This window comes from Piliocolobus tephrosceles, chromosome 5, assembly GCF_002776525.5.
Source record: "Piliocolobus tephrosceles isolate RC106 chromosome 5, ASM277652v3, whole genome shotgun sequence".
Lineage (NCBI taxonomy): Eukaryota > Metazoa > Chordata > Mammalia > Primates > Cercopithecidae > Piliocolobus > Piliocolobus tephrosceles.
This window is the reverse complement of record NC_045438.1, coordinates 149,870,530-149,942,618: the sequence shown is the minus strand read 5'-3', so window position 1 is coordinate 149,942,618 and position 72,089 is coordinate 149,870,530.

Sequence of the window (72,089 nt, the reverse complement as noted above, 5' to 3'; positions counted from 1 at the left end):
AACAAAACAACGCCTGAACAAAATGAAAATATAAATAGAGAATATAAAAAGAAACCAACAAGAAATTCTGGAGTTGAAAAAAACAATAACTGAAATAAAAAATTCACTAGAGGGATTCAAAGGCAGATTTGAGCAGGCAGAAGAAAGAATCAGCAAAATTGAAGAGAGGACAAATGAAATGATCTCAGAAAAGGAAAGATGAAAGAAGCACGAGCAGAGCACAGGAACTGTGAGACACCTGTAAGTGGACCAGCATACACATGAAAGTCTCAGAAGGAGGAGAGAGAGAAAAAGGGGAAGAGAAAAGAGCTGAAGAAATAATGGACAAAACTTCCCAAATTTTATGAAAGCTATGGACATAAACATCCAAGAAGCTCAACAAGCTGCAAATAGGGTGAATTCAGAGAGACCCACATTGAGACACATCTTTTAAAAAATCTTTTATTTTGGCCAGGCGCAGTGGCTCACGCCGGTAATCCCAGTACTTTGGGAGGCTGAGGTGGGTGGATCATGAGGTCAGGAGATCGAGACCATCCTGGCTAATACGGTGAAATCCAGTCTCTACTAAAAATAAAAAATATTAGCCAGGAGTGGTGGTGGACACCTGTAATCCCAGCTACTTGGGGGGCTGAGGCACAGGAATTGCTTGAACCCGGGAGGTGGAGGTTGCAGTGAGCTGAGATCGTGCCACTGCACCACTGCACTTCAGCCTGGGTGACAGAGTGAGATGCTATCTCAAAAAAAATCTTTTAAGTTTGGTGGTACATGTAAAGCTTTGTTACATAGTTAAACACGTCTCATGGGGGTTTGTACAGATTATTTCATCGCTCAGGAATCAAGACCAGTACTCAATAGTTATCTCCTCTGTTCCTTTCACTCCTCCCATACTCAAGTAGACCCCAGTGTCTGTTGTTTCCTTCTTTGCATTTGTAAGTTCTTATCACTTTGCTCCTACTTATAAGTGAGAACATGCTGTGTTTGGTTTTCTGTTCCTGTGTTAGCTTGCTAAGGATAACATCCTCCAGCTTTATCCAAGTTCCCACAAAGTACATGATCTCGTTCTTTTGTTTATGACTCCATAGTATTCCATGGTGTATATGCACCACACTTTCTTTATCCATTCTGTCATTGATGGGCATTTAGGTTGACTCTATGTCTTTGCTATTGTGAATAGTGCTGCAGTGAACATTCACGTGCATGTGTCTTTATGGTAGGATGATTTATATATATTCCTCTGGGTACATACCCAGTGAATGGTAGTTCTGCTTTTAGCTCTTTGAGGCATTGCCATACTGCTTTCCACAATGGTTGAATTAATTTACACTTCCATCAACAGTGTGTAAGTGTTCCCTTTTTTCTGCAACCTCACCAACATCTGTTACTTTTTGACCTTTTAATAATAGCCATTCTGACTGGTGTGAGATGGTATCTCGTTGTGGTTTTGATGTGCATTTCTCTAATTATCAGTGATATTAAGCCTTCTAAAGTATGCTTTTTGGCTCCATATATGTCTTCTTTTGAGAAGTGTCTATTCATGTTCTTTGTCCACTTTTTAATGTTTTTTTTTTTTCTTGTAAATTTGTTTAAGTTCCTTTTAGGTGCTAGATATTAGACCTTTGTCAGATGCATAGGAATAGGCAAAGATTTCATGACAAAGACACCAAAAGCAATTGCAACAAAAGCAAAAATTGACAAGTGGGATCTAATTAAACTTAAGAGCTTCTGCACAGCGGGAAAAAAAAAAAAGTTCTATCAACAGAGTAAACAGACAACCTACAGAATGGGAGAAAATATTTGCAAACTATGCATCTGAGACAAATTTTATCTAAACTTTTGAAAGCCAAAGACAAAAAAAAAGGAGTCTTGAAAGCAGCAAGGGAAGTGACTCACCACAAGCAAGGGAACAATAACAAGATTATCAGCACATTCCCCATCAGAAACTTTAAAGGCCAAAATGCAGTGGGCTGATGTATTCAAAGTGCAAAAAGAAAAAATAAGACGAATTTATCCAGCAATATTGTCCTACAAAAATGAAAGAGAAAGTAAGGCATTTCCAGATAAACAAAAGTTGAGGGAGTTCATTACCGCTAGAACTGCCCTGCAAGAAATGCTAAAGGGAGTCCTGTAGGTTGAGATGAAAGGACATTAGACAGTAACTTGAAGCCATATGAAGAAATAAAAGTCTCAGTAAAGGTAAAGAGGGGCAATTATAAAACCTAGTGTTTTTGTAACAATGGTTTGTAACTCTGCTTTTTGTTTCCTCCATGATGTAAGAGACTGATACATTTTTTAAAAGCAATTATTAGTCTAAAAGCTAGTAGTGTTATAATTTTGGTTTGTAATTCAACATTTTGTTTCTCTATAATTTAAGAAGTTAATGCATTAAAATTATTAGTTTATGTTTTTGACACACAATGTATAAATATATAATTATGTGACATGAAAAATTGAAAGGAGAGTGGACAGAGATGTAAAAGAGCCCCGTTTTTATGTTATTGAAGTTAAGTTGGTATGAATCCCAATTAGAATATATAACTTCAGGGTATTAAATGCAATCCCTATGGTGACTACCAAGAAAATAGAACATATGCAAAAGGAAATGTAAAAGGAAACTATACAAAATTTCACTATAAAAAATCAACTAAACACAAAAGATAATAATGCAGGAAATGAAAGTAAAAAAACCTATAAGGTATGTAGAAAACAAACAGCAAAATGACACAGGGAAGTGCCCCCTTATCCATCCACCTTAAGAAGGAAGGAAATTTTGACCTATGCTACAACAGGAATGAACCTTCAGGACACTGTGCTAAGTGAAATTTTCCAGTCACATAAAGATAAATACTGTATGATTTTATTAATATGAGGAATTTAGAGTAGTCAAAATCACAGAAACTGAAAGTAGAATGGTGGGGGCCTGAGAGTAAAATGCTGCTGCAGGGGACAAATGGGGAGTTAATGCTTAAAGGGGTTTAGAGTTTCAGTTTTGCAAGATAAAAAGAGATCTGAAGATGGATGGTGGTGATGGTTGTACGACAATATGAACATACTTAATACCACTGAACTGTACTCTTAAAATGGTTAAGACAGTAAATTTGATATATGTATTTTACCACAATACAAAAAATTGGAAAAAAAGCTAATGTATTAACGTATTGTTTAGGGTTTAACGTTTTCCAAGTGCTTCTCTATCTCTGCCCCATGTGAGGGCAGGAACCCTGCCTAATGTATCTTAGAGATGTGTCCACAGTGCCTGCACAGGGCCAGGTGTTGTGACGGACAATTAAAAATAATTGTTAAATACTGCTGAATGAGTATGTTTTCTTATTTAAGTATTACAACTGCCTTATGGGACCATATAGAACATAACTAGTTCTATGTTCTATAAAGTCACCGGGAATATTGAATTAGTGAATAGTGAATACCAAACCTTTACTCTTAGGGTAAATACAGGGTAGGTTTCTTTGAGCCTCTGGTCACAACATTTTCATCAATTAATAAATAACCTTGTGCATTTCTGTTTAAAGATGCCTTATTTAACATATATTGTTGATTCATGGACATCGAACTCACAGCCAACAGCGCTATAACTCATGCCTGAATGAAGCTTATCTAACACAGGCCTTTTCTCTGTAGGGCACATCACCGCCTTCTTGTGCTTAGAGACAGTAGACAACACTTCAGTGCTATGGTTGGGGGTCATTTTAAATAGCAAAATCACCAAGAAAAAGCACAAAAATGTGAAAAAGGTGGCACTAAATAGACCACAACAAATATACCTCTTTTCAGTATCAGGGCTAAAAGCAGAAAGCACAGTGTCACCTTGTTCTCCCTCAGCTGAGCACATTCATGTCAGAAGACTTCGATTTTTTGCCTCTCTGCATATCTGTGAATGACCATGAAAGCATGGTGAGTACTGATTTTTTTTTGAGGGGGAGTTTATAAATAAATATTAGGGAGCAAGGGAACATGCAGATACAGAATTTGAGAGTGATGAAGATTTGCTGCATTAATAGGTCCTTTTTGCGTTCTTAGAAAAGCCAGAAAGAAAAGTTCATAAAGATTTGTCAAGTTCATAAAGATTTGTCTGAGGTCATACGAGTAGAACTGAAACCTAAGCCTTCTGATTCTGGGTCAACATCCTTGCCAATATCCAATGTTGCCTTCTTAAGAAGTGGAGGGGGGCCTATGATCAAACTCATGAGCACACAGATAGCACCTATTTTTGAGCAGTAGGTAGTATCTGTGCTTAAAGTTATCAAGTTCTATAATTTGAAATTGCATTGACATTCCTACAAATTATCTATCTTGTAACTTATGTTACTCATTTATAATAAAAACATTTATAAATAGTCACTGAATCCTACCATGACTGTAAAAGGAAAAGTAATTGGGGCTTATTCTTCTCAGATGTGCATTGCACCAGTGCAGTGGGAACATCATGACTCACTGCCTTGTTTGTGGTGGACTGCCAGCCAGTGCTTGTTATATACAAGGTTCCAGTTCTAGGAGGAGGCTGAAGAAGGAAGATAAGGAGGAGATGGGCAACTGCCTTCAAAAGTATCTTGGGGTTATTCTGTGTTGTTTTGGTGCTTTCATCTTCTATAGAGGCCAGCTAAGTCAGGGTGCTCAGCTCTAAGTACAAAACCCAAATTGGTTAGATTAAGTCTTTAATTTCTTTTTCCATTTTTTCCAGCTTTATTGAGGTATGATTAATAAATAAGAGTTTTATATATTTATGGTGTACAACATGATGTTTTGATATATGCATATATTGTGAAATGATTATCGTGATCAAGCTCATTAACATATCCATCAGCTCACATAGCCTTTTTGGTGTGTATGTGGTGAGAACATTTAAGATCTACTTTCTTAGAAAATTACAAGTGTACCATACAGTCTTATTAATGATAGTCATTGTGGATGATTTTAGTTTGGGATCCATAACACCAAGATGGCAAAACACAGCTGTGTATTCTAATGTTGAGAATGAGGAGGTAATAACTATTCCTTTTGGAATATTAATTTTATTGTCCTCCACATATTTTCCAAAGACACTTCCCAAATTGTATTCTGTAGGACATTAGTATTCTGTGAGATCTTAAAAGATACACTGTAAAAAAAAGTGTTTAAGGTGAAGAGAGTTTGGTAAACATTGGGTTAAATGAAGTTAAGCAGTTTTCTTTAATGCAGGTTCCTTGGAACCACTAATAAGCTTGTATGTGTGTTCACTCTGTCAGAGCATGTAACTGTGGGACACCCAGAAATGTCTCTTGTTCTGCAGATCATGGTTTGGAAAATGCTGTTGTGCAGTATTGTGTACAAAATTCCAGGGAAAGTGAGAGAAGAGAGAGTTAAAATTTTCATTCTGCTGAGATGGAAAAGTCAAGTGAGATTGAGTTATGTTCTCTACCTTACACTATTGGAGAATCCTAGCAGGTGAAACTACACCTCCGGCAGCAGTTCTCTTTGTGGAGAGACAATGTCTGTCTGCCCCATGCAGTGTATAGTGGGCAAATCTAGTGAATTTCTTTCCTGAACCTAGGGGGTACTGTGGAGGCTGCAGGAAAGATTTCCTCTACAACCAAGAGTCAAGCAAGGGCTCTTAGGAGTGTGGGGCTCGTAGTGGTTTGAATAGTGGTCTCCTTTAACCCCAAATTATATGTCTAACTAGAACCTGTGAATGCAGCCTTATTTGGAAACAGGGTCTTTGCAGATGTGTTTAAGTAAAGGATCTGAGATGAGACCATCTTGAACTTCTTGAAACCAAGAAGAGGAAAACAGTGTTCTACATGCAAATTTTCTAACGTAAGAAAGAGGTTATCTAGATAGACACTAAATCCAAGGATAGACATCTTTATAAAAGAACAGGCAGAGGGGGATTTGAGACAGAGAGAAGAGGGTGTGAAGATAGAGGCAGAGATTGAAATTAGGTGGCTACAAACCAAGGAGCTCCTGGAGCCACCAGAGGGTGGAAAAAGCAAGGAATGGATTCTCCTCTAGAGCCTTTAGAGGGAGCACGGTCTTGGTACTGTGGGAGGATTGAAGGAAAGGTGAACATGGACTGTCTGGAGAGCAAGGCCACCATAGTGGGAAGGATGCTCTACTGCATGGTAAAGGGTTAGAATGGGCCACTTCTGGGAGAGTACTCCGGCAAGGAAATAAAATAAATTTCCCTTGCCTTGTAGAAATCAGTTGGGAGTCTTTGGAATGGGTGCAGAGTGAAGGCAGCATGAAGCAAGTGTGATCTCTGACTGCTGCTGACTCCCACATCTTTCAGGACAGTGGAGCACTCCTGGGACACTGCAGTATGAGTTTCAGGAAAATGCACCCTAGTGAAAAGACATTCCACATATTCAGCCATTGCAAATGAAGCAGAAAAAAGTTGCTAACCACACACACACACACACACACAAAACAAAAAAGTGTTACTGTTTCTACCTTCTAGGAGAATGGCATAATCAAGGTAATGATTCTATTGCTTTGAAATAGCCCTGATGGGACTTTTGATTGAGAAAAACAAAACTTTCCTAGGCATACTGAGGACAAGTCAGGATGAGACAGAGCTAATGTTTTACTGCTCTGCATAATAAAGCAAAATAGATAAAGGGGGCTAAGGTCTGTGAATGGAAAGGGAAGGGGGGTGTAAGGAGGATGGAGTAAGAGTGACAGGTCCTAAGAACATGGAGGGAGGCTGTGTGTGATTGATGGAGAAATACGGTCCTGGGAGATTTCTTGTAGTCAAGAATGGTCAATACATGTCTACCTTTAATTGGTATTGGAAGGAAGTTGTTTCCTGCTCTGTGCTGTAAGTACTGTCTATTACCCTCAAGATGTCAGCAAAATTCTATACACAGCAATTTTGTGTTAGAGATGCTTTAGGAGTTGCAGAAAAACCATGCTATCAAGTGGTGGGGAAGTGGGAGGCAAGAGGATGTCTGTCACAGAAACTGGGGATAGAGGGGCTGACAATGGCAGAGATGCAGGGTAGAGTGGACTGATTCAGGGGAGGCAGAGGCAGACCTGAGGGAGGTGCTAGGCCTCCTGCCATGTGTGGCCTGGGAGCTTTATCTAGATATTAAAAAGAGGTTTCGGCCAGGCACAGTGGCTCACGCCTGTAATCCCAGCACTTTGGAAGGCCCAGGAGGGCAGGTCATGAGGTCAGGAGTTCGAGACCAGCCTGACCAACATGGTGAAACCTCGTCTCTACTAAAAGTACAAAAATTAGCCGGGTGTGTAGTCCCAGCTACTCAGGAGGCTGAGGCAGGAGAATCACATGAACCCGGGAGGCAGAGATTGCAGTAAACTGAGATTGTGTCACTGCACTGTAGCCTGGGTGACAGCGAGACTCCATCTGAAAACAAAAATCCCAGAGGGTTCATCACAGAAAAATGGGGGTCATTCAGATTGAGGGTATCTGGGCTTCTGAGTAAAGTCAGACGTGCTCAGGATTGGGGCGTGGGTGGTTAGGATTTGGGTGTGCTTAATTGAGGCAGATTTGTGAGCTTATTATACAAACTAGAGTTCATTGCTGTATTATTTGAACTTACTATAACTTTTTGGTAAAGCACTTGCCCTATATTTAGAATATTCTCATGAGGCTGTGTGTGTCTATGTTTGGAGGGTGGATATTAAGGATGGGGAAAGTGGAAGGAAACTATGCCAATTAGAAAATGCCATGAAACCAATGCCTTGTGGAAAACTATGCAAGAAAACTGCTCCTGGTGGTGCAGAAATATGATCTCACTTGAACAAGGAACACAGATAAATGGAAAGGCAGAGTAACAAAGGTATTGGTTCAGTGGGAACCACTGACCATGAATGCATAAGGAAAAGAAAGTTTTAGGCTGGGCGTGGTGGCTCACGCCTGTAATCCCAGCACTCTGGGAGGCTGAGGTGGGCAGATCACGAGGTCGGGAGATCGAGACCATCCTGGCTAACACGGTGAAACCTGTCTCTACTAAAAATACAAAAAACTAGCCGGGTGTGGTGGCGGGCACCTGTAGTCCCAGCTACTCTGGAGGCTGAGGCAGGAGAATGGCGTGAACCTGGGAGGCGGAGCTTGCAGTGAGCCGAGATGGCACCACTGCACTCCAGCCTGGGTGACAGAGCGAGACTCCATCTCAAAAAAAAAAAAAAAAAAGTTTTAACCTGGGAATATCCCATTCAATATTGTATCTGAGGTCATTTTGAGAAGAAGAAAGTGATTCGTTTGAATCTACTTGGTAAAAACTAATCAAAGTGATAATTGATGTTATTATGTGTGTTCAGTCTGCCATATTGCCATACTTATTATTCTTAGATATAAAGGTTTTAAATATCCAATAATAGGTAAGGGTGAAATATCATCCAAGACCGAGATTCCATTTCACCCAAGGCTGTCAAATTTGTGGGAGCATAAGTTAACGCGAAATGAAATATTGTTGTTTTAGTGATTATAATGATATGCTGAACAAGGGCTACTTTGGGGAAAAGAAAGAGCCTGCTTGTATATAGAGTACTTTATTATGTCTTCCCACATGATTAGGTTGATGTCTGGGTTTCCGATTCTTTCTGAGGCCTGAGATACGATTAGATCACTCATTCCCAACTGGTCATTTCTCTCTGTGGATGGGAGAATCAGTGCTAATTGATACTTTTTATATTTAATTACACTTAATTACTTCTGTCTGGCTGCCCTGAAACCAAGAAGAGGAAAACAGTGTTCTACATGCAAATCTTCTAACGTAAACATTTCTTAACCTTATTTGCTTCAAGATTGGTCCAAATATAGAATCTTTAAGATAAAAGCTGTTTAAAGTGGTTACTTATCTGTATTTTGGTCCCGTCTCTGGAGCCCGTCTTTCTGGAAACCACTTGTGAGATTTCTGTGATAGGGAATTTGCTCATTTTCTACCTCCCTGGCACCCACTCTTCTGTGTTAGGTCTTAATATATTCATTTTCCAGTCTTTTTGTTAGCTTGCCTAAACTACCTCCATAACCTTTAAGTCCATCTTTCTACCTCTGAACCATCAGACACAGATCTTTGGTCACAGTGCTCTTCCCAATGGCTTTGAGAATATCACCACCCCTCTTTCAAAAGGAAAATGCTTTCTGTTTTTTTTTTTTTTTTTTTTTTTCCTTTTTCTGAATAAAATGGTCCCTACCTGGTCCCAGTGTACTGTTCCTAGTTTCCTGCTATTCCCCTGTGCCAGTCAAGCTGTTTAATTTGCCCTCTCCTGATGTCCTGCATTTTCCCATCTGGAACTCACTCTTACTCCTCTGTCTCTCTGAATCCTGACACGTCTCAAGGGGCAGATCCCATCTCTCCTGCTCTGGATGCCTCCCCTGACCACCGCAAGTCTGATGAACTTTTTGCCTTCTTTAATATCCTAGGAGTTTATTGTCAAGTGCATTGATTTGGAAATACAGAGAGTCAACTAGGGAGTTCAACAGAAGGAGGCCTTGGAGGCTGGGGTAGCGGGGAGAGGGGGGGAGGCGGGGAAAAAAAAAGAATTCCGGTAAAAACTCTGCTACTTACAGGTATAAAGAGTTCAGGTAAGTTTACTAATCTTCATTGATTCTCCTTTTTTTAATTGCTAAAATGGAGACAGACTACTCTGTCTACTCTTCTTTGTTGTCATGAGGATTAATAAATGTCATGTATATGTAAAAGTCCTTGTAATCTGGAAAGGGCTATACAAGTGTAAATTATGTCTGCTGTTAGAGATCTCTGTTATTGAACTGACTCACTGTCAAAACCTTCCTTTATTATTTAATGCCTCCCATATCTATGTTTAATCAGTATAATCTACTTCACCAGCCAGGATACAAATACAGTAACACTACATGGTATTTTTCTGATTAATTACTTAACTTACTCTCTACCTGCTCCCCTACCATGTCTACCATGATTCACAGGAAGTCTGTTACCTGCCTGTCAGAATTTGCCAATACCCACCTTCTCCAGTTGTTTAAGAACTAAGGGTTTACTCAGCCCCCAAAGGCAAGTCTTGTTTTTGAAAGAAAGGCAGAGAGAGAGAGGACTAGAAGTTCCAGTGAGTCCATTGTTGAACACTGGTTTCTCCCGGTTTGGTGGATACTTCTGCATTCAGAAATAATCCTCTTGGCTGAGTGCAGTGGCTCATGCCTGTAATCTCAGCACTTTGAAATGCTTAGGCAAGAGGATCACTTGAGGAGTTTGAGACCAGCCTGACCAATTAGTACTGATTCTCCCATCCACAGAGAGAAATGACCAGTTGGGAATGAGTGATCTAATCGTATCTCAGGCCTCAGAAGGAATCGGAAACCCAGACCTCAACCTAATCATGTGGGAAGACATAATAAAGTACTGTATATACAAGCAGGCTCGTATACATGGTGAAACACCATCTCTACTAAAAATACAAAACTTAGCTGGGTGTGGAGGCATGTGCCTGTAATCCCAACTTCTTGGGAGACTGAGGCAGGAGAATCACTTGAACCGGGAGGCAGAAGTTGTAGTGAGCCCAGGTTGTGCCATTGTACTCCAGCCTGGGTGATGGAGCAACACTGTCTCAAACAAACAACAGAAAAGAAATAATCCTTTTGCAGGCCCTGATGCCAATATATGTGGAAGCTGTGAGGCCCCCATTGTGGCAGCATGGCATTCTGCCAGTGTCTCTGGCAGCCATGGAGGTGACAGCTCAGATCTCCCTCCAGGAGAACATGCTGCAGGCAGCAGAGCTGACTGAGGGCCTCCACTATCTCACCTTTAGATGGGGTGGAGGTGGGAGTAGGAGGCAGTAACCAGAATCAGGACATTTCTGCCTAATATAGGTGCTTCTAGCAGGCAACTTCGACTCAGACATTTCCCATGAACCTGGCAGAGACTTCCTCAGATCTTCTCTGTGCTCTGGGGCTCTTCCCGCCTTACCCACCTTGCTTCCCCCTCTCCTTTCACAGTGTCTGTCCTGCAGCATGGTCTGAAGACTCCCCACATCATCATCTTTTTTTTGAGATGGAGTCTTGCTCTATCTCCCAGGCCTGAGTGCAGTGGCACGATCTTGGCTCACTGCAACCTCCGCCTCCTGGGTTCAAGCAATTCTCCTGCCTCAGCCTCCTGAATAGCTGGGATTACAGGTATGTGCCACCATGCCCAGCTGATTTTTGTATTATAGAAACGGGGTTTCACCATGTTGGTCAGGCTGGTCTCGAACTCCTGGTCTTGTGATCTGCCTACCTTGACCTCCCAAAGTGCTGGGATTACAGGCGTGAACCACCATGCCCGGCCTCACATCTTCTTTTTTCCCCCCTCCCCTTTTTCTTCTATAGGAGCATTTCTCCTGACAAATCTCTTCCATCTCTAATCCTGCCTTGGTATCTATTTTTAGGAAGGTCTGAAATGACACAGAAGGGGTCTCCAGCCTCACTCCATACTCACCGGAAAGGGGCTTCGTGCCCCTTCTTTCCGGGATAGCTCCTCTCAGGGACTCCCCTTTCCTGTCAGTGGACCTTGGGAATGTCTCCTCTGGCCATTCTTCACAGATGTTCCATTGTGAATCTCAGGGAGCTCGGGCTGAGTTTCCCAAAGAATCCTCAGAAGACTTCACATTTCTTTCTGCAGATTTTCTCACCCCATCCACAGAGCTGAGCAACACGGGGAGACACATCTTTTGTGTCTACCTCCGCTACATAGGCCTTGTTATATGCTCTCTCCAGAGCAAGGGGGTGCCCATTACCTCGGCATTTTAAAATTCAAGGCAGAAGCAGTTTAAATTATTTTTTTCTAAAAACGAACAAACAGAAAACAGAAAGCTGCCCCAGGTGACTTGCTATTTCCACCCTTCGATTATTTCACAGAGGCTCACGTGGTTTTAGGCATCCCTCAGACAACATCCTTTTCATATATTTTGTCTTCACCGTATTGCAAGCTTCTTGAGAACTGCTTTTTGGGTTTCAGATTGTTCATTTGTAAAACCGAGGGCTAGATTACATTTAAAGATCCCTTTCAGTTGTGTGATTTCCAAGGAAGATATAATACTAGAGATGGGCTAGTGAATGATTTTCTTCCTTTAGATACTGTGTTTATTCTGTTTGATAATCTACCTGACACATAGCATTTTCTAATTTACTCACAGGCATTGCATGGTTTGATCCACATACCCGCCTTGTGAAATGGCAGAGTAAATATCCGCTGCCTTTTACATGTTAGAAACTTGAGACTTGTTGAAGTTAAAGGACAATTCCTAGATCCTGGAGGAGGCTCTGGGTTTTGGTGCCTGTTGTCTGACTAATCCTCTAATTGAAATGCCTTATGATTTTATTTTCATGTCCTGCCCTATAACTATAAACACAGCACCCTTCATGCAGCACCTTTATATTTCGCTTATTCTCAACCCTCTGTACTTGGAGGCAAGGGGAAAGTAAAGGTATTACAGATCCAAATACCCAAAAGAGCCAGGCAGGAAAAGATAGTGAAGCAGGATCAGGCTCCTGCAATAAGAGGGCAGGGGACTATGGCCAACTGAAGAGCACAGGTTCTGTCTAAAAGGGACAGTCCCTGTTAGCCCTACCACATTGTTGACACTAAGGAATGCTGGACCAAGGTTGCCAAATTTTTAGTGCTTCAAGGGAAGCTGGAAATATATATATCTTAATGTGAAATTTGCATTTTAAGATATCAAAAAATTTTAATTTTGTTTTGTTTTTTAATTTTTAATTTTAAAGACAGGGTTGTGCCGTGTTGCCTAGGCTGGAGTGCAATGGCATGATTATAGCTCATTGTAGCCTGGATCTCCTGGGCTCAAGCGACCCTCCTGCCCCAACCTTCTGAGCAGCTACCACAGGCATGCATCACCACATCTGACTAAGTTTTCTACCTTTTGCAAAGATGAGGTCTTGCTATGTTGCCCAGGATGGTATCAAACTCCTGGCCTCAGGTGATCCTCCCACCTCAGCCTCCTAAAGTATTGGGATTACAGACGTGAGCCACTGTACCTGGACAAAATAATTTTAAAAATATTTTAAACCCTGTGAGTCTCAAACGCACACACATATATAGATGGTGTTTGGTTCCATAGACATCCAACTTAGATACGACTGCTTTGTAAGTACGAACTATGTTTAATTGACTTGAGGGGGCTGAGGCAGGAGGATTGCTTGAGCCTAGGAATTCAAGACCAGCCTGGGCAACATAGGTAGATCTTGTCTCTACAAAATATAAATTAGCCAGGCATGGTGGTGTGTGCCATGATCCCAGCTACCCGGGAAACTAAGCTGGGAGGATTGCTTGAGCCTAGATGGTTGGGTTGCAGTGAGTCAAGATTGCACCACTACACTCCAGCCTGGGTGACAGAGAGAGACCCTGTCTCAAAATCAATAATAATAATAAAAAAAAACAACAAACTAACTTGGCAAGTTTCCCTCCAAAAAATCCTATGAAATGATTTGATGAGTTTTGCTACTTTTGTTAAAAGTTTGATATAAATAGCAACAAATAAGAATAGCTACCGATTGTTGGGTGCCTGCTATGTTCCAAGGAGTACGCTTGATGCTTGAAACACATCATTCAGAATTCTTCTAGTGACCTTCTGAGGTGTCTATTATTCTTATTTTACAGACAGGGAAGCTGAGGCCCAGAGCTGACCTAATTTGTTAAGGGCACAGAGTCAGTAAACCCAGATTTCTGGCTTTTTATTTAGTGTGTTCTTGCTTTTTTATTTATTACATCGTATTTCCAATATCCTCAGAGAAGAAAGAGTGAAATGAAACGTGTGGTAATTCCCCCATTTTGAAACAAATCAAAGTGGTTTCTGTATGGACAACTTAAAAGACAGAGTCTTCTTTTTTGAAATGGAAGAGACGTTCTTATCTTTGGGAAAGGCAGAGGAAGGGGAAAGAAAAGGAGATATCTTACAATGTGATGAGCTCTTCTTTCTTTCCAAAACTCTAAGCTAGGAATAGACAAGGCCCCCAATCAGCTAGTGTCTGGCTGTTGTGTGCAGACTCTCCATTTGCTTTGACCTTAATGTTCTGTGAGATGTCCACTGGCTTACTCCTACTATCTTTTCCTTCTCTTTCCAGAAAGCAAACCTCAGAAGGAAAAAAAAAAAAAAAAAAAAAAAAATCTTTGTTTAGGGTCTGAAGTCAAGTCCAAATAGAACAGGATCCTAATAACTTCCCCCACCCGCTAGGGTTTAAAACCACATTCCCTCTGCCCAGATGGCTGCCACAGAAAGATGCAGCATTCACCCACTGCTTCCTCCTTTTGTTGACTGCCCCCTGATTACAGCTAATGACTCCCAGCTGTAGTGCCTCCAAAGACTTGGGAAAGATGAATCTTTAAAAAATAATCTAATAACTAGACTCCTCCAGGGATGGGCGGGGTTGATGCCAATCCCGTTGGAGCACTGCCTCCTTCAGAATCTGGCTGGGTAGTGTGGTGTGTGCCTTGGAAAGAGAGGAGAGTTTCTGTGTGCATTCTGAAGACCTCTCAACGTTCCCTGTAAGAATCTCGTTGACTCTATTTTCTCACCTTAGTTGAAAAAGAGATCTTCGAATACTTAAAGAAAAATTTAATGTGTGTAACATAGACTTTGGCTCCTATACAGAGAATCCGAGGAAATGTCTTTTAGAGCCATGACTATCCAAATTGAGTGAACTTTAGGATCAGTATCAAGGAGAATTTTTCAACATGGTTTTATCATACAAATAAGTAGATGTCTATGAAGTTTTAAAACTTGGCATTCTGGAGTTTCCATTTGTCTTTGAAATGCCAGGTTCTCTGAAAAGTTGACTTCGAATACAGGGATCCATCAGAAAGAAACAAATGAAAACTCAAATGACATCAGTTATGAAAACTATCTGGAATAGCTTGGTAGAGATTGATAGGTATTTTCTTCTTTCTTCTACTTCCCTGATTCCTATTTTTCTTCCTCCTCCTCCTCCTCCTCTTTGTTCTTTTCTTCCTCTTTTTTCCTCTTTCTCTTTCCTCCTTTTCTTTCTTCTTTTTTCAGCAACAAAAATAACAACCTGAAATGCTGGGTGAGAAAGACGGGAAGTGAAATTTTACCAACCTGAAATTTGATAGTTTTTCTCAAACCATTTTTCTAGAAGTGTTTGATGAAGTTGTCCCCTAAGACTGCAGACATAATTTATTCCATATGCCCATATTGAACGTCTCCTGTGAACTAAGCCAGGTGCTGCAGGTGCTGAGGTTAGGTATATAAATAACTCATTGGTTTCTTCATGTTCTTTCAGAGTAATGATTGAATAAATCACATTCTTGAGCAACTTATGACTGTTGTCTAGTTCTGTAATGATTTCTTTGTGGAACACCTTATCTTCCTGGAAGGTCATGTAGTTTACTAAAAAGAGAGTGAGCTTTGGAGTCAGAGCTAATCTTGAATTGTGACACTGCCCCTTACTGAAACTTTCTTTCCTTTTCTTTCTTTCTTTTTTTTTTTTTGAGATGGAGTTTTTGTTCTTGTCACCCAGGTTGGAGTACCGTGGCACAATATTGGCTCACTGCAACCTCCACCTCCCAGGTTCAAGTGATTCTCCTGCTTCAGCCTCCCAAGTAGCTGGGGTTACAGGCATGCACCACCACACCCAGCTAATTTTTGTACTTTTAGTAAAGACGGGGTTTCATTATGTTGTCCAGGCTGGTCTTGAATTTCTCAGGTTATCGACCCTTCTCCGCCTCCCAAAGTGCTGGGATTACAGACGTGAGCCACCGCTCCTGGCCCCTTACTGAAACTTTCTGAGCTTTACTTTCATCATCTGTAAAATGGAACTTGCAGGATTGCTGTGAGGAACAGCATTCTCTTGCTGTCCCGGCAGGCTGTTGAAGTGCATCCTATAGCCCTCCTTTTAAAAACCTCCATGTGTTGCTTAATGATGGGTGTGTGTCCTGAGAAATGCATCTTTAGATTATTTTATCAGTGTGCGAACATCATAGAGCATACTTATGCAGACCTGGATCATATAGCCAGTTACTATACAGCTAGGCTACATGATACAGCCTTTTGCCCCAGGCTGCAAACCTGTATGGCAGATTACTGTACTGAATACTGTAGGCAATGGGAACACAATGATATTTGTGCATCAAACATATCTAAACACAGAAAAGGTAGAGTAAAAATACAGTATTATAATCTTATGGACCACTTTTATATACGTGGTTCGTTATTGACAAACATCATTACGTGGTCCATGACTACTTTTATTATGGTCTTCATTATTATACTCCCTATTCATTCTGGATTTTCTACCACAGCCCCAATTTTAGTTAAAATGTTTTATAGTGGCAATTTGTTACAAATACTATCTAAAATTAATTATTAATAAATAGGTATGTAAAGAGGAAAAGTAAAATTCACCTGACGTGTACCCTGGTTTTTGATTCAGAAAATATGATGATAGTATTTAGCACAGTTTGTTTTATATTATATTACAATATAATATGGTATGGTTATTTAATATATTTGTATGCTTATACAACAGAATACTACAATTCTAACTCAGACCATGTTCCCTAGTCTATTAGGAAATGCAGGAATATTTCATTGCGCTTAAAGATCCCTGTGATTCTCAATGGCTGACATAGTATTTTAGTCAAACAAGATGCTCAATAAATATATGTTAAATTGAATTGGATTTGTGAATTGATTTATCAGCCTATTTCCAGGCAGCAATGGACTCTTTTTTGGGACTCTTTAACCTGAGAATTAATTGCCCCCTGGAAGCTTAGCTTCATTTTATCTAAAACATACACATACTTGAGTTAAGACTTTGTGACAATGAGCTTCATTCACCTCTTTTTCAAGGGATTTCAGTGACAAACACAGTGTAAACAACCTGTCCTAATTTATCCAGAACTTTTCCAGTTTTAGCATGAAAAGTCTTGCTTCTCAGGAACCCCCTCAGTTCCAGACAAATTGCAATATTTGGTCATCTCACTGTAAAGTGAACTTGCTTTTCTTGAAGATATGCTGAGATTGTCAGGGAAAGTGAAATACCATGTTAGGATTAATTATCCTGCAACTACAGGGGACAAGGGTTGTTATTTCTCATTTGTAACTAACATAGTTTTTTTTAAAGAAACACCAAGGTGAAGCAGAGTCTTGAGATTTATTATATACATATATAAAAACTTTCTACATATATGCACATCTCTCTATATAAAACACACTTTTACTGATTTTATATATATGTATAAAATATATCAACATATAAGAATGTTTCTTTTCTATATTGGGAGTCTGAGGCAGGCCGATCACGAGGTCAGGAGATTGAGACCATCCTGGCTAACAAGGTGAAACCCCATCTCTACTAAAAATACAAAAAATTGGCCGGTGTGATGGCAGGTGCCTGTAGTCCCAGCTACTTGGGAGGCTGAGGTAGCAGAATCGCTTGAACCAGGAAGCGGAGCTTGCAGTGAGCTGAGATCGCGCCACTGTACTCCAGCCTGGGCGACAAGAGCGAGACTCTGTCTCAAAAAGAAAAAAAAAGGACTGTTTCTATAAATAAGAATATATTAATAGAGACATCTGTACTTATATATTATTAATTTATATAAGTATATATTTATATATGTATAATTACATATATGAAATCATTCAAAGGAAGTTTTTATAGTGCTGTCAACTGCCCTAAGGGAAAAAAGATAGGGGAATGTGGAATTTCATGATAAAGTGCTTTCAGTTTTAACCTTAATTTAATTTAATTTTTTACTTATTTTTTAAATTTTTATTTCATCTTAATCTTCACAGTAATCATGAGAGATAGATACCATTAAATTATTTTAAAGACAGGAATTATGGTTTTAAAAGCTGTGGCTTGGAAGGCATAAGTCCTTCCCGAGGATCAATACCTTGGGAAGATCTTCCATTATTTTCATTTTATATAAATGATTAGAAGCCTACAAATTTGAAAAATTGGTCTTCCAGAATTTCTATTTCAGCTTTGAAATGTCAGATATTTTGAAAGGCTGGTTTCCAACACTTGACAGATTCAATGTTCTGCTCTGTTCTAGAATGCACTTGAGCATGCACAGTGTAGGCTAATGCACAGGGTCAGCTGAAAAGGCCTGCTGCTTCTTTACAGTTACTACCAAGGCTCAACCCTTAGAATGCTGAGAAAATATTCAGCCTGATTCAAGGGAGGGCTCTCCTGGGAACGAGTTCAATGAAACCAAAAGAGAACTTGCTATGAGAAATTTATTTAAGATTCTGACTTCAATGGAATCTCTTCTTTCTAAATGTGTTATAAAATCCAGAGAAAAATGTTGCATAGTATTATGAATGGCTACTATTTTTGCCAGCTTACTAAAGGGACAGATACAGAACTCAGCAATTCCTTTACACGAGTAGTTTCCTGCCTCCCTTTCTCCCTCCCTCTCTCCCTCCCTCTCTCATTCTCTCCCCAATTCCTCCTTTCCCCACTTCCCCATTCCCTCACTTCCTCCCTTTCTTCCTTTCTCTTTTCCTCCTTCCCTCCCTTCCTTCCTTTCTCCCTTTCTTCCTCCTTTTCTTCCTCCCTACTCCCTCCCTCCCTCCTCCCTCCCTTTTTTCATTTCTTTCTTCCTCCCTCCCTCTCTTCCTTCCTTCTTTCTTTCCTTTCTTCCTTCTTCCCTCCCTCCCTCCCTTCTTCTCTCCCTCCCTTTTCTCCTTTTTCCCTCCTTCCCTTCTGCTTCCTTCCTTCCTCCCTCTCTTCCTTCCTTCTTTCCTTTCTTCCTTCTTCCCTTCCTCCCTTTCTTCCTCCCTCCCTCCCTTCTTCCTTTCTTGCTTCCTTCCTTCTTCCCTCCCTTCCTTCCTTCATTCCTCCCTCCCTTCCTTCTTCCTTCCCTCCCTTTCCTCCTTCCCTTCCCCTTCCCCTTCCTTCCTTGTTTCTTTCCTTCCTCCCTTGCTTTCTTCCTCCCTTCCTTTTCTTCCTTCCTCCTTCCCTCCTTCCCTCTCTTCTTCCTTCCTTCTTTCCTCCATCCCTTTCCTTTCTCCCTCCTTCCCTCCCTTCCCTCCCACCCTCCCTTCCTCCCTCCCTCCCTTCTTCCCTCCATCCCTTTCCTTTCTCCCTCCTTCCCTTCCTTCCTTCTTCCCTCCCTCCCTTTCCTCCTTTCTCCCTCCTTCCCTTCCCCTTCCTTCCTTCCTTCCTTTCTTCTTCCTTCCCTCCCTTTTTTCATTTCTCTTTCTTCCTTCCTCCCTCCCTTCCTTGTTTCTTCCTTCTTCCCTTCCTCCCATTCTTCCTTCTTTCCCTCCTTCCTTCCTTCTTTCCCTCCTTCCTTCCTTCTTTCCCTCCTTCCTTCTTTCCCTCCCTCCCTCCCTCTCCCTATCTTCCTTTCTCCTTTTCTTCCTCCCTTCTCATTCCCTACTCCCTTGCTCCTTCCAGCCCCTTTTTCCTTTTTTTTTTTTTTTTTTGTTATTTGGGAGGGTTGTGTGCCTCACACACCTCTTTTGTAATTAAAATCTACTCCTTGATTTTAGGGGGTGTGGTCATGTGATCTAGATTAGGCCAGTCAGATTTTTCAAACAGGAATTTGAATTTTGACATCAGGGACAAAAAGCAACTGGAGTTGGGTCGTGGGTGGCTGGGCCGTGGGTGGATGGTTTATAGAAGAGCTTCTATGCTGACCCTTGGAGCTCCCATGTTTTTTGCACTTCCTAAATTCTAGTGGTCACATCGTCCATAATTTGGTGAGATATCTTTCCACTACATTAATTGCTTTGCTTACCATTAGTCAAAGTTAATTAATGTTGCTTAAACTAACTCAAAGAACCTAAACTGACTAGACATGCATTATCTATCTTAGCCTCTGCACTAATCCTACATAGTAGGCATTATTTTTCACATTTTACAGATGAGAAAATGAAGCTTTGTGAGGTTAAGTAATAACTGTATGATCTTAATATGTTCAAGATCATATAGTTAGAAAGAGGCAGAACTGGTTGGTGGTCATGTTCAACTTAACCTGATACTTCAAAGCAATATTGCATCTACTATGCTTTAATGGCTTAAAATGGAAAGAAAATGAACAGTTGGAAAAAACATTCGCAATATTTGAGACAATAAACAAAGTTTAATAACCATAAAATGTAAAGAGTAGGAATCAATAATAAAAAATTTAACCTGCTAATGGAAAAATGGGCAAAGGACATGAATATCTATTTTCAAATAATTACTGATAATTTCTCATGTGAAAAATGTTTAACCTCACCAATAATACAAGACGGCAAATTAAAACAATTGCATATCATTTTCAACTATCTTATAAAAACAATTGTAAAACCAAGTTTTCACAAAAATTTAGTGATTTAGTGAAAACTTTCATTATATAGGTCAAAGTAGAAAATGGTGCAAACTTTAGGGGGAAAAATTTGTTTAAATACATTTAGAGTCCCAAATTTGTTCAAAGCCTTTGATTTAGACACTTATTCTAAGCAAATAATCAAGAATATACAGAAAGATTTATGTATAAGGGCACTTACTGTGTTATTTATAATAGCAAAAGTTAGAAGTAAACTAAATGTCTAATGTAGAAATGAGAATAATTTGGAAAAGCTTATGATATGATGTTACATTTTTAAAAAGTCAGTATTTCACTTTCACCTTCCTTCTCCTCTTTTCCTTCCAGCCTCTAGTAACCACCATTTTACTCCCTACTTCTCTAAGTCAGCGTTTTTAGATTCCACGTACAAGTAAGATCATGCAGTATTTGTCTTTCTGTGCTGGCTTATTTCACTTAACATAATGTCCTCCATGTTCATCCACGTTATTGCAAATGATAGAATGTCCTTCTTTTTAAAGGCTGAATAGTATTTCATTGTATATATACCACTGGTTTTTTTGTTTTCTTTCTTTTGAGATGGACTCTTACTCTGTCACCCAGGCCGGAGTGCAGTGGCTAAATCTGGGCTCGTTGCAACCTCTGCCTCCCGAGTTCAAGTGATTCTCCTGTCTCAGCCTCCCACCCTACTCAGCTGATTTTTTGTATTTTTAGTAGAGACAGGGTTTCGCCATGTTGGCCAGGCTGGTCTCGGACTCCTGACCTCAGGTGATCCGCCTGCCTCAGTCTCCCAAAGTGCTGGGATTACAGGCATGAGCTACCACTCCTGGCCCCATTGTATATATGCCACATTTTATTTATCCACTCATCTGCTGATAGACACTTAGGTTGCAGTGTCCATGCTTTCATATCTTGGCTGTTGTGAATAGTGCTGCAATGAACATGTGAGTGCAGGTTATCTCTTTGACATGCTGACTTCAATTCTTTTGGATCCATACCTACAAGTAGGATTGCTGGGTCATATGGTAATCTTATTTTTAATTAGCTTGATTTAATCCTTCTTGATTGTATGCATATATCAAAACATCACATTGTATGCCATGAATTTTTTTTAATTGTATCAATGTAAAAAATGAAAAATGTTTAACCTCACCAATTACACAAAACAAATTAAAACAATTGCATATTACTTGCATCTTCTAGATTTAAAAACTATAAAATCAAGTTTTCGCAAAAATTTAGTGAAAACTTTTATTATATAGGTCAAAGTAAAAAACTGCAAACTTTAGAGGAAAAGGTCTTCAGCTGCCCAAAAGACCGCTTACACACCGGCCTTTCATCCTTACATTGTATCAATTAAAAAAATAAATGAAGAGGAGTTTTTACAAAGTTTTAAGAAGCAAGAGGCTCAAATATTCACTCACTCGTTCAAGAATTATTGATTTAGCACGTACAATGCAGAAGGCATCATTCTAGGCATTGGAGAGACTGCAGTGAACAATATACACAAATACATTTGTGATGTAGGAATTATGATCCCTACTGTGCATACATATAAAGCAGAGTCTAAGGGATAGAAAGGGATGCAAAGGAGGTGGCACATGAACCAAGATCTGCATGAAGTGCAAGAGTAAACTATGAAAACAGACAAGATTCCATTCATGAAGTATTGCCATAATAATACTTGATAGTGAACCACCCCCAAACCCAGTGGTTTAAGATAAGTTAACTCATTATCTCCACATAATTTATTCTCTCTGAGGAAGGTAGGCAGGGTTTAGTTGATTCAACCTGGGCTTGGCTGGGCTGGATACGAAGTTGAAAATTGTGCCCAGGCCTGACCATGTAAATCTTACACCAGCAGGTCAGTGGGGCATGTTCCTTTTGATGATGACAGAGGAGGAACAAGAGGGCACATCTCACTACATAAGCATATTGCCAGCTGTTACTTGTGTCATGTTTGATAACATCCCATTGAACAACATAAGTTGCATGGACAAACCCAATATCATTGGGACAGGGAAGTATATTCCACCCAGAGTAAGAGAAGTAAGGAAGTGAATATTTGGTGAACCATAATCCAAGCAGGTCACACGGGGGAAGAACATCTCAGGTGCATGTGCAAAGGTACTATGCTGGAAGCAAGCTTGATCCAACAAGATGGCTGATGGTGTTAATATGGAATAGGCAAGGAAGAGCGTGAGAGATGAAGCAGGCAGGTCTGGCTCACACAGAGTCTCTGAGGCCAAAGTTAGGGAATGAGTTTAGATTATATGGGAGGGTAGTGGGAAGCCACTGGAGGTTTTCAGTAAACACATGATAATCTCATTTACATGTGAGGAACATGATCCTAATTTTACATAAAGAGATGTACCTACATAGAAAAAAGAAAAACTGAAAGAATATATACCCAGATAGAAATGGTGGTTATCTCTCAGCAAAGTGACTATGTATAATTTTATATTGCATTGTTTATACTTTGTTGTAGTTTCCAAATATTGATAACAATCGTGAATTTATTTTACCATTAAGAACAAGTATTATCTAAAATAAAAAGAAGATTCTTATAGGGATCCTGTAGAGAATTAATTAGCAAGACACATCAGTGGCCTAATAATCCAGTTTCGGCTCTAATGTCTCTAGTCTCTGTACTTGGAAGAGATGATAGGTTAAAGTCAAAATAAATCTGACCATGTTTTGGTGCACACACATATGTTGGTACATATATATATACACACATGTACATCTTTCATTTTATTATGTAATATTTCACATACAGAAAAATACACTAATATAACAAAAAAATCATGTATGAATCACCCAGCTCAGACATGATTTTGCCTTATTTGCTGCAGATCTATCTCCCTCCCTCCCTTCTCCTTTCCAAATAAAATTCTTTTTTTTTTTTGAGACAGTCTCACTCTATCGCCCAGGGTGGAGTGTAGTGGTGCAATCTTGGCTCACTGCAACTCTGCCTCCTGGGTTCAAGCAAATTCTTCTGCCTCAGCCCCCTGAGTAGCTGGGACTACAGGCGTGTGCCACCACACCTGGCTAATTTTTGTATTTTCAGTAGAGATGGGGTTTCACCATATTGGTCAGGCTGGTCTCAAACTCCTGACCTCATGATCCGCCTGCCTTGGCCTCCCAAAGTGCTGGGATTACAGGCGTGAGCCACCATGCCCGCCTCCAAATAAAATTCTTATCAATATAGTTGAAGCCTCAATAACCAACCAGATCTCATTCCTCTTCTGTCATCCACAGAGGTAACAACTATCTGGAATTAGGAGTTTTAATTCCTGTGAATACTTTACACTTATATTTATATGTATTCATAAACAATTTATAGTGTTGCTTTACCTTGGTTTTCATCTTTACTACGTGATACATTCTATGCTTCTCTAACTTCTCATTTTCAAGGCTATTATGGAGCTGAGGGTGGGACAGCAGGGATAGGGGAAGTAGAAATGACATAGAGCTTGCAGTTCTTACTGTTTTTCTTGAATAAGTGCTCCCTGGATTGCTGAAAACCTTTGGCTCACTTCCAGCATTCGGAAAAAGTTGAATCTGAAAATTTTGCCAGTGGTCTTGTTGCTTTTATGGAGGAGAGAATTTTCAGAAGTGCTTCCCAACTATTTTCACTCCTGTAACCCTTTGGCTCATAAAAATTTTAATGGTAAAATCTAAATCAAGTATTAACAGGTAAGATGAAGTCACAGAATTTTTTTATCCCTTTTTTATGCAATGTCAAAAAATTAATGTTAACTCTGTCATTCAAAGGAAAAACATTTTTTTCACCATTCATGCAATGTCAAAAAATTAATGTTAGCTCTGTCATTCAGAGGAAAAACATTGTTTTTCACCATGTAAAATGAATAATGCTACTCATATGTATTTGGAATTCCAGCCCACTGTGAAAATGAAAGCCAATAGTGATAGACAACTTTTGATGCAACCAGGCAAAGAAATTTGATGAAGAAACTCTATCATTTACAGAGTGCATAGAGGATGAGTACCAGGAAAGGAGACTGAGATGTATTGGTCAAGAAACTGAGTTAGCAGATTGTTAAGTCAAGGAAGCAAGGAGGATCTTTTGGTAAGCGGGAAAAACAATGCTGCATGTTTTGAGATGTCAAAATAAAAATTAAGGGTCCATTGGATTTGATACCATGGAAATCCTTGATCACCTTATAGAATTGTTTGGGCGTAGGTGAGTAGTGCATGTGAGAGAGAAGTCAGACTGGAGTGGATGAGAATTTTAGGACATGAAAGTATAGGGACTTTGACTCTAGACAATCCTTGGAGAAGTTTGCCCAGAAGAGAGGAGACAGTAATAATCTTTAGTTAGAATGAGGAGAAGGCACGTGAGAGAAAATCTGGAGATACCTGAAAATGGTTGAATCTAGTAGAAAAGAAGTTGACCATACAGGAAGATACACTCAATAAACACAGTCCTTGACCAAACCAGAGGATGGTATCTGGGATGGAAGTGAAAGAAATGTTGATGTAGGTAGGGATGAAAGACAGTTGTGTAAGTGGTGTTTTGGGAAGCTGATCCTTCAGCTTACTGTTACTGTCTGATGGTTTCTACTTCTCCAAGAGGTCATCTGCTAGATGGCAGAGGAAAGATTGACGGTAGTGAGATTTGGGAATACTTGAGAATCTGTGAAACTGAAGTGGAGAATGGGAGAATTTGGTGATAGGGATGATAATGTTTTGGGGCAAATTTCAGGGGCTGAGTGAAGTTATTAACCATACATTTATGGTGATTCCAGTCAGCCTGGTTGGACAAATTCCTCTGGTAATACTTAGCAACTTGTGAGACATTCATTGAGATGTAGGATATTGAATTCATATAGATTTGGGATTTTGTTAGGTAGGTGCAGCTAGAAGATATGGAGCAAGAAAGTTCCTGAAGACTAGCAAGAGAGTGGTTGATATTATTAACCACAGAATTGTAGATAAAAAAGGAAGGAAATGAAGCCTAGAAGGTGTGGAAAAGGAGAAAGTAAAGTAGGAAGTGCTCCAGAGGTTTCTATAGGACTGACGACATGTGTGTTGAGAATAACTTAGGGTGGAACAGCAGTGGCTTGTGGTCAAAACTGCCTTATGCTTATATTAATAAGTAGCTCCAGAGATGGTGCAGTTCAGCAGTTCTGAGTGATGTCAAGTATGGGAGGGTGGCTGGGTGCAGTGGCTCATGACTGTAATCCCAGCTACTCTGGGGCTGAGAAGGGAGGACCTCTTGAATCCAGGAGTTCCAGGCTACAGATCACACCACTGTACTCCAGTCTGAGTGACAGAGCCAGACCCCATCTCTTAAAAAAATTTGGGAGGGCTCTATAGACTGAATGTTTGTGTTCCCCCAAAATTTATATTTTGAAATCTTAACCCCCAATATGATAGTATTAAGTGGAGGGATTTTTGATAGTTAATTAGGTCATGAGAGGGGAGCCCTCATGAGTGGGATTAATACCCTTGTAAGAGATGCCAAGCTAGGTACAGTGGCTGACACCTGTCATTTCAGCACTTTGGGAGGCCAAGGAGGGAGAACTGCTTGAAACCAGGAATTCGAGACCAGCTCGGGCAATGTAGTGAGACCCCATCTCCACATACACACGCAGTTAGCCAGATGCAGTGGATTGCGCCTGTAGTCCCAGCTACTCAGGAGGCTAAGGTGGGAGGGTCACCTGAGCCTGGGAGGTTGAGTCTTCAGCGACCTATGACAGTGCCACTGCAGTACAGCCTGGGTGGGAGAATGAAACTCTGTCTCTAGGAAAAAAATAAAAAATAAAATAAAATAAAAAGAAAGATACTCTGGAGAATCCTTTGCTTCTTCTGACATGTGAGAAACACAGTGAGAAGATTGTGAACCAAAGCAGGCTCTCACCAAACATCAAACCTGCTGGTGCTTTGATCCCAGACTCCCAACCTCCAAAACGGTGAGCAATATTTTTTTTCTTATTTATAAGCTACGCAGATTATAGTATTTTGTTATGGCAACCAGAATGGACTGAGACAGAGGAGGTAGCCCAAGTGGAGTGGAAGAAGAAGTTTCTGAAGCCATGAAGTGAGATTGGCTATGAAGACAATAAAGTCACTTAGAATTTAGGGTGAAGAGAAAAACTGCAAGTCAGTTGCCAAAGAAGTCAATGAATACAGCCAATACAGTGAAAAAAATGTTGAAATTTGAGTCTGGAGTTCCGGACTATAAATTCTCCAACCATACTCAGTACTGCCTTGATCTTCCTATGTTTACCACCATGAATTATATGATAATAATTTTTAGAGTTTCTCCTTTAACTGATTATAAGCTTCTTTAGGTTCAAAGGTGGTGCCTTGTTTATCAAGTATAAATCAGATTACTTGATGCCAGATATGCAATACATTTTATCTTGGTTAAATGAATAGGAGAAAATTAAACAAAATAGGTGCCATTTTGGAGGATAGACATTCCTATTTCTCTAATTGCCGTTTTAGACTACGACAGACCTTGTTCTCCTCCTTAACTCCAATGTAATCAGTTAGGCACATACGTTTAAAAAACTAGAGCATTTTAGAGACTTTGATGAAAATGAATAAAATAAAACAAGGCCTTCCTTTTATTTACCTTTGATTCCTTGCTTCTCATTTGCTCTGCCACCTCTCAGCATTGTAACTCAGAGTTTCTTAGTATCAAGTATAAAACTGTCAAACAGGATTTAGGGTGGACTCAGATTTTAAAAGCCTCATCTTGAATTCAGTGTTCATTCCCCCTGAAAGCCAAGAGGTGACTAAGAAAGAACAAAATCAGTAAAGAGAAACATTAAAGTCTGCTTCATCTGAGTTTTTTTTTTTTTTTTTTTTTTTTTACAATGCATCGATCTTCAAAGTTTGTCCATATGATGATTAAGCTTTTTAAGGACGAAAATTGTTTTTCATATGGTCTGATTGGTCACTTCCTTAGCATCTTTGCTCATTTAACAAAAGCGATATTAATGCTTTGTACTTAAGAAAATTGTGAAATGGAGAATGACACAGACATACACACACACATCAATCCTATGAGGTCTTATAACATTTGTAAATACGAGTTTTCTTCCTTAAATTTGAAGGCTAGAGACAACAAGAAGATGAAGAGGGAGTAAACTGAGTGAGGAAAAGACAACACATTGTGGCCTAAAGATACAGCCAGGGCTTGATTTCTATTGGGTGAATTGTGTTCATACTTGACATAGTCTCATATTCCTTTCTGGGATAAAAGAGTAAGTTGGCTTTGACAACCGTCACCACATTGGCCTCTGAGGATGACCTTTCTGGACAGGGGCATGTGCCTCTTTGTCTTTGCTGTTCATGTGTATACCTCCTGAAACTGCATGTTCTGTTGAAGAGGATAGCCTTTAATTCAATGTTTGGTTCAGTGCATACAAATAGCTCAACATACCAGTCAATATTTCTCATACCTTCCTCTGTCTGCTGGTACCTCAGCCCTCCCTTCTCCCAGGTTTTCAGGATTCCTTTGTAAACCTTTGGCTGCCCGAAGTCCAGTGTTTGGATGCTTCATGAAGTCTTTCTCTTCTCCAGCATGCTCCATGCTTTGCATGTAATTATCTCCTTCCCTTCCAAGCCCTCCCTTAAAATTTCCCTTTTCTTGTGATCAATGAATTGATACATGTTAAGTACTTGCTCTGGATTATCAATTTGGCTCCAATGCTTAAAGAACCTATTCTTTTGAGTCAGAGTTTACCTGCATAAACAATCACAAAAAGGCAATTATGGGTCAAATTACATCACCCATAGAAGTAATTTTTTATAGAAAAAAGAAGTCAATGTAGGCTAGTGTAGTTAGAGAAAGGTTAATGGAATCCAAATGCACCAGTATCTGGAGATAAAGGGTTAATGTTTTATTCCCCTACTGAGTAAGTTATTGGAATAGTTAGAACTTAGTGAAATTAATATTTATGCACTGCAGGGAGGTATTAAGTTGGTGCAAAAGTACTTGTGGTTTTTGCCATTAAAAGTAATGACAAAACTGGCAATTACTTTTCCTCCAAACCTGATATTTTTGGTAATAGCTACATATGTCCTTCACATCACTTAGCTTCCTAAATGGTGCAGTTTCCTTCTATAAGCTGAATCCTTGCAACCCCCAATCTCTTCCAGTTTATGGGAGCACTATGCAGAAGCTAAGAGCTAACATGCACACTGGGGGGTCTGTGAGGGTCAACTGAAGATGAAGATGATTCTGATGATACCATCCCGAACTGAGTCTTTGGATGCCTTGTGTCTGTAATTTGGGAAGGGGCTATGGGCTAACGCTTTTCAAATGCTTGGAGCTTCTCTGATTTTAATAGTTTTTCAGTGACATGAAGAAACAGACTTTCTGCAAACCATTTTCCAAGAATTAGACCGGATACTTCTGCCCTCTGGCAGACTAGTTATCCTGCCACTCTCTTTCTCTCTCTGTTTTTTAACCTAAATTTGATTTTTGAAGGATTTAATCTCATTCCCTATCACAACATTATTTTTCATAACAGCAGGAAGAAATTTGATAAACCATTCTAGTTTCTTACATTTGTGAATTTAATTCCCACTTCGTCCAAATGGGCTCCTGTCGAGAGAGGAAACCAGATGTACCAAGTTGTTGGAGTCTTAAATGTCTCTCCAGCTTGTTGAAGCAATTGCATTAAAAAATCTTAATAAATATAGTTGCTGACTTTCTTGCTCCCTCTGTGTTCCTGCTGCAGTTATACTATTTACACTTGGGTTTGTGCCACAGCTGGTTCGAACTCAATGATTGTCTGCTCTACTCTGCCTGTTTTAAGTTATTATCTCCCTCAAGGTTTCTCTTCCATGCATGGAGCTTGTTGTGATTCCTTTCTTTGACTGAAAAGAGACGGAGTGGTGTAGCAAGAAGAGTATTGGTATTGCCCCAGAGATGACCAGGGTTTGCATCCTAGTTCTGGCATTTATTTGATGCATGATCTTGAGTATTTTCACTTTTTTGACACTCATACTTACCTTGAAGAGTTGTTAGGATTAAATAAAATAACCCATGCAACAGCATCTGCCACAGCAACTTGCATAGAGGAGCATTTACTCTATTTCTTACACTTATCTTCATGAATTTGGCTATAATCAAGAAACAGAAATTTTGTATTCAGAGGAGGGCTATTCTAAACCTAGTGTTGTATTCCATTTGCACCACATACAGGCTGTTATTTATTTTTCATTCTGATTTTTTAGTGTTCCTATAGTTTAATATTAGTAATTTATATCGGTATAGTACTTGTGGCTTATAATGTGCTCTTGTGTTTTTATGTATCTTCATGTGCTTTTGTATCATGCAGCATACACAACCTGAAATTCATCTTGTTGGTTCATCATTCTCTGTGGGGTATTACATACATGGTCTGCTTATGCTGAGCGCCATAATTGTAACTGCAGAGTTTACTTGGTTAAGAAAGTCAATTATAACAGAAGTGGAGCTCTTCAAACTGGAACTCCATGAAGACAACTGAACACATCTATTGAGCTCCAAGGAAACATGGTAGTGGCTTAGTCTGAATTGTGCCACTTCTCCTCTTGGAAATTATGCAGAACAGTAAATCAAATTTTACAAATCTACAAAGTCCATTTTCAGTGAAACTAGGAGACCCAGAATATTCTTGAACTACAAATTATGTGTACATGCTGCCCCAAACACCTGAGGCCAGTGGAAGCTGGCAAGAAGCTGCATGGTAAATGGTGATGGACAATGGAAAGGAGGTGAGGATGCAGCAGCTGTGGCGGGAGTCTCAGAAAACACAGCAGTGTTCACTTCCAGAGCAGAGGGCCCCATCTGGGGTGGTAACTCCTATGAGCAGAGATGAAATCAGAGTGACTAACTCTTCCTAGTTGCCTGGAACTTTACTGGTTTTAGCACTGAAAGGCCTCTGTCATAGGAACCTCCCCAAACCTGGGCAAACTGGGATGCTGCTCACCCTGGAGGAACTGGAACAGAGTGTGCCACCAAAGGGAGGTGGCAAAGGCCTGGGACCACATGGGTGGCAGAGTACAAAAAGTACAAGTGAAAATAGATCAACAAAAAGTCAGGATACTCCTGTGGAAGGTAAGAGATATGTCCCAGGTGGCAGTGGCTTATAAAGATACTGTGACATCACATGGGAAGAAGACATTCTGAATCATTTTGAATTTCCTCTTTCTTTTAAAAAATTTCTAATTTTTAATTCTTATGGGTATATAGTAGGTGTATATATTTATGGGGTACATGAAATATTTTGATACAGGCATGCAATGCATAATAATCACATCACGGAGAATGGGGTATTCATCTACTGAAGCAATTACACTTTGTGTTATAAACAATCCAATTATACTCTTTTAGTTATTTTAAAATGTAGTTACTATTGACTACAGTTACCCTGTTGTGCTGTTAAATAGTAGGTCTTTTTCATTGTTATTTTTTTGTACCCATTAACCGTATCTGCTTCCCTCTCAACCACCCACTCCCCTTACCAGCCTCTGGTAACCATCCTTCTACTTTCTATGTCTATGAGGTCAACTGTTTTGACTGTTAGAGCCCACAAATAAGTGAGAACATGCGATGTTTGTTTTTCTGTGCCTGGCTTATTTTACTTAACATAATGATCTCCAGTTCCACCCATGTCGTGGCAAATTACAGGATCTCATTGTTTTTTATGGCTAAATAGTACTCCATTGTGTATATGTACCATATTTTCTTTATCCATTCATCCGTTGATGAATACAGGTTGCTTCCAAATCTTGGCTATTGTGGACAGTACCGCAACAAACATGGGAGTGCAGATACCTCTTCGATATACTGATTTCCTTTCTTTCGGATATATATTCAGCAGTGGGATTGCTGGATTTATATGGTAGCTCAATTTTTAGTTTTCTGAAGAACCTCTAAACTGTTCTCCATAGTGGTCTAATTTACATTCCCATCAACAGTGTACAAGTATTCACTTTTCTCCACATTCCACCAGCATTTGTTATTGCCTATCTTTTGGATATAAGCCATTTTAACTGGGGTGAGATGACATCTCATTGTAGTATTGTTTTGCATTTCTCTGATGCAATGATGTTGAGTACTTTTTCATATGCCTGTTTGCCATTTGTATGTCTTCTTTTGAGGAATGTCTATTCAAATCTTTTGCCCATTTTTGGATGGGATTATTAGATTTTTTTCCTATAGAGTTGTTTGAGCTCTAAACTGTAGAGCAGTTTGCAAATATTCTCTCCCATCCTGTGGGTTGGCTTTTCACTTTGTTGATTGTTTCCTTTGCTGTGCAGAAGCTTTTTAACTTGATGTAATCCCATTCGTCCATTTTTGCTTTGGTTGCCTGTGCAACCAACCTAATGTCCTGGAGATTTTCCTCAATTTTTTTTGTTTGTAGTGGTTTCATAGTCCGAGGCCTTAGTTTTAAGTCCTTAATCCATTTTGATTTGATTTTTCTTCATGGTGAGAGATAGGGGTCTAGTGTTTATTCTTCTGCATATGGATATTCAGCTTTCCCAGCATCATTTCATGAAGAGACTGTTTTCTCCTCAGTATATATGTTCTTGGCACCTTTGTCCAAAATGAGTTCACTGTAGGCATGTGGATTTGTTTCTGGGTTCTCTATTCTGTTCCGTTGGTCTATGTGTTTTTATGCCAGTGTATGCTGTTTTGGTGACTATAGCTCTGTAGTATAATTTGAAGTCAGCTAATGTGATTCCTCCAGCTTTGTTCTTTTGGACATTAAAGGCAAAGAGAATGTGGTTGCACAGAGGCATCATTTTTAAAGGAAACAATCTGTTGTAACAGAGGAGGATGCCCATTATCTGTGAAGCTTAGAACACTGGATGTCCTCAGTCCTTCCCTTCTGTGCCATAGTATTCTTTGTCTAGCTGGTTCAGGAAAATCAAACTCATTCAAATATGAGTAAACAAAAAAAGAGCTGACATACAGAGATCCATTAAGTTGCCGAAAATAATAGAAGAACGAAATGCACCAGAAAACTATTGCCAAGATGCAGATAAAGCTTGTAACATAACGTCCCATGAATTAAAAATAAAAACTTTAATGGAGTTTAACTGTTATTATTATTTTTAAATTAAATTAAATTTAATTTAATTTTAAGTTCTGGGATACATGTGCAGGACATGCAGGTTTGTAAGATAGGTAAATGTGTGCCATAGTGGTTTTCTGCACCTATCAACCCATCACCTAGGTATTAAGGCCCACATGCATTAACTATTTATCCTGATGCTCTCTCCCTTACCTGCCCCACCAACAGGCCCCAGCGTGTGTTGTTCCTCTCCATGTGTCCATGCATTCTCATTGTTCAGCTCCCACTTATAAGTGAGAACATGCAGTGTTTGGTTTTCTGTCCCTGTGTTAGTTTGCTGAGGAGGCTTTCAGCTCCATCCATGTCCCTGCAAAGAACATGATGTCATTCCTTTTTATGGCTGTATAGTATTCCATGGTATATATGTACTACATTTTCTTTATTCAGTCTATCATTGATGAGCATTTGGGTTGATTACATGTCTTTGCTGTTGTGACTAGCGTGGCAGTGAACATATGTGTGCATGTATCTTTATAATAAAATGATTTATATTACTTTGGACATATAACTAGTAATGGGATTGCTGGGTCAAATAGTATTTCTGGTTCTAGGTCTTTGAGGAATTGCCACACAATAACAGTTATTTTAATGAAAGTATACAAAGCAGAAATACGAGGACTCAGGGCTGGACAACAGAAAATGAGGAACAAATTAAAGGATAAGGTGAAATGAGATTTGGTAGAAATCATGAAAGAAATAAAAGAACAAATCAAAATTATTTCAGAAGTAAAGACTAATAAATTAGATTCAGCACAAGGAAGAGTAGACACCATGGAAAGTACAGTGAGGAACAAAGGAGATAGACATGACAACAGCAAATGAAATGAACAAGAAATACAGAGATAAAGAGAATTAGAGACAAAATTATAGGAATAAAGCACAGGCAAAGGAGATCAAATACATTCACATAAAGTTTACCAAGAGAAAACCAAAACAAAAAAAAGAACAAATATTTAAAAATACAGTTCAAGAAAACTTTTCAAATATAAAATTAGGCATGTATCTACATATTTAAAGGGCTTACAATGGACCAGAAAAAAATGCTCTAGAGAAGTCAAGACAAATCCTAAAATGATTAGAATAAAGAATGAATATTTAGAATGAGGCTGTAAAAATATCATGTCACTCATGATGGGATGAAGTTGGGCAGGAGTCAGACTTCTTTAAAGATACGAATCTACCCTTAGAAGATTTTTTTTTTTTTTTTTAAAGAATGAGCCAAATATTTTATATGTGGTTAAAATGTCTTTTACATCTGAAAGATTCTAGAAAAACAGATTGCAATGTGCAAGAACACAGGAGACATTATTCATGTCAGCCCATTTTGAGGAAATGATTAGAGGATGAACTCCCGCCAACCAAGCAATGGCTGGGGAAATGTCGGTGAAACTGGCAGTAAGCATTAAGGCAGTAGATTTAAGTCCCAAAGCAAAGAAAGGGAAAACCCAAGGGGCAAAGTCTGAAAGCAGTGAAGGGAGTAAGCCCCAGAATATATCTGAAAAGGCCGAACCTTGATTGGCGATGACATGCCTCCTTCATTGGACAAAAGGAAGTAGGAAAAGCTGATTAGATGAAGGAAGACGGTTTCTATTTTCTCTGTGATGTTAAGGTTAAGTCTGTTCACCAAAATAAGGGGCTAGGACTGGGGTAAGGGTCAACAATGTAAAGAAAAAAAATGTATGGAAGAGAGTGAGAGATCCAGCTTCCAGAGAATTATAGTAGAAATATGTATAAGTAGACTTTGTTGCTTAAAGAAAATCTGCAATGAATCTCTTAGTTACAGCATACTGTTTATTATGAGGTATTTGAATTTATTTATCCTGTAAATTGGATGTTGAATAGTGTGCAGAAGTTTAAAGTAGGATTGTGTATTGTTTTGCATCTGTAGATATATTTCTTTCCATTTTTAAGTGCAAATCCATTCACTTAGTTTCATTTTTCTACTGTGTTACGATGCACTGAGGATAAGGGATATCTTTTTATGGCACCCAACTCAGTACTGTGGCCACTTCATGTGTTCATTCAGTAAATATTTGGTAAATTAATAAATGAAACACAACTATAATATTTCATTCTGCTTAATATTTATTTTCTAAAACTCGTCCTTAAAGATCCACATGAAATGAGTCTTACTCTTAATAATAATTTAATTTTCAGGCTCTGAGAAAGTAATATATAAACTTGAAAGTCCTGGTGAAGGTTAGAATAAAAATTGCAGTGAAATTATAAATGCTAAGTTGCATAGACTTCTCACTTGATTTGCTTGATAGATTAAGGTATATATGTGTCTCAATATCCCTCATCCAGAAAGTCTGGTGTTTTTTTTTTTTTTTTTTTTTTTTTTTTTTTTTGACAGAGTCTCACTCTGTTGCCTAGACTGGAGGGCAGAGGTGCAATCTCAGCTTACTGCAACCTCTGCCTCCCGGGTTCAAGTGATTCTCATGCCTCAGCCTCCCGAGTATCTGGGACTATAGGCGCACACCACACTGCTCGGCTAATTTTTGTATTTTTAGTAAAGAGGGGATTTCGCCATGCTGGCCAGGCTGGACTCAAACTCCTGACCTCGAGTGATCCGCCCACCTCAGCCTCCCAAAGTGCTGGGATTACAGGCATGAGCCACCACGCTTGGCCTGAATTTTTAAATAAAACAAAAAGTCAAGTATGGACTTTATATACAAAAAGTATATAAAGCACTGTGTTCATATAAGAACTGTTTCAGATGAGCCAGCCAGGGAGGGATTCAGTAGCAGCCACGAATTAAAAAAGGCCATTTGCCTGGTAATTTCAGGATTGTTAAACAATCAAGCACCACACAACCATAGGACTACACTATCTAAGGGTGAGAATAAGAATTATTTTCTCAGGGACCTTTAGATGAACTATGATTGAATTGTTTGCTTACTGGTGTGGCCAAAGCATTTCCAAGTCTTCCTTTCCAGTTTCCCACGGACACAAAGAAGATTTTCCAAAGATATTCTCTCAATCCAACTGCAATCAAACCAACGTATACTAGACGCTATTTTTCTTACAAAATTTGTAGTATACATTTTATTTTGTTGTTAATTTACTTTGAAACTGTCATTATTCAGTAAAGCACACTATTCACAGTTTTGTGTGAAGGAGAAAACACTTGAGGATTAAGCAACATCAAAGATAATTTATGGCTACCAAATGATTACTTACATAAGTAAAAGGAAGGCTGAGATGGCGAAAAGTAAGCAATACAGGGAAGAACTGAAGAAAGTGTGGATATGCATTGTGTAATTTATGTCTTTAGCGAGGAAAATTTCAGAATGATAATTCAGAACATCTGTAACAATAGCTATGGCTTGGTATGGAAGGATTCCAAAGCTCAAGAGAAAAGGATGGTCTGATTCAACATGAGACGGCCCTTTCACCTTGACATCTTGTTATTTGACTGTTTAAGAAGAGCCCCAGATCTACTATCCACAGCTTTAATCACTGCATGTTTTGGGGAACAAGACTGTGCTGTAGTTGAAAGGGAACAGACTTTGGAACCAAGAACTGGGTCCCAGTCTTCTCTGCAGTGTATACTAACCATGAGCCGAGAATTTGACAATACCTTCTCTACAGAAGTGTTATTTGATATTACCAATAATGTGAGCAAAGCACTTAGCAGAGTACTGGGCACATAGGAAGTCTGGGATGAATGGTAACTACTATTATTACTCATACATGGAGAGAAATTGTATTAGGGTTAAAAAAAAGCTCAGAGTAAACATCCACAAATCTCAAACAGCCATCTGTTTTGAGCAACATTCATATTATGAAACTCCAACTCACTGAAATGATTTAGACGCCCTCTTAAAACTCACCATAATGAGATTTGGCCTGCACCAGAGAAAAGTCGTTAATGACCTAATTGTCAAATCTGATGGCCTGTTTTCAGTCATCTTTTTATTTATCTCCTCTGTGGCATATGATGCTATTGACTATTCTTAATTCATTCATTTGGATTCCTTAACAATGGTCTCTCCTGGTTTTTCTCTGATTTCAGGCTCCTTTCCTGGGGCTAAGATTTCACAGAGGACTTTTCTCTACTTCCTGATCTCATTTTCTGTGAAGACTGTACTTAAGTTTGCTGGGCAGAGTCAACACAGTTCAACAAACTTGGATTTAGTAGCTGCTACATCCTTGCCTTTCTTTTAGGTATTGGAGTAACAATGACAAATGAGACTGGAGTGATGGAGGCTTCCTATGCTCAGTCATATTGAATTCTTCTCTCCTTCCTCAACACACTGGAAGGTTGTGCCTCTCAGCCCCTTGCAGGAGATGAGGCCATGCAGCTAGTTCTAGCATGAAATGTGAACGCAATGATATGAATGCAAATCCTGGGCAGAGACATTAAGAGCTACGGTGCTGCTTTCTCACTCTTTCATCCATGGCACCATGACTGCAGAAATGATGTGTTGAGCTAACAGTGTCACAGTGTAGAGGGAGCCTGGACCTAGGATTGCCAGATGGAGGGAATTCCTACCGACTTGCATCCAGTTTTGCATGATTGAAAAATAACTTGCACTAAGCTGCTGAAATTCAGTTTGTTACCACACTCTATTCTACCCTATCTGCTCCTAAACTGCTCAAATACAACATACTTGGAGGAAATGTGTATATGTGTATAAGCAGATACTACCGAGAAAATGTGCTAAAGGCTATCACGGAGTGATCACAGGATATTTCTGGAACATTGAGAAGGTGCAGTGAGCTTGTTCTGAGGGAGAGTGTTTAGGGAAGGTGTGACTTCTTGGTTCTAACTCCCTCTTTCTTCCCGTTTTCCCATCCCTGAACCCAACTTAGAGCAGATGTCAGGGGAGGGAGGGCCATTCTGGGTAGTAGTTTGCCTAGATTATTGTGAGCCAGAAACCTAAGCCTGAGCATCCATTTTTTCTCAGTGCAGGTTCCTGATACCTGAGGCTTTCTTACAGGTGTGATGACTGAAAAAAACGGATGAGATAGTGAGGATATGGAGCTTCAGGACTTTTTACTTAGCACTGCCCAGTCCAAAGTCAGCCAGAGAAATAACATCAAGCTGAATCTGAATCTGAAAACTCTCTTGAATACACAGTCTTTATGGATGGCTTATTCTTTTTTTTTTTTTCCAAATGTTATTTTTCTTTTTATTTAAATTTGGGATCAAGGGTTCAATTACAGTCATGTTAATATTGGGATGACTCTAATAAATCAGTATTGAAAGCTTATTTTTAAAGTGATCTATCAGAAAGGTCTGGAGAATTTTTTATTTATTTATTTTTTATTATACTTTAAGTTCTAGGGTACATGTGGATAACATGCAGGTTTGTTACATATGTATACTTGTGCCATGTTGGTGTGCTGCATCCATCAACTCGTCAGCACCCATCAGCTCGTCATTTACATCAGGTATAACTCCCAGTGCAATCCCTCCCCGCTCCCCGCTCCTATCATTCTCAGCAAACTATCGCAAGAACAGAAAACCAAACACCGCATGTTCTCACTCATAGGTGGGAACTGAGCAATGAGATCACTTGGACTCGGGAAGGGGAACATCACACACTGGGGCTTATTCTTTTAATTTGTTTCTGCATTCTTCATCTGTGTTCCTAATTCCTCACACATTTCCCTCCAGATCTTCCCCTATGGTAGAGCTAATTGGAAAATGTGTGACTTATAGCTATCCTGTATTCATTTACACGGATTTTTTCTTGTTATAATGCCATCACTATAAGGTTTGGATCCGATAGCCAGGGAAAATCTTAGTTTAAACCCTAACCTAATTTGTAGCTCATTCTATAGTAATGATTTTTCTGTTTGTTCTCATTATCTTTTTCTCTCCTCAAGGTGTGTCCTCTTCTCTTCTCTTCTCTTCTCTTCTCTTCTCTTCTCTTCTTTTCCTCACTCTGTCACCCAGGCTGGAGTGCAGTGACACAGTCTTAGCTCACCGCAACCTCTGCCTCCAGGCTCAAGCGATTCTCCTGCTGCAGCCTCCCAAGTAGCTGGGATTACAGGTGTGTGCCACTATTGCCCAGCTAATTTTTGTATTTTTAGTAGAGACGGAGTTTCACCATATTGACCAGGCTGGTCTTGAACTCCTGACCTCAAATGATCCACCCACCTCTGCCTCCCAAAGTGCTGGGATTATAGGCGTGAGCCACTGTGCCTGGCCTGTTCTCTAGTTTCTACTAAATTTATTAGTGAAATTCTTCAGTGTCTTCCCCACTTCCTAAAGCTGCAGGTTATAATGGGTGAGGGGACACCTGAGATGAATTCGGAAGACCCAGTATTATTTAGCCAGGTGAACAAGGGTTAAACTATCAATTCAGACAGAGTGTGTGCATGAAATACTATGGAGGTATTAACCCTTTCTTCCATTTAGAAAAAAAAAAGTGCATCTCAGCGCCAGCTCTCATTTAATTTTGCATAAACATGCTCTTTGAGGCTGAAGCAAATCTGACTGATTTTCAATGTAAAAATAAAATATAAAAACTGTTCTTGGAGTTATTTCTAAACAGAACACACAGAATCGTCTGAATCATCGGGATCGTCTATTTCGGAAAAATTGGATTCATCAAATGAATATTCGGCCGACAACCATTTGAGAACAATGTTAACATCACATGTAGGAATGTTACGTTTTCTAGGAGTTGACATTTTCAGCGATCGAGAATTACTATATTTTGTAATGGAAATACTACTACTAAAACCAGAATGCTGTAAATAGAATGATGTCTTTTGTTGCCAAAGTCAATATACTAGAGCGAAGTGAAAGTAATTAAGGTGAGATAGTTCATGGCAAAGTTATCTCGGAGTAAATGCTGCAGCCGCCATGCCACCAGTGACTCTGGGAACGTGGGAAGAGTAAGGGAAATACAGGTAACTTGATATGGAGAGAGTGTGTATTAGGACTGGAGGTATCTTAAGGGCTCACTCCTGAGTGCTGGGGCTGGTTTCCTTGGCTGTTGGTTGAGTCACAACCTGGAATTGAATTGTAAGGGTGTCTAAGAATTAGTGCAGGATGTTCATTCCCAAAGCAAACAAAAAGTCCAAGAACTGGGGATTAAGCTAAGTCAAAGTCGGTTAGAAGAAAGTCTAGGTTTAACAGAAAGATAGACTCTAGATACCAGACTCAGAAGGCCTGAATTGGGATCAGGTTGGAGTCATAGAGCCAGGGGAAGAGGAAATTGGAGCAGAGTCAGGTATAGATCAGGCAACAGGGCTAGGGTTCATCCAGAGGGAGAGCTCTAGAACCCAGCGGGTATTTGTGGCTTGGCTTTATCAACTGGTGCGTTCAAAAAAGGACCGTGGTGGCGGGGTGTGGTGGTTCGCACCTGTAATCCCATCACTTTGGGAGGCCAAGGCAGATGGATCATCTGAAGTCAGGAGTTCGAGACCAGGCTGGCCAACATGGTAAAACCCTGTCTCTACTAAAAATATAAAAATTAGCCGGGCATGGTGGCACTCACCTGTAATCCCAGCTACTCGGGAGGCTGAGGCACAAGAATTGCTTGAACCCAGGAGGTGGAGGTTGCAGTGAGTCTAGATCACGCCACTGCACTCCAGCCTGGGCGACAGAGTGAGACTCTGTCTCACAAAAAAAAAAAAAAAAAAAAGAAGACCATGGTGGGATTAGGTTGTGTTACTGGCCTAGGGCAGGGATATAGGAGATAAGACTGGTAAGAGAGCTAAAGATCACACCATGGAGAAGTTTTAGCTACGGGACTTACAACTTATTTTACAGGCCATGCATATAGAGTAAGTAAAGGATCTTAAACAGGAATGAGGAACGGTCTGATTTACATGGATGGTAGCCTTCAAGCGAGGGTAGGGAGACTGGACTGGAGGAGAATGAGACAGGAGGCAGGACAATCCACTGGAGAAGAGGCCATTGCAGTTGCGCAGGTGAGAGAAGAGGGAGCCAGCCCAGGGCAGGTGGTGGGAGAATGAGAATTGAGCATTTACTCGAGGTGGGGGTGATTTGAGACGGTAGATTCAAAGGCATCTTTGTCTCGTTGTGTGTATGGTGTGAAGGGAAAGCCGACTAGTAGATTTCTAGGTGGTTGGTGTTATCAGTAGCAGAGACAGAAGTCCAAGAGGGAGAAGTTTTCCTGAGGAAGATGTTGAGTTTAGCTTCGGACATGATACTTTTGTGGCTCCCACAGGATAGTGAGGTGCAGAGATTGGCAGATCACTGGAACTACAAGTCAAAAATGACAATAGAGGAGAACACAGATACGATTTGATGATGCCGTCAGAGAAGAGGTGCTGTAATCCAGAGAGAACATAGTAAAAAGCAGGGTAAAGATGAATCCCAAAGAGGAGAGTGTTTAGTGTTATTAACCCTGATTTTAGGTTAAAGATATGAGAGAAAACATCTGGAAAGAAGGAGAAGCGATGGCACCAAGGGCCAGAATGGATGAATTGGTCTTGAATGGGAGAGGAAGCACCTTCATCTACTTGGTCTACATAGGCATAGATGGCAACAGAAACAGGGATAGACTTTTTAGTAGATGTTGGGTCAAAATATTGAGGGAACTCATCACATAAGTAAGAAATATTGTTTTTTACCATTCACTAAAATAGGGGTAAGCAAACTGTTTTTCTGAAAAGCTGGATAGCCAATAGTTTAGGCTTTGTGGGCCCTAGAGACTCATTCACAACTTACTATTCTCATTATAGCATAAAAGCAGCCATATACATTAAACAAAAGGTGTGTTCGAATAAAACTTTATTTAAAACAGGTGGTGGGCTAAATTTAGCTTGCAAGTCATAGTGTGTTGACCCCTGTATAAGATGGTTGAGACCTGGGCTGAAGATTTGAAGTGAGTGTCAGAGGTTTGGCTTCGTCTTTGCAAAAAATAGGGGAGAGGGCGAGTGCCAATCAGAGATAAGGAAGAGGATAGGGTGGAACGACCGCGTGACATTAGAAAGGATGGGTGGGCTGGGGCTCTGCTTGCATTGCTTTGCTAGTCTCCAGTGATCCAGAGTTACTCCCTCTCTGTGATCCCAGAGTGTTGCTTATATTTCTGGCTAATCAGGGGGTGTCCCTCCACCTAAACTGTGGGCATTTTGAGAGCAAGGTCCTTGTTTTATGTATTTTTTAAGTAGCCTGATTTTCCTCATTTTCCAGCTTAAAGATCATTTTCTTTAACTGTAGACATTTGTCCCTCACTTCCCTGGGACACAGCGAGAGCCATTTCCCAAACCTGGACTGCAAATGCCAGGCCTGTCTCACTTCGTGTTGAGTCCACCCAGGCTTGTGTCACCCTTTGAGGGCTGGTGACTAATGTGGTAACTGTTAGCCAGTCAGAGAAGCTGAAGTCATGTAGCAATTATGGCTTTGCACACACACACACCCACTGTTTTATCTGTCCCCCCTATCTCCCCCCATCTTCCTGTCATTGGAACAAAAAAATTCTCTGACTTCACATGGCCAACACAGCTGTCCAACTGACTGAACACACAGAAGCAAATGAAGTCAGTGGAAGAATGAGTCACTACACAGCAGTGTCTTTTACACTCGCCTCCACCCTCCCCCACCTGCTCCTGACTTGGGGTTGACTGCTCCGGAACTAGCACTTCACCCCCTCTCCAAGGGCAATGTGCATGGAAGAGCCCTTTTGAGACAGGCAGTAACTCACTTGGCAAATTTGTTGTTCATTCCTGGTCCACCTAGTTCAATAACATCATTAAGATCCAATGAGAAGATAGTGGGGCTTAAGGGGCATAGACAATTGAGCAGCCTACTGGTGTTTAAATGTTTTCTAGAAAAAAGACAGGCAATATGCAATTTAAGAACCGCATCCATACATTTAGTTATAGCCTGATAATGTTTCTTGAGTCATCACATGGAGTGAATCTATAACCAGGAAAACACATAGGAACCAATGCTAATCTTATTCCTGAAACTGTTGTCCATATGAATTCACGAGAAGTCCTGAAAGTAAGCATCTTGCAGGGGCAAATGGTACTGCCTGATCATCTAAGTTGAGGTTGGTAGTTTTCATCATGATGGTTTTATCTGGATCAGTGTTGGCATGGATTTAAAATCTATGAGTCTAGATCTTCAATAATAATAATATGAATGATATGATTAACAAGCAATTTCTTTTCTTGCTGTGATCCCTGTTTTTCTGTTGTGAATTTCTCCTATCTTGAGGATGACGTGATCACAAAATGGGAAGGTTAGACTGGTTGATATTTGTCTTATTTGTCTTATTCTCATGTCAACTACATTTTCTGCTTTTTTGTGACGTTGATCAACCGTCTGGATCTCCCTTGGATCATAGCCCTTGGATCTCCCTCTTTCAAAGTTCTCTTTCTTCTTCTTTGTAGCAGGCCTCCCAGGGGACATGCTTGGATTCTTAGGCCAAGGAGGAGAGAAATATACAAGACTGAAGCTGGAGGAGCAGCTGCTGGTTTACCCGCTGCCAAGACTTGGCAGCAGGTTCCTGGGGAAGCAGTAGGCACCTGGTTCACACAGGACCAGCACAGCTGGTCCAGGTTTTGAACTGGCAGAGCGTGGCTTCCTTTGTCACCAAAGTGACTGCCCCTATGATTTTGCTACAGCCTGCAGAAACCGAGAGGGACACAGTGAAAGCCGTACACCTCCGCGAAGCAGGTGCAAGTCACATTTCACTAATGAACAATGGGCACTTTGCACACAGGAGGCTTTGATCTGAGTGCTAAAAAGCCCTTCTGTTGGACAGGCTGTTGGCTGAGGTAGGCAGCAGTGAGAAGCATTGGGAAGGATTCTCTTATCCAAGAAAGTTGGTGCAAGAGCTGTCATCAAATAATACTTGCAGAGGCAAACATTCCCATTCTCAGGAATCTCCTTGGAGGAAAGCAATGTGTTTATGGGGGCAAAATGTTCATGAAACCATAGATGCCCATGATCGACAGATGTAGTCCAGACCTCCATTTCTGCCCTGACCACCTGTGACCACCATATCAGTACGATCTGTTTGCTTACCCCATGCTTAAATATTTCTGATAAACATAGATCCTGGTAATTCTATTAGTCCCTCAATCAATGGATTCTATATTTGGACCATCCCCCAAATGAATAAAATATTTCTTCCATATTAAACTTAAGTCTATCTTCTACCTATTAGTTTTAGTTTTGTCTTATGGAGAGATACGGGACAACTGATCTTGAGAAAGAGGGCATCCATGTGGGAGCCTTTCATGTATTTGAAAGCCACTCTCATGTCTTCCAGCAAATGTTAATAGGGTATCTTTTAATAAATTAAAAGAACAAAATTTAAGTAAATACATTTATAAATAAAAATAAGATAAATGGCTACTTTTTATGTACTAAATGGTACCTTTCCCCTCCAGAGTGATTTCAAAGGCTCCATCCAAATATATTGTCTCCTCCCCTAAAAAATCAACATAATTGCAGGCTTTTTATAATGCAAAAGATCTTTAGAGATCCTCTTGTCTAAGCCTTCATTTCACAGATAGGGACACAGAGGTTTATCAAGGTAACAGCAGTTTAGAGTTGAGACAAGAGGCCAAGCCAGCATGGGGTTGTTTCTGTAGGTCTTGTTGCCCTGATGAGGTCTGCGATCAAGTGCGAGAGTGACTCTGATTCCACATGCAAATTGTCCATCCTACTCTTTAAGCACATAGGACTTCCATTGTCTCACTCTTCTTTCTCTACAGCCTGCTCTCAGAGGATAATCCAATCTGAGGCATCATGTGAATTTCTGCCCATGGGTTTCTATTCTTGTGAATATTTGAGTTATTTCCTCTCACTTTTCATTGAGAAGTGTAGGGTGTTGAGTAAGGCATTTGAGGCCTCATAAAGCAGATGAGGGAGGGGCATTTAGGGAGAGAGTAAGGAGGGTATGTCTGCAGGAGGATTAGGTCTTCTTGGGGCAAGGACTAGGGTATTTCTGAGTCTGTAAGGACATGTTTGGTATTGCCAATGCCAGATAAACAGGAGCATATTCTGTCCATATGAATCCTATGGCCAAGACTGATGAGTCTAGAGGCAAACCCCAAAGAAGGACCAGCACAAGCAAAATATTGTTCAAAAGCTGACTATGGGTCTGGTGTGGTGGCTTATGCCTGTAATCCCAGCACTTTGGGAGGCTGAGGCGGGTGGATCACAAGGTCAAGAGATTGAGACCATCCTGGTCAACATGAAGAAACCCTGTCTCTATCAAAAATACAAAAATTAGCCGGGCGTGGTGGCAGGCACCTGTAGTCCCAGATACTCAGGGGGCTGAGGCAGGAGAATTGCTTGAACCTGGGAGGCAGATGTTGCAGTGAGCCGAGATTGCGCCACTGCACTCCAGCCTGGGTGACAGAGAGAGACTCCATCTCAAAAAAAACCAAACCAAAACAAAAAAACGGACTATGCTGGAGCCAGAGAGGTTCAAGGCAGTGAGAATAGAATCACATGGTCACCGTCCATGGAGCTGTATAACAGAGCAACATGGCTGCAGACACTGCACCTGAGCGGAGTACGTATGCCAGGGGCAGAGGAAAAGGAGGAAAAGGCCTAACTGGACATGTGCAGTTGAGAGAGGGTTATTCAGTATTGAGGCTTACAAGGAGAAGGGTGTGTGTGTGGAATAGGAAGGGATACATGAAGATCCCCTGAAGAAAAGGTAGAGAGACATGGGTTCAAAGCCTCATGTGGGAAGGTTTTGAGCCATTGTGTGAGCAAGGATCTTTGTGCCTGGGAAGGCTTTCTGTATTGCCATACTCGGGTAGGCCCAGAACAAGTGGGAATATAATGTTGCAGAGAGAAAACCATCACTGTTTTCCAATCCTGGATCAAATCTTGGAAGATAAACTTGTTTGGGTTGATAGTCTACAGCAGATAGGCTCACTCCCATGGTTACTCTACCACCTAAGGAGCTTCCTCTCCTTGTTGGGGCTGGCTCAGGACCCAAACAGCGTCAAACCTGGGGCTATCAGGTCTTTGAGAATCCAGCTGAACAGGGTCTAGGAAATGCAGGGAATGATATTACAGGTGTTGGCAACTGCACATTTTCTTATTTTTCTCTTTTTCTCACCTTATCAAAACAGATCTGTCCTATGCATCACATTCCCTGGACCTAGCTGTTTGTTAAGAAACTAAGCAATTAATTTTGCAGGAACATTATGACTAATTAGAATATAATCATTATCAGGACACATTTGGCATAGATGTGGGAATGGAAATGAGAAGTGAATTTACTCAGAGGAATGGGAAAACTGGGATCAGGGTGTATGTGAGTGTGCGTGTATGTCTATGAGAAGCAGACAGAGAGGGAGAGGGAGAATTAATAAACCTAAGAAAATGATTCCTCCATAAGAAATGGAGTTCTGAGTTCCAAGACTGAAGATACATGACAGATCTCTCTCTGTCTCTTCAAGCTCTGCACTCTTCTTCACCCCCCAGACGTTACTGCTCTCCGGTGGTTTGCCATTCCCCACTGCTGATAGGTTTCAAGACCGCCCTACTCCTTAGCAATGTTGTTTTGCCTAATCAATTACATTTGATCGGGGGGAATATATATATATATATGTGTGTGTGTGTGTGTATATATACAGATTAGTCAGCTGTGGTGGTGCACATCCGTGGTCCCAGCTACTCGAGAGGCTGAGGTGGGAGGATCACTTGAGCCCAGGAGCCGAGATTGCACCACTGCACTCCAGCCTGGGTTACAGAGTGAGATCCTGTCTTGAAGTAAAAGTAAATAAATAAACAAATATAAACGAGAAAAATTTGAGGCCGTAAACCTTCCCTTCGCTACTTTTAGCCTTTAAAAATGCATAACTGAGTTGGCAGTGTGCAGTTTTGTTGTTTCCTTTTATTTTTGGAGTGAACTCTGCTCTTCATTCAAAATTGTCATAGTAGATTTGGGCCCATGAACTCCTAAATATCTCTGCCTTTCTGCCTCCTGGTGAGCCACATGCACCACTTTCTTAGACTTTAAGTTGATGAATGCCAATTCTTTTTCTCCTGGTTTTCTCAGAGAGGTTGGGAGGGGGGTGGAAATGGTGTTTAGATGTACTCACAGATTTTACTTTCACTGCTAAACTTTTTATTTCAAAATTTTCTGCCACTTGACATTACTTCATCCATTTTTAGGGGGTCTCTTTCTCAATTATTTTATTTATTTCTGCTTTGCTATTATTGGAAGGTTTACAGGGGGATTTTCAACCTTTATCCTGACGTTTTGCAATTTGTATTTTTATATCATTTTGCAATTTGTAATTCGAGTTTTGTTGCAATCCCAAGTTGCGTAAATGGCATCTAGCCCTCAGGATTGAGGTTTATAAATCATGTAGATTCATGTTTTGAGCCAGTTCACCTTCATTTTCATCAGAGAGCCCGTGGGTTCAGGTGGGGAAGCAGATGAATACCCCCAAAAGCCTTCCTCATTCATTTTGGACTCACTGGTCAGTTTCTCATTCTTCCTTCAACATGGTTCTGCTTGGCTCTGGTTGCCTGACAGAGAATTTGGGGACAATTAGAGAAGAGCCTTGAATTCATTACATGATGGAAGCAAAATTCCAGGAAGAGCATATTTCATTTTCATGGTAAAGTGGGGAGTGGGTGAAGGGAGTCGGAGTAGAGTGAGGTCTCTTGCCCACCCACTGAGCTCTAGTCTCATGTTGTACATAAAATTGTTCTTGAGTTTTTGAGCTTTGAGGTGCCTCCCACCCCAGAATCCCTCTAGCATTTATTGCCCATTTCTCTCCTCTGTTAATTGGAATGTTTTCTGTATTCTAGGCTCCAATCAGCTTAAAGTCCTTGCAAAGAAAGAAATTGTGCCCTGTCTCTCAGCATTGACCACAGCAGAGAGCCTAGGACGTGAATGGGTGTCAATATTCATCTGCTGAACAAATAGGTAAATATTTTTTTTTGTCCCCAATGCAATACATGGTAGGCATTCAATAAATATTTATTAACAATTACTGATAACATATTTAAAACCACTGGCCATTTATTTGGCTGCACACTTTTTTGTTCTGTATGAAGCCTGCTCATTTTTCCTTGATTATTGGTAATTCTTGATTTTGTTTTTTGGAAACAAATAAAAAACAACTGGGATTGTTCTTTTTCTTTTTCTTTTTTTTTTTTTTTTGAGCAGAGCTTATGAGAGCTGGACTGACAGACTTAATACCACATTGGGAATGTATTTAGTAACAAACTTGGCTAAGATAAATACTAGTTCTGAGACTGTTAGGAGGAAGATGGAAAGTCATCAGTTTATTGTATCTGTGCCAAGAATCAGCTGACTTTGAAACTTTCTCTGTTGCGGTCCCATTGATTGATCAGTAAATCAAGAAGCTCACTGCTAGAATTTCTGTTTCACTTCATGTTATGTAGACCCAGAAAAGGTATGTTTTCTTGCCTATCTTGATAGTAGATAATTCAGGCTAACTCAGTGTTATCCTTGAAAATATCACCATCACTAGAATAGAAAATTGTAAAATGAGTACTTTATCTGAGGTTCTCAAGAATTAATTGTTTACTTGAAGCTAGAGGGCATAAAATGCAATGCTTTTGGATAATTCTGTTACGAGGTAATATCCTGGTGTTTCAGATGGTGGCACAGCTGCTGTTCTTATCTTTCAGTGTACGTGTCTCCCCTTTTCATTTTGTGTCCCCACCTTCCCCAATCAAATACTCTTTCAAGCAAAACCTGAAACATGGCTGTCGTCATCTTGGATGAATTTGAAATTCAATTGTAAATTATATCAGTAGGTATATCTGCAGAATTTTGGGTTGTGGGAATAATGAAGAAATAATGAAGAAATACTCTGAGTACCTGGCACATAGTAGGTGTGCAATAGCTGTGAACTTCGTAAATGAATATTCGTGCTTAAAACACAACTATAGAAACATAGGCAGCAGCCAGGAATTGTTACGTGCGGACCGAGTTCAAGTGCCTCAGTGACATGAAGGATTAGAGGTGATAAAATGCTGTGTGTAGGAAGTAATCCCAGATGGATGCAGGCAGCCCTTCGGAAACCCAGAGAGAGAGTCTTCCAGAATACATGGAGCTAAGTGGACTCCATATGAACTTTAAGTAAGTAGTGGTTATGGCTGGAACCAGGCAAAGGACACTCTGGCCTCAAAGTCTTGTTCATCTTTTTTGGCCAGGCTTTTATGTTTCTTTATATTAAATGTTTTATTCCTTGAGGAGTGGAAAAGCAATATTTTTCAGGAAAATGAGCACTGAAACTAAAGCATTAACCAAGGATCTCCTCAATTTTCTAACAGTCTCATTGTGCTCACACATTGCATCTAGGGTTTTTTTTTTTTTTTTCTGTTGTTGCTGTTTTTCTCTAGATTATTTAAAACTCAAGTGAAAAACAAACTTTGCTTTTTTTAGGGGGAAAGGAATGAATCTCTCATTCTGATGTTATATTTCTTCAGTTGATCGGTGGAAGATGCTCTCACTCTCCTGCCCACCAGTTTCACTCAAAACCAGTCTTCGCCATTGCTAAACAACAAGTATCCTCATTGTAATCGTAGAGCCAGATAGAAAGATTGGGTCTTGACCTTGTGCCCGAGGACCAATAAAGTTGCAGTCATTCAGAAACAGTTTCAGAGTCAAAGCTTCCCTATTTAAAGTGCCTACATCCAATTCTTTAGAGTTCAGCTTGGTATCAAGTTGAGCCTTCCTGTCACCTCTCAAGGGATAGTGGCAAGCTCTTATGTAGCACTTGTCCTAATTTTCTTGCTGATATCCATGTCCCTAGAACATTCCCTTCAGTTGTGTGGGAAGGTACCTCTTTCTTTGTTCTGCCTGTAGTTCCTGGAATGATTTGAATGTTTCTTGCATGCATAGTATGGGCTTTCTTCTGAATCAGGCTTTTCACTCTGACTTTGTTCTTAATTTTTTTTTTCTTTTTTGAGATGGAGTCTTGCTTTGTTGCCCAGGCTGTAGTGCAGTGGTGTGATCTCAGCTCACTGCAACCTCGACCTCCCGGGTTCAAGTGATTCTCCTGCCTCAGCCTCCTGGGTAGTTGGGATTACAGGCACGTGCCACAACTCCCGGCTAATTTTTGTACTTATAGTAGACACAGAGTTTTGCCACATTGGTCAGGCTGGTCTTTAACTCCTGACCTCAGGTGATCCACCTGCCTCAGCCTCCCAAAGTGCTAGGATTACAGGCGTGAGCCACCACGCCTGGCCTGTCCTTCATTTTAAGCAGTGGCTACAGAACACTATACAAATAGATTGAAACATTCAGCCTGATTCCAAAATTACTTGTCCATTCTCACTTCCCATTATTCCCTTTCAAGCAGGACTATTTTTTCCTGTCTATGCCTCTCAAATTATCCCCTATGAATTGGTGCCTTTGCTCACATGGTTAGCACCGTCTGGAAGTCTTCCTCCAACTTTGCATGTTTTAAGTTTCTAAACATTCTTCAGTGATCAGCTACTGGCCCACCTTCTCCATGAAATCCTTCTGGATGTTTGTAGCTGGAGACACACTCTCCCTTCTTTGCACCATCACATCTATTCTACAGTATGTTGTGCCAATAGTGTTTATGTCTTGGTGGACCTAGGCTGTCACATTTTTGGAGGCGGGACTTTGCTTTCTTGAGGTTGGTTTCCAACCAAGAACCCTCTTAGAGAAGTTGCTCATAAAGGTTTATTCAGGCCAGGCGTGGTGGCTTATGCCTGTAATCCCAGCACTTTGGGAGGCTGAGGCTGGCGGATCACCTGAGGTCAGGAGTACCAGACCAGCCTGGCCAACATGGTGAAACCCCGTCTCTACTGAAAATACAGAAATTAGCCGGGCGTGGTGGTGGCGCCTGTAGTCCCAGCTACTCGGGAGGCTGAGGCAGGAGAATGGCGTGAACCCGGGAGGTGGAGGTTGCAGTGAGCTGAGACCAGGCCACTGCGCTACAGCCTGGGCGACAGAGGGAGACTCCTTCTCAAAAAAAAAAAAAAAAGAAAAAAAAAGGTTTGTTCAATGAATACATAAATTGCCTGTTGGAATAAAAGGATCTGTTTGCTGGACTATTTTCATCTCAATTTTGAAAGTACATGGACACAGCAACAGTATAGGTAAAGTGATTTTCCTCATTCCCAAGGCCGGATGCATAAACCAAGGTATAAAGAAACAGCTGTGTTTGTAGGTGCATGTCTGTGCTTTGCAGAAAACATAAGTTGAAGTTAAAGTATGAAGCAGGTGTGTGGCCGGCTGCGGTGGCTCACTCCTGTAATCTCAGCACTTTGGGAGGCTGAGGTGAGCAGATCACCTGAGGTCAGAAGTTCAAGACCAGCCTGGGCTACATAGTGAAACCCTGTCTCTACAAAAAATACAAGAATTAGCTGGGCATGATGGCAGGTGCCTGTAATCCCAGCCACTTGGGAGGTTGAGGTAGGAGAATCACTTGAACCTGGGAGGCAGAGGTTACACTGAGCTGAGATTGAGCCACTGCACTCCAACCTGGGTGACAGAGCGAGATTCTTGTCTCAAAAAAAAAAAAAAAAAAACAAAAAGCAGCAGATGTGTTTGTGGGTGCATGTCTGTGCTTTGGAGAAAACATAAGTTGAAGTTTTGGAAACTGGTTTAAAAAATAACAGTAACTTCATAGTATATGTAGTCAATTATTTCATGCAAAGTATTCCGTGTCCTGGGAATAGATGTCTTGGTGTTCTCTAAAACCTGAGAGATGTGTCGCCCCTCTAAGTTTGGCTTCAATTCAAATTTCCTAGAGTTACAACTCTAGGCCCCTCAGGAGCTGACTCATGATTACTGTTCACCCTTGTTAATTTTTCTAGCACTGAAACATGTACTTTGACATTTTTTTTTGTTTCTTAAAGAACATAGTCACATCAGAGAACTTTCTCCAACTTCTTTCCCCCCTCAGTATCCACTATTCCAAAGTATTTTCATAGTGGAAGGCAGCAGTTTTATACCCTCAGAGATAAATTTAATTGCTACTTTATAAACTTCCAATGCAATTCTCTTTTCTTCTTTGGAAACGGGATCTTTATGGCACAAACCTTTCTAGTGATTAGCAAAATTTCAGTAGTAAATTTACAAATAAATAAATTTGATTCAGAAAAGCCATGCACAGCACATAATAAAGTTATTTATAATAGGAAAATCTAAAGAACTAAAACACAGACTCTGCCCTTAAGGAACTCAAGGCAGCAACTATGACAGATACATTTTTAAAAAAGAAACATAGTCCTGTGTCATATGTATACAATATAGCTATTAATAAAGAATATACAAAATGAAGCATTTAAGAGTCTCACAATGATACTGTCATAATTAGTGAGATAATCTGGAGATACCTTGATGAAACTGAAGGTCCATTTCTGTTTAATGGGGATATCAATGGCAGTTGCATAGTAGGTCTATTTTATGGAATAAATGAGTTAACAGGGCTAAGGCCTTTAAATACTGGCTGGTACATGTTAAGCTGTCAATATGTGCTAGCTATTTTCAATGGTCATTTCTCTTTGCTATGCAAAGAGCTATTGCAAAGCTCTTCATAAACAGATGATAATGCCACCGTTTCCCAAGTAGGGAGAAAGACTTGGTAATAATAGTTATTCAAAGTATATAGAATATGTTGCAATAAAGGATTATGCCACTTAGAACTGTAGAATTATCACTACTGAGAAAAAGAAATCCTGGTCTTTTTTTCCCCCCATTACAACTCAATTAAAAAAGGAGACCCTTAGCATCGAACACGTAGCCTGCACACAGAAACATGTCTGATTGACTTTCAAAGACTCACATAAATTGAACAGCTCTTAGATAACATCAAACCTAACCAGTTAGTTCCCAGGTCTCTATATAAATTGCCACATAACTTTATGCCAAAACGAATGATGGTGGCTGTGTCTCCTGGATGACCAAAATCAGACTTAAGGAGTGAAAAAATAAACAGAGCACATTCTTTATGGCCACATCAACAAAATGAAACAAAATGATTACTTATTTTTTTTTTGGATTATGTTGATGATAGATATTGTAGGCATATCCACTCACTCTCAATTTTATTTTTAATCACCCAGTACAGTCAGGGTTACATAGTGAGGAAAAGTCCAGCTGAGTGACCTCGGAACAGTTGCTATCAGTGCTGGACATCGATCTCACCCTCTCAGATCAGAATATACCTCTCTTGTTCCTTCTAGAACTAAAAAGCTACCACCCAAAGAATATAATTATATTGTGGATACAATGATTTGGCATTCATTTCAAAGTTTCTTTTAAAGGAATAGTTTAAAGTGTGTGTGTTACAAAGTGCAGAGCATTGCTCAATGTTGATTTGTCAAAAGATGACAATTTAGCCCTTGAAATAAATGTTTCCCAAAATAGCAGCATTTGGGAAACTTTGAGCTCTGTTTCAGTCCTTTCACAGAAACTAAGAGGTCTTTCCCATTCTCAAGGCAGAATACTGAGCAATAGAAGCAACGAGAAGTCCTCTGTCTCCATCCCTCTGCCTGGGGACCCACTGGACTATTATTAGCATGGGATACAAAATAGATTTGGTAAACATTGGAAAAGTCTTGCCAAGCAGCGTCTCAAAGACATATGGTCTTTTGTAAGTGCCATGATCATTATAAACAAGCAAGATGTTCTAATTAAGGAAAAGTCTTTGTAAGGCAACTTGTTCTACAACTTAGCATTGAGGTTCCAAAATAGATAGGCAAAACTTTGGGGGTTGGGTAACCCCTATTCCTTCTTCGGCCGGACTCTTAAGACTGAACCGGAGAGCTGCCATCTCTACTTTGACCACTAGAGGGAGGGCAACTACGTGAAATTGCTCAGTGAGGCGGCGGTTTCTCCAATCCACACGGTCACCCTTGCCTTCTCTCCTCGGTCTTCGCAACAAATCAACCAGTGGTAGAAACTGATCTTTAGCTTTTTGAGAGGGGGGGATTGTAAGGAATGTGTTTCATCAATGCATAACAGCCCTCTCTTTCAACTTTAGTTGGGCTTATAGTGTGGGTATTACTTTTTTATTTTTACAAACCTCTGGAAACAAAGCACAGATTTGGTGGAATGAGGGAGTAAATGGCGTCTTCTAAGTCCTGCCTTGTGGAGTGTGCCTGGATTTTCTACTATAAAATGATCTCTTTTGGGTTGTCATTAATCTTTATAAGGATTTCATGGGATAGAGGCTGGACTAGAAGAACTTTGCTAACTCTTGCAAGCCCAAAATTCTGATTCTGTATCCTTCAACCGGGGTATGAACTTGTCAAGGGTGAGTAAGGAAGTATGACTTACTTATAACACCTACTGCCAAGGCCAATCCCTTAGCAGATGCTCACTAAAGAGTCAATGATTGATGAGACTGGTTGGTTTGTATTATTACCTGCCATCTAGAAGCACCCATAAAGAATGGGACACAGTTTTTATGCTCAGGATGTATATTGTCTCAAAATTGTTTTAACTTTTTGAAACTTAGGACAGTAGTGGCTAAACAAAATTCTTATAAACAGTACTCCATTTCTTCTCTCTGTAACCTCCTCCCCCAACATATGTACAAATACATACCCATCACAAGCAATATAACCCACACACCAAATATACACACATGAGCACACACACATTCAAGTTTTAAGGCAAAAATCTTTCCCAAAAGACAGTATGCTAGAAAACAAGCAATTGTGGGAACGAAAGTCTTCCTTATCCTCCTAAAGCAATAAGGAGTACAATAAATAAGAAAACAGAACTATTTATGATTCACTACAGAAAGAGGTATTTATAGGTCTTTTATAGCACCATATAATTATAATCATAAAAGGAAGAGACTTAGAAATAATTCAGAGATGATAGTGATGTTAGAAATCAGCCTTCCTCTTTGGATTCTTTTTTCTTTGAGACAGGGTCTTGTTCTGTCACTCAGGCTGAAGTGCAGTGGTGTGACCCTACTTTGCTGCAGCCTTGACCTCCCAGGCTCAAGCAATCCTCCCACCTCAGCCTCCCAAGTAACTGGGACCACAGGTGTGCACCACCATGCCCTGCTAATTTTTGTATGTTTAGTACAGACAGGGTCACACCATGTTGTCCAATATGGTATTGATTGAACTCCTGGGCTCAAGTGATCCTCCTGCCTGGGCCTCCCAAAGTGCTGGGATTACAGGTATGAACCACTATGCTGGCCTTCTTTTTTTTTTCCCCAAAGCAGTAAACTGATGCTGAGGAGCTACAAAGGTAGTTATTGGTGTGTGGGGACCACAACTTAGGTCTTTTTGTTCCAAGTCCATTCTGTTGTATCTTGAAGTAGAAATATCTGTGCAAGGCCGGGGGCAGTGGCTCATGCCTGTAATCCCAACACTTTGGGAGGCCAAGGCGGGCAGATCAGGAGGTCAAGAGATTGAGACCATCCTGCCCAACATGGTGAAACCCTGTCTCTATTAAAAATACAAAAATTAGCTGAGTGTGGTGGTGCGAGCCTATAGTCACAGCTACTTGGGAGGCTGAGGCAGGATAATTGCTTGAATCCTGGAGGTGGAGGTTGCAGTGAGTTGAGATCGTGCCACTGCACTCCAACCTGGTGACAGAGCGAGACTCCATCTTAAAAAAAAAAAAAAAAAAAAAAGAAAGAAATATGTGTGCAAGCTATCCCTAGCATTGAGAAGCTGATCTTTCTATTAGGTTATGAAAGCCAAACTACATAAGTAACAAGAATCTGGAAAGGAAGTTCAGTTGGAAAATATTGCCAAATAAAAAATGAACTAGGACACAAAAAGTAAGCCTTCCTTAAAGAGAAGAATTCTAATAGGAACAAAAAATGCCTAAAAATAAACTACGAAATGGAAGGCTTTATTGTTACTAATTTAGAGCTATTAATAACAAACATGTAGACACTAAGTAAATGCATGGTTTGTATGTTGCTTTTGATTGAGCCACAGGAAGAACTATGAATGAGGATACAGAATAGACTTGAGGCTGCTGTGTCTTTAATTTGATACTGCCCCTTTAATATAAAGAATGTAAAAATATCAAAACCTACTACAGTAATCTGAATACTAATAATAGAGTTGCGTCTGTGTTTGGTGAGACTACAAATTCAATTAATTCCAATGCTGGTTCCAATAAGCTCTTTATGAGTCTAAAGGGATTATTAACACTGCAAAGTTTGAAAGATTGAATCACAATAACAATTTCTTGCAAGATTTCTGAAGCTTTGAGCAGACTTACTTTCATGGAAATAATCATCTATTAACCTAAAGCAGTAGAAGGAGCAAGCAGGAAGAGAGGGAACAAAGGAATGAGGGATAAAAGGTGGAGAGGGGAATCACGTCTCATTCTTACTCATCTGCCAAGTCAAAGACTGAGCTCAGTGGCAACGTCAGGTTTGTTTGTTTTTTTTTCTTTTTTTTTGGATGACTCCAAAAGACTCCAAAGGATGAGTTTTGTTTAGGATCCATTTTGTAAGACTGGGATATTTGACAAGACTGAATAAGGCTGGGACCTTTTTGAAGCCCATATACACAACATAAATCAACTGGCTTGGTCTCTCTCTAGGCACCTAGACTGGGCAACGTGTCTAATGGGCAGACGTGCTGCTGCTGCTGCTGCTGCTGGTGGTGCCAGTGGGAGCAGGGAAGCTTCACTCCATAATCTGGCACTAGAAAAAAAATAACAGGGCCAGGCCTGGTGGCTCACACCTGTAATCCCAGCACTTTGGGAGGCTGAGGCGGGTGGATCACGAGGTCAGGAGGGACCATCCTGGCGAACACGGTGAAACCTCGTCTCTACTAAAAATACAAAAAAATTAGCCAGGCATGGTGGCGGGCGCCTGTAGTCTCAGTTATTTGGGAGGCTGAGGCAGGAGAATGGCGTGAACCCGGGAGGCGGAGCTTGCAGTGAGCTGAGATCTGGCCACTGCACTCCAGCCTGGGCCACAGAGCGAGACTCCGTCTCAAAAAACAAAACAAAACAAAACAAAACACCAAAACAACAAATTATTTGAGAACACCCTTCAAAAGAAGTAGGAGCTAAGTCCCTACTGGTTTGTTAAATGATTAATTTAGGTCTAAACATTACATTATCATGGGCAAAATACTTCCACACAGTTAGGGTTCAACACAGTCTTCACTCATGGATGGCTAGAGGCAAACCTCATCCTTAGCCCGAGTCTCTACTTTTTTTTAATTTAAAATACATTCAAGGTTTTAATAAATTCAAGGCCTGAATTGAATGACTCTTCTATTTCATGAGAAGCTATGGGGGCCCATATTTTTCCAGTGTCTTATTATGTGGTGTTAGGGTCGTGCTATCTTTGCTATAAAAATGCCTTCTTGGCCGGGCATGGTGGCTCACACCTGTAATCCCAGCACTTTGGGAGGCTGAGGCTACTGGATCACCTGAGGTCAGGAGTTTGAGACCAGCCTGGCCAACATGGTGAAACGCCGTCTCTACTAAAAACACAAAATTAGCCAGGTGTGGTGGCACACGCCTGTAATCCCAGCTACTAGGCTGAGGCAGGAGAATTGCTTGAACCCAGGAGACGGAGGTTGCAGTGAGCTGAGCTGAGATCATGCCATTGTACTATAGCCTGGGCAAAAATAGCAAAACTCAAAACTCAAAACTCAAAAAAAAAAAAAAAAAAAAAAAAAAAACCCAAAAAACCAAAACCAAAAACAAACAAAACCAAACAAAAAAACGAAAGAAAGAAAATGCCTTCTGCAACACATTTCCTTCTCTCAGCCTTTGCAGGTATATAAATCACATCGCCCTGGACTGGGATGGGGTTCTCCCGGTCTGCTTTTATAGGAGTCTGAGCTATTTCTTCAGCGTCCTGTTCCCAAGGACAGGTCTCAGGCATGCCTCCACTCTGGCTGGCTGGCCACGTACTGATGTAGTCATTGGTCCTGTCTATCTTTTCTGAACTTGATAAACTCTCCAGGCTTCTCTACCAATACTACCAATTCTCCACACACCAATTAACCCGTGCCCAGGGTTGGGATGACCCCTCATCTGCTGCTCTGCGGACGTCTCATGTGTCATCTGTTCTGATCCACAATGTCTGGGAACTGCTCCTCCGCACATTGGAAAGCGCTGGGAGTTTCCTCCCCTAGTGAGAGAAGGGATGGCAGAGCCTGCAGGCAGCAAGCTATTAGAATGACCGATTCTTAAATACAACAAGCCCTTTCTTTAAGCCCTTTCCTGTTTCTCCGCTTCCCAAAGACTCCTTTGCTGTATCTATCCAGGATGAAAGTGTTGCCTCAGGCACCTCAAAGATCATTAAAGTGAAAAGCTGGGGAGGGAGAGGGGGCCTTTGAAAATCCTATTGCTCCACCCTTCCCTCTGGTCAGTTCTGTGGGTCACACAGACCTCACTGATGTCCCTGTGTTTTCTCTCCCATCATCTGTCTGTCTTCCTGGCGTGGGGCAATCATGGAGCTGGGTGGGTCCGCCAGAGGGAGTAGGAAAGCATTGCCCAAATGTGGAACCGCTTTCTTACAATGCCTTTATTTTGAGCCATAGGGAGGGTTATGGGAATTAAAAATACCCACTATCCCTTGTAATGTAGAAATGTTATATTTGGGCAAGTTTGACAAATGATGAGAAGAGAAAATGGAAGTGGGGGTAGTAAGAAAACAGACTTCTTGGCACTAAGATTTCGTGGGTCTTGGGCAGCACAGTTAGATCAACCTGCTTTGCTAGGCTGTGGGCCTGCTGGTTTGCCATAGGAGAGTCAGCTTTTATCACTGCATTTTCATTCTGGTCCCAGGAATCAGAGAATGGAGAAGGAGAATTGCTCACATGCCAGGTAGGCTCCCTCATTTTCCCCTGGAAACAGTTTTAGGAGCCATTTCAGCATCTCCTGGCTATTGTTCGTTCAAAGTCCTAGGAAGAGAAGAGGGAGGAATACAAAACCAGAGGGAGAGACCGTGTACCCCCAGAGGCTGCCTGCCTACGGAAGGCTGTCCCATGGGCAATGCCATCCATGAGTGATCTTCTCTGCACCCTGAATTCAAAGATCCTGGACTTGAAAAGACCCTAGCATCGTGATTGTTGGGAGAAACATGAACATTTAAAGTGTCCAGAAGGCCAGGGGAATAGGTGAACTATGTGAACAATAAAGTCAAGAAATAGAGAATTAAAGCAAAAACTGCTTAGGCCATCCCTGAAACCCACCTTCAAAAAAGTGATTATCTGGAATGACTTGACTCCCCATTGCTCTCTACCTGGTCTTGAGCTGGAGTTGCTCTCAGTGAGCCAGGAAAAGAAATAACCTTAAATGTGGGGCAGAGGAGAAGTTGTGTGCTTTGTCTCAGCCTGACTGGTGATTCCAGTGGCCAAGAGGACAGGATAGAGTTTGGAAGAGAGGAAGAGTGCCGAGTAGGATGGGGTGCCAAGGAGATGCTGCTGGCGATGGAGCAGCTGGCATCCTGCTCTCACTGAGATTGGCTGGCCCAGGAGGATCCTAATTACAGCACAACTGCTGCCTCCATAATCACTGTGATAGGAGCAGTGTGGGCCGGAAGGAGATGTGAGATGAAGTTGGTGGCTGCTGAAGAGGATGTTGGAATCATTGTTCTTTGCCGAGGCTTCATAGGGGGCTGCAGCCAGCTGCCTGCTAAGGTTGAAACAGCTGCCACCAAAAAAGGGGCCAGCCCTTCCTGCCACATCTCCAGAGGATGCACCAGCCCCAGCCTGCAGGTCTGCCCCCGGGTGCTCTGGCTAGAGGGGGATGGCAGGCTTCCAGGTAGGCCTTTTGAGTAGTTCTGTTTATGGGAGGCTACAGGGAGAATTCAACGGTATGGTGAGGGGGTTCCGAAGAGTTCACTGGGAAATGAACCCAGGTTAACAAACAACAAAATAATACACTTCTGTGGAATTATCATCAAATCAAAGGAAAGAACTGTGAAATTAATCATTTGAAGATACTGTTTAGGTGATCTCCTGGAGTCGTGTCATCAAGGAAAAATGAATCCCTTCCTCAGCCCTCATGCTTCATCTGAGAGATTTTGTCTGTTTTTGTCTGGACGAAGTCCCAGGTTTAAGGGTGAAAAGTCTCTTGGATGGTGACACAAACAGTACACTTGAGGCCACCTTTCCAATGGAGTATGAGAATTAGCTGGGGGCTTCAGAGATAAACCAGGGGTGTCAGAACCAGAGTGAAATGCGTGTGAGTGGGAAGGGGGGCACCTGTGGAGAGGGATGTATGACTTGCTTTGATTTGCTTGTGTTTTGCTTGGCTCTCAGAAAAATACTAAGACTGACCCCTTACAGGGACTTCCAATAAGGCAGTGGTGTTCTCTGCAAGCCTTTTACCAGGTTTTCTGACTTTTGATACTAAGGAAACTTCTGGAAGAAGAAAAGGCATAATGCGTTTGTTGGCCAGTCATGTTCCCCTTGGGAGACAGGCAACTGGTTGCAGTGACGCAAGGTGACCTGGTGATGCTCAGAATGGGCTCGCTGGGGGAGAATCCCTGCGCAGTCTAAGAATTTAACAACTTCTTCCTCCACTTTTTTCAGCATAGCACCCATTTTATTGAGCCTCCGGCTCCAATGCATTACATAATCATACTATTTCCCATTGCAGTATGTTGGGCCTTCAGTCTCCTATGTGTCAAGCCAGTCACTCTCATGCAGTCTTTTCAGGTTCCAGGATTTAGCTCTAGATAATGGCTCCTTTTCAGTTGCTTCCCTAGATAATAGAACAAAAGTGGTGAAGCTGGGAGGCTGAGACGTCCACATCGTAGTTCTTTGTATAGAAAGCCACTTTATATTTTGAGGGAAGAAACTTTTGTTTCCCAGGCTTTTCTGTTTATTGCTTACAAATCCTTTTCACTTAGTTTATAAAACCAAATGAGACTGTAATAACCATTCCCCTTGAAAAGCAGCCAGTGACAGCATCTCTCACATGTTGTGACCAGAGACTGTAATTTCACCGTGAACTTTTAGTTGAGCCTTTGCAGAACGTTTGGAAGAAAAGGGGACTCAAGTTTCTTTTCCACATTTCTGGGTGTGTTGTAGACCCTGATGACATTCGCAGTAGCCATAAGAGAGATTTGGGCTTTGGATAGGAAGGTGGAATTGGAATTTGGAATTTGGTAGAAGAACCATTTTAATGCAGGACTTTTAAGAAGAGGAGCAGGAATTTCTCTTCTGCTAGTGTGTGCTACATTGTAAATAACCATCCCACCTCCTCATTTTAATGCGCTGTCACTGCTATAACATTTCATATATCTTTCAGCTTTAAGAATTACAGAATCATTAGAATGATGATGTATTAGGCGAATTGGGCATGGTTTAACTGCAATATGTTTGGCTGCATGGCAGCTGGTTTTTCTCTTAAATGATAATCCAAACAAAGAATCTTAAAGAAGACAAGAATAGAATGGCTGTTGGCACTTTAATGAGTATCATTTTGGAAACAATAATTAGAATCATGTATTCGGGTGATGAAGATTAATTAATTGAGTAAATAACACCATATACATATATATAGTTTATGGCTGGCCCCAGTGCACCATGAATCAGCTACTATGTGTTCACACATGGAATCATTTATGGCCCTTCGAGTAGGTGGAATGGCAACCACGCATCCTGGATGGTGTGCTGCTGACATTAACCATTGGAAAGTGTTATTTTCTTCCTCTGGGTATTAGAATCTCCCCGCCCCCACACTAGCCCAGTACGGTTTTGGCATTGACTACTAGGAATGGGATTGAGGATAGAGGTGGATGTCTCCCTGTTCCCCAGATTCACACACAGACCACTCAGACTAATTTAGTTCCCTATAACTTCAAAACTCTCTTTTCCATGTAGGCTGAATAAATTATGTAAAGAATTATGTGATTACTTACTGTGTTGTTCTGTTGTGCTTTAATTGGCTTTGTACATACATCTTAAATGTATGTATACACATTTTTATCATAGCTGATCAAACAGTTGATTTAGTATGGTGTTAACTTGATATTTATATAATCAAAGTGTTGAACAACAGGTGAAGTTATGTAAACTAGTGTATATACATGTGGATTAATATATAGACATTACTACTAATATTTATGAATGCAAAAATTCTCAGTATATGACATTAAGTACCAAGATGATCAGGAACATACCACTATTAGAAAATAGTTTTTAAAAAAAATATGGTCTGAGGATGTTTTTACTTTCATTGCCTTCTGTAGGCACATAATCTGCCAGGAATTGGAGGCCTGCCAGGGGGCTTAACAAATGAGGTTTATAAGCCTTTCTTCCATTCATATTGGGAGCACTTCCTTACTAAGATGTAAATACCATGGCTGGTGAAGTGGAGCCATTAGCATTGCGGAGTAGGTTGAGGGATTTGAAGAAAGGATTAGGAGAACCATCATGGGCTGTGATTACAGGTCAAAGGCAGGAGATGTTCTTTCTTCCATCTTCTGAAAAGATAGGAAGTATTAGCTGGTCATAGGTGGAGAGGAGAAAATCCTCTTGCTTTAAGAGCTGACCACAGAATGTCTTTTGTAGGAAAGTGCTATTGTTTGGCTTGACCATTTTGGTTGGGTAAAGAAAGCTGTTATAGCCAGGATGGTCTAAGCAAGAGAAAAGTCTTAGCTGAGTGACTCTCAGAATCAGGTGGGACATTTGGAGTATAGGAGCAAGTGGAGTAGAGAGGAGAGAGGAGGAGGAGGAGGTTAGGGGTGTGGGTATGGTTAACAATGGAGAGTCTTAATAGAAGACAGAAAATTCTGTAGTCATGATAGAGTGATGGTGATATATGACAGCTGCAGGACTTTTAAGAAGAGGAGCAGGAATTTCTCTTCTGCTAATGTGTGCTACATTGTAAATAACCATCCCACCTCCTCAGCCAATGTGACCTAGAATTTTCAGTAAAGAGTCTGCTGTGTGCCATGGCCATGTGTCAGTATTCCTTTTGCAAAATAAAAAAGAAGATGTTGCATCCCATGAATGAGCTGACATTAAAAAAAGAGAGGGGAATGATCAGAAGAAGAGAGACATTAGGATTTTGGTATGGAATTGGAGCCAAAGATGTCAATATAAAACATAAGCCTCCCAAGAATCCTCAGAAATACTGAGAGGCTTGCTGGGCTCCCTGCTGCATTTAGAATAAGATTTGAAACAATTTGATCAGAATCTCAAAGGCAGAATCACCCCAGTTGACATCTGTGTTACATTTGCACTTTTGCAAAAGCAAATATTTAATAGTTAATACTTTCAGGTTAATTGACTAATTGATTTTGGCTAACCAAATGCCTAGTTCAGGAAAAGCTCAGTCCAAAGTTTGGACATTTATCAGGTCCACGTAGGTTTGGTCTTTCTCTGCTTGGTTTAAGTGATACAATTTGTAGTTGAGACTTGCCACTGTCAATTATCTGTTCTCCTGGCAATATTTTAAAAAGTAGGCATGGGAAGAAAATAACCATAAAGACATTTAATCAGTTAGAAGAGTGGGGTTTATTTCTCCCTACCGGGTGATGTTTTCCAAAAAGTCTTCAGAGAGTTTAAGCTGATTAATATTCGTCACATCAAAACCACGTAATTGCAGTTCAGCCGATTAGAATGCCCATATCTTATGGCACAGGGCACAGCAATCAACTTGTCACCAAAATTCCATTTGTTTATTACTCAAACAAATAAAAGAGCGGAATTGAATATTATGCCTGCTAGTAGTGATTTTTGGGACTCTTATTTTTCCCTGAGTAATTGAAGTGTTAGATCCGGGATATTTCCAAGTGTAGAAGCCAAATCCGTGAGTATGGTAATGGAACACATCCTGGGCTATCAGCTGTTAATCAAGGTACTGAAAAGTGATGGTGAGAGACCTCATTTTGGACACTTCAGTTTCTTATTCATGAGTTCAGAGGATTTTCTTTTTTTAAATGTCTTTTTCCCCTCTCTGTTCTCTGTTTTTTATTAGATGATCTCATTTTATTGGGACCAACTAGGAAAAATGAGTACATAGGGATTATCTGAGCTTAAGAATGCACATTTATGGAAGTGTAATTTCAGGTTGAAGTATTATTAGACAAACTAAATATGGCATACTAAAAAAGGAGTAGAGAGTAGGAGGTTTGGCTTTAGTTTATACTTTAGTTCTTGCCAGCTCTGGGATGTTGGGCAAGTCACTTAGCTTTTCAGTCCCTCACTTATCTAGTCTACTGGATGGGGATAATGATACATGTCCTACCTGCAGACATAGGATTGAACTAAATGACAACCTTCCTGCCCTATCTATATAACACTTTCCCTCCACAGCCCCTTACCCCACTTTATTTTTATTCATAGCATTTATCACTGCCTGACCTTTCACTAAGTATATGCTTGATTTTTTATTATCTGTTGATCCAAATAGAAAGTCAGCTCCATGAAAACAGAGCTCTCTCTGTGTTATTGCCAGTACTAGGGCAGTGACTCGCATATAGTGTATGATCAATAAATATTTGCTGGAAAGACAAATTCTAACTCTAAGATCTAGGATTATAAAACAGAAAAGAGAATCTTGTGTAGTCTGGTGGTTAAACTCAGTTGTCAAGATGCCATAGTTCAAATCTCAGCTCCATCATTTCTGGTTGTGTGACCTTGGGTAAATTAATTAACTATTTAGGGCTTCAATTTTAGCTTTTGTCACAGGTAAGATGGACCTAATAATATGCTGCATAACTCAAAATTGTTAAATAAATACAATAATTTGTGTAAAGTAATCACAGGATCTGAGTTTAGGTCAGTTGTTTTTATGAGCATCTGGGTTCACAAAGCAGGGACTCACCTTTTCCAAGCTAGGATGAAAAAATTCAGTGGTGTCCCAGAGAAGACTTACAATGACAAATGTTTGTTGTTGTCTTATAATGACACCATCTCCTAGTAATTCAATTTTTAAGATGTAGTTATGTTTGCATTTTTGATTTGGGAGAACAGACTGAAAGTTCTTTTACCGGATGACCTCCTGTCACTATCTTATTGTCTTACCGCGTGGTTAGTTAAAGTGACAATCAGGATGGGGACAGGCCAAGTTGAAGTAGGTTATGAATTATTTTGAGGTCTGTTGGCTGTTCTTGCATTGCTATAAAAAATATCTGAGACTGGGTAATTTATAAAGAAAATAGGTTTACTTGGCTCATGATTCTGCAGGCTCTACAGGAAGCATAGTGTTGGCATCTGCTTCTGGAGAGGCATCAGGAAGCTTACAATCATGGAGAGAGGCGAAGGGGGAGCAGGCATCTCACATGGCAAGAGAGGGAGCAAGAGAGAAAAAGGGAGAAGGGGAGGTGCCACATACGTATAAACAACCAGACCTTGCAGTAACTCACCATCAAGAAGATGGGCTAAGCCATTCATGAGGGATATGCTCCCACGATCCAATCACCTCCCACCTGGCCCCACTTCCAATACTGGGGATTACAATTCAGCATGAGATTGGTGGGGACAACATCCAGATGATATCATTCTGTCCCTGGCCCCACAAATCTCACTTCCTTCTCACGTTCCAAAATACCATCATCCTTTTCCAATGGTTCCCCAAGGGCCTCAGCTCCTTTCAGCATCACTTAAAAGTCCAAAGTCCAAAGTCTCATCTGAGACAAGGCAAGTCCCCTTGCACCTACAAGCCTGTGAAATAAAAAAACAAGTTGTTTACTTCCAAGATATAATGGGGGCACAGGCATTTGGTAAACATTTCCATTTCAAAAGGCAGAAATTGGCTAAAAGAAAGGGTCTACAGTACCCACACAAGTCTAGAACCCAGCAGGGCAGTCATTAACTCTAAAACTCCAAAGTAATCTCCTTTGACTCCGTGTCCCATATCCAGGGCACAGTAGTGTGAGGGGTGGGCTCCCATGGCCTTGGGCAGCTCTGCCTCTGTGACTTTTCCATGCTGAGGTTGCAAGCTGTTGGTGAATCTACCATTCTGTGGTCTGGAAGGCAGCAGTCCCTTTTCCACAGCTCCACTAGGCAGTGCCCCAGTCGGGGAGTCTATGTAGGGGCTCCAACCCCACACTTCCCCTTGGCACTGCTCTTATAGTGTTTGTCTGTGAGAGTTCTTCCCCTGCAACAGGCTTCTGCCTGGCCACCCCTGCTTCTCATACATTCTCTAAAATCTAGCTGGAGACTGCCAAGCCTCCTTCACTCTTGCAGTCTGTGCACCTGAAGGCCTAACACCACATGGAAGCCATCAAGGCTTATGGCTTGCACCCTTTGTAGTGGAGCATAGGCCTGAGCTCCTCTGAGCTGCATCTGGAGCTGGAGCAACTAGGATGTGGGGAGCAGTGTCCTGAGGCTGTGTAGAGCAGTGGGGACCTGGGCCTGCCCTCTGAAATCATTCAGTTCTGCTAGGCCTCTGGGACTGTTCTGAGCATGACTGCCTCTTAGATCTCTGAAATGCCTTCCAGGTCTTTTCCCCATTGTCTTGGATATTAACAATTGGCTCCCTTTTAGTTAAATAAATCTCTCTTATAAGTGATTGCTCCATGATGTGCTTGAGTTCCTCTGGCAGTAAGACTTTTTCTTTTCCACATAGCTAGGCTGCAAGTTTTCCAGTTGTAGGCTCTGCTTCCCCTTTAAATATAACTTCCAACTTTAGATCATTTATTTGATCCCATATCTGAGCATAGGCTGTTAGAAGCAGCCAGACCACATCTTGAATGCTTTGGATTCAAGGATTGATTGAAGATTAAGTCAGATGGCCCTGAACTTGTACGGGACTTAGCAGGATGAAGCTGTGCTTCTGCTCAGACCCAATTTTATTCCTCTGCTGTCTTGAACCCACAGAAACCCCAATAGCTGAAGGAGATTAGGGAGGAATAAGAAAGGCAGGAAAGTAACATTTACTTAGCACCCCTATTTGTCAGTTACTGTTCATCATTTTAAAAAGTGATTATCTCATCTAATCTTTATAATAATTCTTAAAATAAGAATTTTGTTTATTTAATAAAGACCTGAGGCTGAGGAAGGTTAAATAACTCACTCAGCATCAATAGCAAGTAAAGACTTGTACAGAAGTTTGAATTTAGACTTTTCTGACTCAAAAGACTGTGCTCTTTCAATGTAAGAGTCTGATCTCCATAGAGAGGGACGGGACCAGGTGGGCTCAGCACTTAGATCTAGAGGAACTCATGCAGAGCATCTGCAGCAATGGGGAACACTGAGCCAACCTGCTTTTTAGGTGGCTCTTCCATATTTCCCTCCAGCTTAACATCTGAACTGGACATAGCCTTAAGGTAAAATCATATAGGCTGATGGAGAAGCAGAGTTTGTGGAACAAACTCTGACTTGTCCTGGCCCCTCACTCCCTAAGACTATGCAGATTTAGGTACTTTTCCTGTGCACTCCCATATGGTACTTTGTGAATGCACCCAGCTCTGTACTTGACTCACTTTTCTATCTTCTTATGTGTCTGTCATCTGCTCTAGTATGTGATATCCTTGAGTGCAGGGGCAGTAGCTTAGTCATCATTATGTCCTTTCTGCCTGATACATTGCCTGGCACAGAGTTGGTATTCACGGCTACTGAAGCTTTGAGTGAAGAGAGTGGATGGGAGTCATAGTTGGAGTTGGCCCTGAAAATGTCAGCAGCTGTTGCTTTGCTTCTGTTATGATGACTCTGTTTTAGTATCTTTAGTTTCATGATCTTCCCTCCTGCCTCTACTCTTTCTTCCTGCAGACAGGAATAAAATTGGCAGCAGTGGTTCTAGAAGCAAGGGCACTGTTCTCTCTGTGGGAGAGTGCGGGAAGAAGCTGGTGGTGATAAGCCAAGGCTGTTCCATGCACAATTTGTCTATCCTGAGCTAGGTCAAGAAGTTATGCCTTGACTAGGAATGGTTTGCCAGAGTTGAAAAATACTGTAGAAGTCACTGATTGGAGAGATGCAGGGTATATAAAAAACCACAGATGGTACCCATGGGAAGGAAACCTATTATGGTGTTGTCTTTGGTCAAGCATCGTATTTTAATTGAATACCAGCAATTTTTATGTGTACAATGTAAACTTCTGCCCTGAAGCTAGAGAGGCGGTTTAGTGGAGTAATTTTATGAATGGACTCTGGATCTAGTCTGCATTAGAACCTGGTTCTCATACTTACTGGCTCTTCTTCTGGTAAATGTTGGTAAGCTCCACGTTTTAGTTACCTCATCTGTAAAATGGCAATGTTTAGAGGATTACATAATTTATACGACACCCTTAGAAGTATGTCTGCCACTCTGGAAACATTATTGAGTCCATTATTATTGTGGGATTTTTCAAAACTTCATAGAAGGATTGTCATACAGATTTCAAAACTTTGAGGATTTGCCTGTCAAACTGGACAGTGTGCATTGATGCTCACTTTATGCTACAGTTTTCAGTACTAAGAAATCAAAGAAGCAAATGATGGATAAATAACTAGTGGAACAATCACTAGAATCCACTGGATTCAGAGTTGAAAGTCCTGCCACTAATAGCAGCATGATCTTGAAAAAGTCCCTTGATCTTTTGGTCTCAATGTTCTTTTCTTTTATTTGAAATGAAACTGTTGAATTAGATCTGAGATGGCAAGTAAGTACAAGTCAGTTGCTAGTTCACCCACCTGTGGCCATGGAAGGCATGGCTAATAGATACCATCTCACTTTCCTGCTGCTTGTAATGTGACTCTGGACTGCAGGCCAGGAAGCCATTACCAGTTGATTGGTGTGGGCAAATATAAAGATGGATTTTCCACTCATCATATCATATGTTCTTGAAGGTCCCTTCTTGTCCTATACGTCTGTGATTTAATGACTCAAAAACGAGTGAATATGTTAGAGGTGGATTTTTACAGATTTCGTATAGCTAGCATTGGGAGATTTCCAGAAGGCTGAAGGATTCAGGGAGATTGTAAAGCTTTCTTCAAAGTCAGGATAAGAAAATGTTCCCGGCCGGGCGCGGTGGCTCAAGCCTGTAATCCCAGCACTTTGGGAGGCCGAGACGGGCGGATCACGAGGTCAGGAGATCGAGACCATCCTGGCTAACACGGTGAAACCCGTCTCTACTAAAAAATACAAAAAACTAGCCGGGCGACGTGGCGGGCGCCTGTAGTCCCAGCTACTCGGGAGGCTGAGGCAGGAGAATGGCGTAAAACCCAGGAGGCGGAGCTTGCAGTGAGCTGAGATCCGGCCACTGCACTCCAGCCTGGGCAGCAGAGCGAGACTCCGTCTCAAAAAAAAAAAAAAAAAAAAAATGTTCCCTGATTGTTTACCATGATTCTTATGTTTAAAGGGGAAATCTTCAGAGGTAAAGGAAGACCCATAAGGAGGAAGTCTGGATGTTCAAAATTCTTTCTTTCTGGTATTGCCCAAACCTGCTTTTTGGAAAGGACTGCATATGGTTTCAGGTAGGCAAGATGCAGGCACTTTGCCCTTCTAACTGAAGACATTTGAGGGTACTAATGATAGATTTTGATGCATTTAAAATGGAGAACTTCCCATGAACAGGGCTGGCTTCAGATCTGTGAGTTGAAAACAAACCAACACAGGGGAGTAATCAGAGGCCAGCCATCTTTCCTGGTTTCTATATGCTTTCTACAGATTTCTTAATCAGATTTTTGACAAGCAACTGATCACCTTGGGTAGAGCCTGGCTTTGCGACAAGGTGCTGTTTATTTGGAATTAAAGTTTGGGACACTAGCCTATTTGTATAACTATATTTCAAAAAAGTGGTGATGTGGACATCTTTCAGAGAATGGTGTACATTTCAGAAATGGCTTCGTTGTTGAGTTCCCCTCTGACTCACATATTGCTGAAATCTCTTTTCTCCTCTGGTTTTGGAGGAAACCTCTGGTGCACACATTCCTGTTCTTGTAATTTCTGAGCTAACAGTTTCTGCATATCTGAGACTGGTAAATAGCAACTGCTGAGAAATCAAGAAATGTAGAACTGAAGAAAGTTACTGTCATAGTGCTTTTGGGCTGCTACAACAGAATACCTTAGGCTTCATATTATCAATGACAGACATTTATTGTTCACAGTTCTTTGATCTGTGAAGTCCAAAATCAAGATGTCAGTAGATTTGGTGTTTAGTGAAGGTCATTCTCTGCTTCCTAAATGATACTTTCTTTTTTTTTTTCTAAATGACACTTTCTTACTGTGTCGTTGCTTGTTTGTCGAAGGGGCAAACAAGCTCCTTCAGGGCTCTTTAATAAGGGCACTAATCCTATTCATGAGGGCACCTCCCAAAGGCCTAAGCTTTTAATACCAACGCACTGGGGATTCGATTTTAACACACTCTTATTTTAATCACTTGGAAATTTTCTTCCTTTAAGAGTAAGATTCCCCCATATACATAAGAAATAGATTGAATTCACTTGCTCTGAACAGGGTAAAACACTAATTTCAGCTCTCTGTTGACTCAGGGAGAAATGTTTTATGAGGGATCTGGGTCTACAGTGATGTGATTTGGAACTTGTGCCTTTGCAGTTTCACATTCATCAAGAATCTCCCCAAATAGATAGCTCTTGACTCCTCTGTGTGAGAGCAATGAGTGGAAGACAATTGTTACCTGAGAGTCAAGGTATTCTTTTTTAAATTTCAGTGTAACTTCATTGCCTCCAAAGAAATTTCTCATGTTCATATTATTTATACCATTTATGATTTTGTATTTTCTTTATCAATTCTGAAAAAGACCAATTTTCTCTATACTAACCTGAAGCTGCAAATAATCCTCTAGTACTGCTGGAGCAGTTTTGGGCTTTCCTGAAATTTACATCTGTGGATTCCTCTCACTTGTGTGTGTTTTTTAAATAGAAAAGTCTTATCTCTTTGTGTTTCTTTGAGATGATTGGTGAAACTAGAGCTGAAAATGGTATAAGGAGAAATAGATAAAGTGAACCCACTATTGGAAGGTGGGGATGGTAGAATAAGATAAGTGAAGTGTGTTTTGGGGTCTTTCTAGTTCCATCAGTTTTGTGAACAAAACTGAATGTTAGCAATTTTGTGTGTCCTTGTCACTAAGTTTGTCAAAACTTTGCTTTCTTACTGGCTCTAAAATATAAAAGACTGGTTAATCTCAAAATGTTTCCTTGCTTGGACAACATCCTCTTTATTATTATTATTCTGCAATCACTCTGGGAGTGGTTAGCAACCATGATAATCACACCCACAGTGAACACTTTCTGATCACTCATTACATGTTAGGTGCTGTCCCAAGCACTTTCCATGCTGTCTCTCACATCATCCCGCCACTTCCTTATGTGTTTGGTATAAACGCTCATCACTGTTTTATAGATGGAGCTTGTGAGGGCTATCAGATAACTTGCCTGGGCTCACATAGCTAATACATGGTGGAGCTGGGATTTCAACCAATGCACTATCAATAATGTTCCAGAAAATTGTTCTCAGGATATCACCTGATCAGGGTTGTTTGATGACATAGTGAAATGTTGCAATTGGCAAGGAGAAAATGAAGGTGGCTAAATATTTTGTTTGGACCATAAATGAATTATAACCTGTGTGCTTGGCCTTCTGCTTCCAATGGGTTCTCCTTACAAATGTGGTAAGGCGTCTGAGAACAAAGCAGCCATGGAGAAGAGAGGAAATCATGGTAGGCTGACAGTGAGTGTGAAAATAAAACAAATATTGAGGTGTCCTTAAAGTCTAATCACTAGTCTTATACTCTAAAGGGCAACTTTGATACCAAGCATGAAGAATTTAACCCTCTTCATCATTCTGTATACTGGGCATATAATTTGTGTGGGGATTACAACCTGAATCTTCCTAGGTACCTCCGGTTTCTGACACAGCAGCAGTCTTTGAATCATGGAGTGTTTTTTCCCTGCCACCTAATCTTTGTAGCAGCCAATTTATAGACGGGAGGAGTTTTTACTTTATCTGTTCCAACCACACTTCCACTTTATACCTTTGTACTGGGAAGCAGCTTTGGTTCTCTGTGGCTCAGTGTAGGTGTGCCAATGTGAGTGCACTTTTGTGTGTGCGTATCTGGATATTCCTAATGATGTTGGAAATCATGGTGAACAAGTAAGGGAGGGCGAGGACCTTTACTGTGTAACAAACTGAAGGCACCAAAGAGGCTGCATATATTGTGAGTCAAAAGGTTTATACAAAGATTTTCTTAGTAATGTCTAAGATTTTAATAGGGTAATTAATCTTTCTAAGTGTTAGTGCCAGATTATGGGATCGGCTATTATCCCTGGTTGCAGAGTGGTCCTTTGTGTGTTGCTATGAACAGGGCTAAGTGAAGAGAATACTCAGGTTGCCAAACAAAGATATGGATGCAGCTAGCTTGTTTAGGTTTTAAAATGTATTTTCTTGTGCAGTTAAAAGAACTCCTGTTTCCGTGGAACTATCATTGCCCTTTAATAGCCATTGAGTTGGAGGGAGAGAGAGAGAAATAAAATACAGGCTTTGTGCTTTTTACTTCTTAACAACCAATTATTATTATTTTTAAAATAACGATGGGTATATTAATTCGAGACCTTATTTTAAGTCAGGAAACACAATTTAACAGAAAGAAACCTCTAAAAGAATAGGAGCGAAAGGTTTTCATCTGATTTAAAAGTTCGGCCTGTTTCTCTCTTCTTAACCTAAGTTTAGTGAAAATTGTCAAGCAATCCAGCAAGCCAACAAAAATTGAAGGGAAAACACAGCAGCTAATGAGACTTGGCTGTGGCCTTTAAGCAAGAGTGATTATTTAATATAGCTTATCAAAATATTGATTAAAAATAGATGGCTTGTTTCTTTCAAGTCCATATGAAATAAAAAAAGTTGAGAACATACTGCATCATATAAAAACCGTGTAGGTATAATGATACTGTTGCAACCCAGCCATGACCTCTGCTCTGGCTTTGCTTAAACTACCCCTTGGCTTTGACTTGGAT